The sequence below is a fragment of the Nelumbo lutea genome, chromosome 5 (genome assembly GCF_056320005.1).
Source record: "Nelumbo lutea isolate HS-2025 chromosome 5, American lotus-T2T, whole genome shotgun sequence".
NCBI classification, from domain to species: domain Eukaryota; kingdom Viridiplantae; phylum Streptophyta; class Magnoliopsida; order Proteales; family Nelumbonaceae; genus Nelumbo; species Nelumbo lutea.
The window spans coordinates 10259891-10331979 of NC_142688.1; the positions used below are offsets into that span (position 1 = coordinate 10259891).

The following is a 72089-nucleotide window of genomic DNA, read 5'->3' on the forward strand; positions in this document are numbered from 1 at the left end:
TGATATTTGATAGATGTAAGAGTGTAGTGGGCAGTGTTTGGAAATTGGAATGGGAGAGTAGGAGAGAGACAGCTTGGGTACATTACATGGGATGATTGGAATAGGATGGATGGAGCATTAATTAACAGTGTGAATACTCAAAAACAGCATTTAACAAGTTTTAATTCAATTTATTGAATAAATAAAGGGTAACCAATTTAATCTTTGCTTTGTCGGGTGGGAGGGAGGACCATTTGATTGAAACTGAGCGACCTGATGTAACGTGATGTGATGCAACTTTTGACATTGGTGTACGTGCATAAATCTCATTAGCCATTCATTCTTGTTGTTGTTAAAGATGGGGGGTGGATTCGAGTCGAACCTAATAGTTTGAAGTTTGAAGTTTGAGTTTGAATCAAGTAAAAAATTTATAAATTTGAATTTGGTTTGGTTCGAGCTTGATTTTAAAAATATATATTTTATAAAAATAAAAAATTATATATAAAAATATTTTTTATTTGATGTTTAAAAAATTGAGAATTATAATATTTTATTATATATATTATTTTTTATAATTTTATTATTTATTAATATATATACATTTGTATGAAATCATCATCAAACGAAGCCTCTTCTTTTTTGTGTATTTATATGATGGGCGTATTCCTGGGCTGTAATGTAAAAAATGCAAGAGAAAAACGTCCATGATTAAGGTGTCACATTGTTATCTTTCATGCAAATAAGGTAAAATTGTAAAAAAAAAATCATGAACTCATAACTGCAATTTAGTAAGCAGCATAAAAAGGGAAAGTGGCCGAGCAATCAATGAATTGGCATGGATTTGGGTCAACGACTATCACCCCCTTTCTTTATCCCTCATCCATCATCAATCACGAATGGATCATTTGATTTGAGCTCTTATATGAGTCCACCGTCCATGGCAGGCGGTAATACCAAACCAATGGTCATGGTGCTGATTAGAACATCCATCTCATTCATATATATATATATATATATTGTGTTGTTATTTTCTTTTATGGAGGAGACAGACCCTACCAAGTGACTAGTCATGTAGTAATAGTATATTGGAGGTCAAAAAATACAACCAAGTCAAGCTAAGCCACCAACTTATGGGGGACCAGCAAGCTCAGCTGGGCCGGTGCCACTGCTGATTTTTACATGCCTATTTAATCGAGATTTTTAAAATCTTGTTGAGTTATTGGCAAATTTAAACTCTTCAGCCGCTTATTAGGATTTAGGAGTGTTTCTTTTTGTCAATATTCATGAGAGATGTTTTCAATACACCGGGTTTACCCATAATGTTCTTTAAATAAATCTTGGACCATGAATAACATTTCATATTTCAAATTTATATAACCATTCAGGCTGAGTTTGGAAGGAATAGTAATATGTAGAGTGCAAAATCTTGTATTATGTATTATTTTATATATATTTGTATTTATACTTTTTCAAATTGAGCACCAATTTCAATCTCAAAGAAAATGAAACACAATCCATAAGTAAATAACTTAAATAATATTGCATAAATATTACCAATTAACGTTCCAACTTTAGATGCAATCTCAATGTAACTAGAATACAATCTACATTTAACCCAAACAATACAACATAAGTAATGCATAACCCATCATTCAAAACCTTTACGCTAAGGCTGTGTTTGGTTTGAAGGAAAAGATAGGGAATTAAAAAAAAAAAAAAATCTTTACAAACCTTATATATGTTTCTCTACCTTTTCCTTCAAATCAAACATAGCCTAAGTTCAAACTCAGGCTGGTTCCACATAAGGTTCCAAGTATTAATACACTTTATATGCATGAACATGATACATACTAGGTGTTTCGAGTGAAACAAAACCTATTTTTTATTTTTTTCTACTTTCACATTTTCATAGGGTGAAAAATAGTGTCAACATTTAAAATTGAGGCTTTATGAAAAAGCCTTAAAAATTAGGGACTTGCCAATACAATATGTTATGCCTGATACGGGATTTATTGAATCTACATTTTGAACCTTGGTGGTCCAAGACTAATCAATGGTAGCTCATCAAATCAATTTAGGTAGGGTAAATCCCGAACCTTGGAACTGGCCTTGACGAGTATTGGTTCTAAAAATTTGGAATCAGATCATATCCCAAATGGCTGGTTCCAATCAGTTCTGGGTAGAACTGATTGATTTGCTCACCTCTAATATAACTAGTTCGAGTTTCATGGCTATATATGCCGTTAATGTAAGAGGAATTTACATCTTATTTTTATCAATATATAAAAATAATTTGAATCCTAACTAGGCATCAAAAAATATATATAAATGGTGGTGATTCAACCACATCCACCGTTTCTGGCAAATGTATGTAGATAGGGCATACATATCCTTAATGATCAATCAACAAGTGCTTCAAAAAACAAGTCTTTTGAGAGAGAAGAGAGAGAGAGAGAGATGTGGGGATTGGCGACTCTAATTTGCTGTTTGGTTGAGAATAGATGAATAATAGAGGGTGTTAAACAAGAGCAAGATGGTCTCACAAATTAAGGTGTGTTTCGAAACGGTGCAAATAAGTGTGAATGGAAATATGCATAGTATAAAACGGTTTATATAAATTGCAAAATTGGGTTAGTTTTACACAATAAATTTACTTTCTTATCAAATAGACTTTTAGTTGTAATGGATGCAAATACGAATTCCAATAAAGCATATGCTTTTTTTTTATCAAAAATTGAACTTGAATGCAAATTTACTTCTTTTTTATTGATGTACTTTTGCATCTCATTAATGATGTAAATATGCATTGAAAAATATGTTTTATGTCATTTATTAATATGTAAATACAATGTTGCCAAACATAAACAAAAGTGAACCAGAGTACAAATTTACCCTGAATAGGGATTTACACTCTATTTGCATCGTTTCCAAACACAACCTAAGGAAAAGGGTATTCCTAATGTATAGTTGTAATCCTAATGTATACTGCAAATTGAGAACATCCTTAGTGTTTATATGATACCATTCATAGGGAGATATTCCTAATGTATAGTTGTAATGTCCCGATTTTCACATATCAATCACAACAGAATCTTTTTTTAGAAGTTAATTGACAAATCCCTAACAGTGGGGGCAAAGTTTTGGAATCTTAGAATCCGTTTGGTTCATGATCAGAATCGGAATCAGAATCCCTTGGAACTGGAACCAGAATGGTCTATTGCCCTTGTCTCTTTGCTTCGTCAAGAGGCTGGAATTGGTATCAGTCATGATTTTCAATTTTGTCCCTAATAAAAATAAAAAATAGAAAATACATGAAAATACCCAAAAATATAGAAATTGCAGAGATGTTTGCAGGAAATGCAGAATTACAATAATTTTGTAGCAAATTCAAAAAAATGCATGAAAATTTTGTTGCAAATTCAGAAATTTTGCTTATAGCTATCCACCGCTTCTTCAAATGTCTCCGTCTCATTGTTAATCCACCCACATACTCGCTCCATGCTTCCAACTAAACCCACGGAGTTCCCTCCCTTGAGGGAGAGCCGCAATGTCAGCCGACGCCGAGATGACGGCGACGAGAGTTGCAACAGTGGGCCTCAAACTGGCAAAAGCTATCTCACGGCACAGACAAAGGGCCTCATCTGGGTGCCCATTCTGGGAGTAGGCAGCGAGCATGGAATTCTAGAAGACCACATCTCTTATCAGAATGTTGTCAGAGACTCAGCGCGTAGTCACTACACATCCACACTTGGCATACATGTCAATAAGCGCAGCCCCTACAAAGACATCCGATTCCCATCCCGCCCGTATGACGTGACAATGGATCTCTCTCCCTTGTAGCGCAGGGAGGGCGGAGTATGCCTTGAGGAAAAAGGGGAAAGTGAAGTTGTCTGGGTGGAGACATAATCAAACATTTGGTGGTAAAGGGAGAGGGTGGCTTGATGGGGTCCATTCCAAGCATAGCCCTGAATGAGAACATTCCAAAGGAAGACGTCTATAGGAATTCTGTCGAACAAACAGTGGGCATGGGGTAAATGGTTGCAAACCGAGTAGAGATTAACAAGTTTGGTGGCTACAATGGTGCTCAAACCAATGTCCGTAACGAGGAGGTGCACGTGAATTTGCTTCCCGGGCTCGATTGTTTTTCCCTCAATTAGAGACCGGAGGAGTGATGCGCAGTGGTGGGTAGCAGAAGACGATGATGGTGAAGTTGGGCCACGGTGGTGGTGGAGATCATAGAGAGGGTGTATGATTCTCGATGAAGGCACGTGTGGCAGATTTGGGGAAGTTCTTTGCCAAGGTGAAACCCTAGTATACCCGTAGCATCTTCCTTCTGAATTGTACATCCATAAAGAAAAAAAAAAAAAGAGAAACTAATAGTGAAATGGGAATCACATTTCGGGAGAGGGGTCGGGAATGGCTATTCCCCCACCTATTTATTAATCAGACATCTGGAAACGAAATGACTCATTCCAATTCCGATTCCAGAGTCCTATTCCCTGTAACCAAAAAAACCCTTAAAGTTTGAGGGTCTTTCTTGCAATTGAAATAAGTCACTACTCCCAAAGTAGAGGGTAGTCATTGAGCTCGTTGTCTCAAAGAGAATGACTGACATTAGACAATAAAGCTACATTGTCACATATCCATTAGTGAACGCATGCATCTATCTAGGTATTAGGGAGAGAATAAAAGATTATTAAGTCGAAATTTTTACGCACAAGTATTTACTTGAGTTAGCGTCCATGTCCATGTAAGTCCATGTAATGCATTCACCTTTGGTCTTGTGGGGTCCGTATTGGTAGTTACGCGGAGATGAGTAGATCACATGGGTTATGGAGGTGGAGATGAAGTCTTTTAAGTTATAATAATTCAAAAGTCTATTTAAGTTATAATAATTCTTTTCTTAATTAAATTATTGGAGGTTTTAGTTAAGGGCAACCTGACGTTGGCATCCACACCGTCTAAACAAGGATTCCCTCTTAAAAAGAGGGCAAAGGAGTGGTAGCCCAATTGTTAATCCTAAGGCTATGTTTGGTTTGAAGGAAAATATAAAAAATGGTAAAAAAACCTTTACAAACCTGTCTTTCCCTTCCTTTCCCTGTCTTATTCTTCAAATCAAACATAGCTAAAGGAAGGTAGTAATAGTATTTCAAATTCCAAGAAAGTATACGAATGGGGCACAAGGAATGGTTTTCTTAGTTGTAGCTTTCACACACATAGAATCGTACAGCCACTCTTGTTATTCTATCATTATCATCGGTTAATTATAGTAATGGTGATTAAAATGCTACCGGTATTTTTGTTGAAACCGGATTCAGTCAAGTGCCAATCCCATTGAACAGTTTTTATAGCCTTGCATTGGGAATATCTCCCCCATAGAAGTAGGGAGATATTTCCAGTGCAAAGCTGTAAAAACTGTTCGACTGAAAGCGATCTCATTTTATGTGATGTTAGGTCATAGGTGAGATAGGTGGGCCTCCTATAGTCCTATTATTGAGCATTGACGCCATACATTCCATGTGCAAATTCCTGGGCTCTGGCTACAAGCTTCATTCTGAGTTTTATCCATAATGAGCTTGTGCGATTATTCACTTTGTTTCATGGGCTTTCTTTCTTTGTTGTCTGGTTGTCCCAACATAACTTGGGCCAAACAATGGTTCATCAAAGAACTCTTTTTGCATGTGCTTCAGGTAAGTCTAAACCGTGAAATTGCGACACTGATGATCTGCTTAGGCCCAGGGGCGCGTAAACGGTAAACATGCATTAAGCCCATTTGTTTGAGTCCAGTAAGAACTAAGGACTGAATGTAAGATATGCTACTTTGAGGCTCTATTTTTGTAACTTCATATGTGTTAAGCAATGTGTGTCGTGAATCGTGAATGTTTATTTTACACTTTTTAGTTGTGTAGGAAAATTTATTTATTGCTTTACATGATTCAAGAAAAAGGCAGAAGTCATTTTGACAAATCTTTTAAAAATATCTTTTGACCTGCAAATCTTTTTTGATAACTAAAAGACTTCACCAAGAGAAGGCCAGCTCTGCTTCTGTAAACAAGAAAGATCACTTGCGTGTTTACTTCTGATTGGATTTCATATCCAACAGATCCATAGTAGATAGAGCCAATTTGACACGGCTTTTCATTAAATATCCTTTTAAAATACGGGAAAGTTTTAACTAAGTTGTCGGAAGGGTTAAAGTATCAGAAACACAATGTGTATCGGAAAGATAATTTTAAGAGACGTATCGGGATACATATTGGATATGCATGCATATCGGAGAAAAATTAAGATACACATACATATGCTTGAAAACACTATAAATGCTTTAATAAATCATAAAAATACATCAATAATACTAAACATAAGACCTCAATGAGGTGTATATACATTAAATTAATATATTTTAATGGTTTTATGAATAGATATATTATAGGTATTTATAATTTCATTAAAAATTCCCAATTAATACCCTTTACTTTGTGCCTAATGCCACTTTCGTCCCCAAACTTTAAAATGCAACAATTTAGTATCCAAACTTTTGAAACGTGGCAATCCAGTGGCAACCTGTTAACTAACTATTAACCAACCATTAAGTGGTATTTGAAAAAGACACAGATGCCCTTCAAGTGTCATTAATTTTTGTTTATCAACCATCTAAACGTTGACAAAAAAATTAATAGTCCCAAATCCTTGCCTCTTCCATTCAAGAAAATTGGGGTCACATTTGAGTGATCATTCTAATGACCCCAACTTTCTTGAATAGAAGAGGCAAGGATTTGGGACTGTTAATTTTTTGTCAATGTTTGGATGGTTAATGAAGAAAATTAGATGACATCGAAGGGCATTTGTGTCTTTTTCAAATGCTACTTAATGACTGGTTAACAGTAAGTTAACGGTAGGTACTGAATTGTCACGCTCTGAAAGTACAAGTACTGAATTGTCGCATTTTAAAGTTTGGCGACCAAAGTGGCACTAGGCCCAAAGTACATGGTACTAATCGGGGATTTTCCCATTTATAAATTATAATTCTTAAGTTTTAATGTTTTATGGAATGAGAAAAATCCAACTCTCATATCCAACCATAAAATATGCATTGGTACAACTTCAATGTGAAAATATAATTAATAATTATTTATTGTTTAAATAATAATTATTTATTGTTTAAATAATAATTATTTATTAATTTCTAAAAATTATAAAAATTATTAAAGAAGAAATTTCAATTGCTTTGTGGATATGATAGATCATCCATAGATCTATAATATATTCAATCATTATGATCAAATGATAAAATATAATTAATTATTTATTTATTTATTTTTTAATTCTAAAAAATATATAATTATTAAAGAATAATTTTCAATTGGTCTGTGGATAAGATAGATCATCCATAGAATTACAATGTATTCAATTGTTGTGATCACATGATAAAATATAAATAAATATTATTTATTTTTTAATTCTAAAAATATAAAAAATAAAAAAAATAATAAAGAAGAAATATCAATTGCTCTATGGATATGATAGATAAATCCATAGATATAAAACATATTTAGTCTTTATAGGTAGAGAAAAAACATACATTTTCAAAATTTTGATTAATTTATATTTCCCCAAATATCTTCATGAAATTTTCATAAATCTACTGATAGCACAAAAAATATTTGTTATTTTGAATGTAAGAAATGTAGTCCAACATAAATTTAAACATTCAAGAAAAAAAAAAGAAATCACAAGATATTATAAAAGATTGAAAAAATAAAACCTATTTTTGCCATATTTTTTCAAAATTTGATCCACACTTGTTTCTTGGAGACTTTTACAAATTTAGCACTCTAGGAATGAAGTTTGGTGTTTTAGAGTCATTTGGGGGGGGGGGGGGGGGGTTGAAGAAGGCTTATTTTGGGAAAAAAAGAAGTTTGCTTTTCCCCTTTATTTTTTTTTCAAGTTTTTTGCCGTATCTTTTTCGTCGATATGCTACCAATACGCCTTGATACACCCTCAATACATCCCGATACACCTCCGATACGGGTCTGATAAGCATGAAAAAAGATGAAATGTTCGATTTCCATGCATATACTGTATTGGTTTTTCAAAGATACAATACGATACGCCCCACATGGTATCGAAATTTTAAACCTTGTTAATGCCAATATTTTGGACTGAGTCAAGATATTGTTTTAATACATGATACAATTTCTATTTTAACTAGTGTGAGGGCGTGTATTATGCATACGTGCACTTAAAATCTAAAGATATAAATTAATATTATATGATTAAATTTAAATTTTATGACCTACACATAAATTAACATGAATTTATATAATATATAATATAGATATTAGATGCAAGCAAACACATAATTGTTTTAGATCCCAAATGAACTATAAAATGCCCTAAGAAAGTTATTGGATTAATTTTCATTTTTAAAGTTCAAATGTCGATATATTAACATACATGATAGTCATTCATCACCATTTCAACCCCCAGGGGCAAGGCTGAGGCAAGTAAAGCATAAGAAAGAAAGCAATTTAAAGTGCTGGAACGCGACAGCATAGCTGAATTTGGTCTCCAATCAAAAAATGGTTCCAATGTGGTAGATTGAACTATTAATTAATAAAAAAGAAAAAAAATACATAGACATCTCTAAAGTTATACGTTTTCATTAAAACCTACCGTATAGTTTGTATTACTAAAATACTCCTTATAATTTTCAAACGCTTTAATCAACCTTTCATCAACAACTGTTTAAATTTCCATCTGCAATTGACCTTATGATCTTTTAAACGAGTGGAAAATGTGAAATAGCACGGGTCCAATGTTTTTTATTCCAAAAATATGCATAGTGGTTCTCTTATCAACCTTTTAGAAAACACCTTCTTAAAAGGAAATCAGATTTGTTCCTCACACAATGCACCTCAAATCAGCCTCAGTCCATCATAACTATGCATTTGGAACATCTTCCCATGTATGATAACATCAAGTACTTGTTGATGTGGCCATTCTCAAACTCTAGACCTATGTTCTTTTAGGGGTATTTTTGGAATAGAAACCCTAGACCTATGTTCTTTCACATTTTCTACTTGTTTTAAGAGGTCATGTGGCCATTCCCAAACCAAAATACTAAAGCATCCTGATAAAGGTCAATTAAGTAAAATGATTGTTAAAATATAGAAGTTGTTTTAGTAATATGCAAACTATATGGTATATATAAATACATGAAATTATAGGGTTGTCTAAGAAAATGACACAAAGAAGGAAAAAAAACAAAAATAAAATGAATGATCCATATGGCTCTATTTGTTTGAAATGCAAATATTAGATACAAAATTTGCATCTTGTTCAATTTTACATTTGCTTGTTTGTAAATTATAACTTGCATTTCTATTCGATACGAAATTTGCAATTTTTGTCTCATTTGCATTCACAGGCAGATTAAATTTTACATTACAAAAACTAATGCAAAATTTAATTGCATTTCAAATTTAATTTGAACTCACAGGTGCATGAGGGTTTACCCCAAGGTCAGAATTTTTAGGCGCAAGTACAGTTGGATAGGTGTCAGCTTGAAATTGATGTCAATTCGCGGCATTAATGTACAGAATGAGGGTATTTGACATTTTAAATATTTATAAGTCTGCAGTGGGATTCATAAATCTGCAGAGCCTGTCCGTACTTTCCGTTTTATTATATGAAGTGAGGACTACTTCATTTTACTCACAAAATCAATTGTAATAAAAGGAAAGTAAACTAGAATTTACAATTTGTATATTTGCACTGTTTACTTTCCTTAAGATTTGACTTTTTTGCAAGAAGCAAAATGATGTATTCCCACTTTTTTTTCTATTTTTTATTTGCAAACAGCAAGGAGGTTATTTGTTTGGGAGTGAGGTAGTTCTATGCTCTAAGTCTGACATTCGCATCCCCCAAATAAACAACCGAACAAAAACACACATACACACCATAAAATTCATTTTCAATATAAATTAACATGATAATTAAGCAACTGTCTTTTATTGAACAAGCTAGACACGGCTAAGTATTTGATCAAATACTTGGAATCCATATCTTCATAAATTAATGTTATTGTGGAAAATTCTGTGTAATTAAAATCAATACAAAACTACAAAAGGGATTGACACAAACCCATTCAAACAATCCATATCAAAGCTTCATTTCATCTGGCTGACCCAAATCCTCTAGTAAAAAATTAAATATATGGAAAACAAACCGTGTATGAGAAACATATTCTGTAAAACTTTTAGTGTGAGATTGTGTGTGTGTGTGTGGGGGGGGGGGGGGGGGGGGGGAGGAGGCGGGTAAATTGACAATGGGGTCTTACTGATTTCAGGATGGCTTGTAATAAGCGTATATTCCATAAAAGGTCTGTGCACTAGTGAGAAACAACAAGACCACTGCAGCAATGAAGGAGATGATGGCCCAGGGATTGTTGAAGTAGTTGTGCTTCAGGCTGGCGCGCCAAGCATTCCACCTGTGGTCATAGTAGCGGTTAACCTGCTCTGATAATCGCGACAGGTAACTGTCATTTATGTCGAACACCACCTCTTGACAGAGGCGATTGAAGAGATCGGCGACCTCGGCATCACTGCCCAGCCAATGCTCGATGATCCCGTAGTAATGGAGGTAGCCCACATCCTGTGGAGAGTTTATAAGGTTGTCCAAGAAGATCACATACGAGGTAATGTAATTGCTGCAGTCAAGGTGGCATTGCTCGAATGCGATGAGGTTCAGAAATAACGATTTGGTCCCGTCATGGATCAAGAGCCTGGGGATCGAAAGCACACCATTCTTGAATTTTATGTCCCAGAAGCGATCCGTCTTCCGCTTCTTGAACTTGACTCCTGCCTCCTTCAGCTCGGTGACACAGTGGATCAGCTGCTGTCGCCGCTTATCCGCCACCCGCACAGCATGTGATGACCAACGCCTGATCCACATCCGGGGCGAAGGTTGGGGTCCAGTACGCAAGAGACTCCGCCTGAAAATGTCCAGGCAATGAAGTCCCCCTTGGTCGGTCAAGGGATCGAAGGTGGTTGCATGTCCCAGTTCCAGAGATGACTCCAACTTGGTCCTATCGCTCTTCTGTAGAGGCTCGTCGGTGGGCGTAAGTGGGTCAAAGAATCGGAGTGCGAGCTTGGCTACAAGGTCTTTCTGATCAGGCACACCAATCTGGAGGCCTAGGAGGCGATGCAATATGAATAGCGGTATCTGATTCTCAAGCATTATCATGTCACGCTGTATGGAATGCATAATACCGCGCATGGCAAAGACAGGATCATTCCGGGAGTAGCCAAGTTCCTTGAACCCCTCGGCGGCGCCTCGGAAGATCTCAAGCATGAAACACCCATCCAACACCATCATCTCAACGAATTCATTGCTGCTGAGAGGGATCACCCCATCATAACAGGCACGGGCCTTCTCCTCAAGCTCCTCAATGGATTCCAGGTAAAGCTTCACATCTTGATTGGTACGCTTGAGGATATGGTGGAGAGATCGCCACTTGTGAGGTTCCATCTCCCTGAAGCGTCTCCGGCCATGGTGATAAGGCCCCAGTGAGACTATCTGGGGAAAATAGGCTTTATCGTCTCCTTCCCGGAGAGACTTGGGGACTCGATAGATGCACAGCTTGGCCCATGATCCAGCAGCATCGTCTTGACGGGCCTGTTCCAGCTTCTCCCTGATCGAAATGACCCACTCGGACTCCGGTGGGATGGAATATTCTTCCTCAACATTATTGGCGTTGCAACCCCTGATCGATAGCTGCCGCAAATCGGATGACTGCCGTTGTATTTCTAGAGGTTGCTGGTGGTGCTCTAATGGGAGATGGAGCGAGCGGGTGGTGGTGGTGGTGGGGTTATTGTCTGTATTTTGGTCTTGGATGCCAGCATCTACAGTTTCTTTGAGTTTGAGGGTGATGAGGTACCAACTCAATAGATCTTTGTTAAACACGGCAACCATTTCTGGTGGAGATAGAAATCTATGGTGGTTGCTGTTTTGAGATTGAGAAACAGAAATTCTCAACCGATAAAGAGACAATACATTCCATGGTAAACATTGACTGTTTTTGAAGTTTAGTTAATTAACCAGAATAAGGCTGGGAACTGGGAAGGGTCCTCCTTGTTGTGCCTAGTTAAGTAGATGATTATGATTATGGTGTGCTTATCCCATTCCTGTCTAAAGAAAGTATGTACGTCACTCTAGATTATAGTATACTCTACAGTCTAAACAACCATTTCCGATTAACCAAGCAACCTACGGCAATTCAGTAAATGGGGGGGGGGCTTATTTCTAGTTAGTCAAATTTGTTTCATTCTCAAATCTCAACTTTGTTGGGTAACCAGATAAAAATAAAATAAAATAAAACTAGAAAGAGGAATATTTATTATACTAATATATCTGTTCATGGGTCGGGTTAAAGGCCCAGTTTATTATTATTTTTGGTTTGGATAAAACTTCAGGCTTGCGGACTTGGGTTTAGGCTTTTTAAATAAGCCTGGCCCAGGCCCAAGCCTGAACCGATACTATTACATATAATAAAAAGGCATTTATATTATATATAATAAAACTTTGTTTTTTAAATTATTAATAAATATTAATTCACTATTAAGAAATATAAATTAATTTATTAAATTATTACTAAATTAATATAATATTAATTTATAAAAATACATTAAAAATAAGACGTTTTATGTACAAGTTGAATTTCAAGTTCAGGCTCAAGCTTCAGACATTATATAAAAGCCGAGCTTGGACTCAAAATTTAAACCCGATGGTCAAGCTGGGCTCAAGCTTGAACCTGCACATTTTATATTGATAAAGAGGCAAAACCGCCCGACCTGCCCCATAAACAGGTCTATATACGATTGCCAGAGAATATTAGAACTTAGAATAAGAAAATCATGTGCCAAACTAACTCGGTAACAGTTTGTTTTTATTTGATTAAACTATTAATCCGTAATTTTCAATAATCTGGTCATTCTTCGTAGTCTCTTTCATACCTAATGCCATCAGCAATTCAGTACATAATTTCCCTTTCCGGAGTAAGACTATTGGCAGCTGACTCGCTCCAATTTTCGTATATTAGTTTTAATGCTTCTTTATAAATCTTTATGACTTTGTACAGCTGGAAACAGTGAGAGAATCCATCATAATTCAAGGGGTGGTGCAGCAGGTGAGGAATTGAGACCATACATTTAGAAAATTAATCAAATTTTCTTATGAATAGATCATAAATTTTCCTTTTATTGGTAAAATTTGTAACTTTATATCCCTATCATAGACTTGAGAGAGAGAGAGAAAGATGAATTTAGATTTATTTCTCACCAAAGCATATTTCATACCAACCTCACAACATGTTTCAGCTGCCCATTGGAAATATCTCCCCATGAAAGATAGCTAACAAGTAGAAACAATTTACGGCTCAAGTATAATTTGGATTATCTGAACGTAATGACTGTTGAACAGGCTGTGAAACTAATTATAATATTCGTTGATGGGCCTCATTGTGAAAGGTGCAGGTCGCATATATTTTGTTACTGGTATGAAAATTAATCATTGATTACACAGCCCCTTGAACAGCCATCTCATTCAGCTAATCCTTTCTCGGATCAAGTGCTGTGAGGAGCAAATCGAAAGAGACCAACTGGCCCAGTGCTTGATTAATGGAGCACATGCCTGGGACAAGTACAGCTGTAACTTTATAACTGTAGTGCTTCAAACTTGAGCATGCCTTCTTTCTTTCCTCTGCCATGGTAGGAAGACAATGACAACAATAAGGGTACATAATACAACACAGATTCACTTTTATAACGAAATTTCCTTAGTCCAAGCATGGGTTAATTCATCCCCAACTCCGGTGCAACCATGCAAGTAGTAGGGTGTCAATTGGACCAGATTTTGTCCAATCCAATCCGGTCTAAAATGAGTTCAATTCAATCTATTTAAATTGGTTCCAACCTAAACTTAGTCCATTGACATTTGCTTTCTTACTTTTTATCAATAGATTGGATATAGATTCAATCTGATCCAATCCATTACAGATAAATCAGGTCTAATCCAATCCAATAAATACTTTGGACCAATAAGTCTAGACTGATTTAATTTAATGTCTTATTAATCCATCTAATTTATCCAAATTGATTTTAATTTAGATGGGATACAACCCAAAACTGGTTCATTGACACCCTACATGTAGGATAGGTTCACTTTGACCCCTACCCAACACTGGGCCAATCCACTGAACTCCACAAAAAACTCCAAAGAAATTTAGGGCCCATGAAGTCTCTCCGTGATAACACAGGATTTTCAAGTAATTAGCTTCTTATCACAGTGGATAAATATCACCATTATGCAAAATGGCATCATAAAAAATATAAAAAAAAAAAAAAAATGAAGAAGGCAAAGGTTCCTTGACTTTTAAATCGATCTGCTGTACTTGGTGTTGCGTCTTGCAAAGCACAAAGGGGCCACTGGGTCCTCCTCTCTCCACCCCATCCCCCAAATTAGAGTGAGTTTTTCTGACAATACCTTATTTATCTTCTTTCTTTTGTCCAAAACAAAAAGCACGACCCTCTGATTCAAAGCAAAAGGATCAAAGACCAAAATATAAAAATATTATTTAGCCTGCCATCAGCTCTGGGTTTCCTTCCTTATCATTAGAAGTTGAAAAAATAAAGAAAATTTTCTGATCAGTACTCTTTAATTTGGCTCGAGTGACAATTTGGGTCTCTAACTTTAAAATGTGACAATCTCAAAATGAGACAATCTAATACATGTTATTAATCAGCCGTTAAATGGCATATAAAAAGAAATAAATACTCTTCAAGTGTTATCTAATTTTCTTTATCAATCATTCACTAAAATTAGAACCAACACTCAAATTTTTCATTCCTGCACTGCAACAACACTTTTGTCTTTGTTATCCTCTGAATATTCAATTATCTTTGGACCAAAACCAAAGCAATTTTTGAAAGAAAAGTTTTCCTTTAACTACTGTTATGGCAAATCAATTTGGGTAGCCATATCATTGCTGCACCAAAGTACTGCCATGCCAACTTCACCAATTACTTCACCAAGAAGTTCTGGTCCGACCCATTTTCTTTCAAACGTTTCAAGGCTGGGATCCCTGTTATTTCAATACTGGCATGATTGTTATCGATGTATGAAAATTGAATGAAGAAAAATATACAAAGAAACTAGAGTCGTAGATAAGAATACAGAAGCGACACTGTATATACGAATTGGGCTCACTGCCTCCATTTTTGTTGGTTTTTGGCACGGGCTTGATGGGAATAATCTGAAGGCTTCTGCAGGAATCTACATCTTAGACCAGTGAATCTACTGCATTGGAGTGGAAAGGGGAAGCCATGGCTGCGATTGGACTCGAAGTGGCTTTGTCCATTGGATAGCTTGTGGGCACCCTATGATTTGTTTCGGCACGAGCCACTATTTTCAAACAACTAATCAATCACTATAAAGAGTGAGCATTATTGTCAACATTCGTTATTCATGATTATTCATGAACTAGTTCAGGAGTAGCCCACTATGTTGCAATCCCATCATCCTGGATCAAAATAGGAAAAAAAGAAAAAAAGGAACAGCCTTACCTTGCAAAGAATTGTAACTTCTATGAATAAGAATCAACAGTGCTTTGTTAGAGAGAAAACACAACAATAACAGAAAAGGGTTTTGGTGATTGTGACAAAGCGTTTGGGTTCTGTTTCATTTTCTTCCAACAGTGTGTTTTATTTTCAAATATAATTTTGACATTTTTAAAAGTCTTAAATGGCATATGAGGTCATATGGTATACATAACTGATTGTCATGCTTCAAAAGTTTGGATGCTAGATTGTTGCATTTTAAAGTTCAGGAACCAAATTGTCAGTCAAGCTAAAGTACATGGTCCTGATTGGAAATTTCCCCAAAAAAACAAATAAATAAATCTAAGACACCAACTATTTGGTTTAATGATGTGAGGTCTGGCGTGCACAACACATTGGATTAAGGGGTCATTGCAAATTTGCCAGATAGATCCTACGCCAGAGAGACATCGGAGAAAAGTGTTGTGCTGCCGGAGAGTTGGAGCTTTTGAACAAGGGTTTCAAACTCTGAACCTAAAGTGTTTTACATTTTGGACTTCCAGACTCGAGGTTTTGATTCATTAGTTAAACAAGGGTTTCGGGTTTCTTATGTATCGAATTAAAGGATATTTTAACTAGAGCTGCGTTTAAATGCAGTGTAAATGTAAAAGTACAACGATGGAGTTGTACATCAATAGGTTTAAAGTTATGGATGGTTGTAAACTTAAAAGTGTGATTATGGATGTAAATATTTATATCGTTTTTATTAAAGTTGTATTTACATTGATTATCGGTGTAAATATTTACCTCATTTTTATCAAAGTTGTATTTACATTGATTATCGATGTAAATATTTACATTGTTTTTATCAAAGTTGTATTTACATGATATTTTACATCGATTTTCTATATTTAACTACACTCCATCCAAACGCCGACAAATATGAACCAAAGTGTTTAAATACATCATTTTGTATTTACACTGAAAAATATGTAGACTTAGGTTCAAATCAAACCCATAAGGAAATGGATAAATTTATTATGGACTACTCCAACTCAATATATTATACTGAACCATTCAAACCAATTTGATTAGTTTCGATTCGGATTGTATCCAATCCAAAATCAGTTCATTGACAACCCTACCATCTAGCATTGTAACTCTAGAAATTAGGGCTGCAAGTCGGGCCGGGTTAGATCGGGCTGAGGCCAATCCTAGTCCAATCCTAAGTTCTAAACCTTAACCCTAATCCTAACCCAACCCGACCTACCCAACCATAACCCTAACCCAAACCAAATTCCTTTAACCTCAACCCAACCCAACCCATCCCAAAGTCAACTTCGGATTGGTCTGGGTTCAAGTTGGGCCCAGCCCAACCTTCTTCCCATCCCTTAAAATTTGTAGAATTTCTTAATCTTAGATCTTAACTCAACTTTCATTACATATTTTAATCATATGTTTTATTAGTAATTGTTTGTTGATGTTTTTATTGGTTCTTTAAGTACAAAATTTAGAAAAAAAAAAAAGTGTTTGAAATGACTATAATTTATTATCGTGACTTAAAATAGATCTTTTATGGGTAACAAGCTATGTGTGGCAAACAACAGAGAGTAGATAAAGAACAAAATGTTCAAAAAACATAAAACGTGTTATCAAGGTTTTAGTATTTTTAAATAGAATTAAGTGAAGTGATTATCTTAAATGAAAAAAAAACGATAGTATGTGGTAGTGGCTATACAACTATCATGCATCTAAACAAATCAATGTGTATGATCATATATATAACATATATTTATATATGATATGTACTATAGAGTCAGGTTTGGGTTGGGTTGCCCAAGGGATCAACCCTAACCCTAACTCGAGCATCAACCCGACCCAACCCAACTCGACTTTTTTGAGTTGGATTCGAATTGGGTTTGGGCTAACCCGGCCCAAGTTGCAGCCTTACTAGAAATTATCAATATACAACTACCTAAAAATTTTTTGGGTCATTTAATTTTAGTCCCTCTCAGATTTCTTAATGGGATCGTACAGTTCTAATCAATGTCAAGGGAGAATAGATTTCCAATATACGGGGGAATGGTATTTATAGGAAGAGGGATGGGCATAAATGCATTTGGGAAACCAATAAAGCAATTTTGAGAGGAATTACACTCTAAAAAGACTGTTTTTCTTTTTAATTCAAACTCATGATGACACGATACTGTAAAATCTCATATCTAGGGTTGACCATGGGCCAAGTCCGACCGGGCTTTGCCTTCATAACAATGGGCTTAGGCTAGGCCCAGGTCCGGCTTGGCCCATATTATGGACCTAAAAATAGAGCCCAAACCTGGCCCTAAATAGTCTCAGGCCGGTCCAGGCTAAGATTCCAGGCCTAATTATTGTAGTTCAGTTATAAAATTAAACAATTGTACTTTTTCACTTATTGTCGTGGAGACTATAGTAACCTATAAGAAACTTTAAACTTAATATCAAGATGAAAGTTTCTAAAATAAAAGAAATTAAATAATTATACCTTGTAATTTATAAGTTTCAATTGGTCATTAGTATGCTAAAATTGATAATTTTAAAAAATCAATTCTTCTATCTACAAAAAATCAACTTAAAACCTACAATATCTATAAAAAAATAACCATCCATTATCATATAATATCCACAAAACATCAATTATCAAACCTACAATTAATCTCTATTTAATATATAAAATATCAATTATCAAATATTTTAAATAATATATACATGCATATATATATTATTTATAATATCTAAGCTGGGCCTAAACCTGACCCTAAATTTTATGGGCCTGATGTGGGCCTGGGCCTTAACAAAAAAAACTGTTTCGAACCGGGCTTGCCAAGGCCGATTTGAAATAATCACCCCTACTCATATATTTTTGTAAAGGTGAGGTCCGTATCCAATCCATTCCACCAAAAGACCCCACATACCTTTAACCAGCATTGGCTAATTGAGTAATGACCGTTAATGATATTTATTCCACTATGATACCGGATGAACTTATAATCAATCACCGAGTATGATGAAAGTGATAATCAATAACGTGGTATTTATTGATTAAAGCTCTTGTGGTATCATTACTTTTTCAGCGTCTTTATCTTTGTACAAATCCTCGTAAATGTTTCATATGAATTTTATCTAGTATAATTTATTTAGACACCCTTTATAATTTCATGTGTTAACCAAAATTCATTCAAAGCTTTGATAGTTAGCTGGAATGCATTTTGTTGGCAGGTGCAGGTGATCCGAATTCAAATTCAGCTAATTGTCTTTTCCAGGCCAGCACCTTGATTGGGGGAATCAAACAGCTAGCCATGAATTGGTTTCTTCATTAGACGATCTTTCTTGTGTGCATGTGAATTGTATGGTCAAACTGAGCGATGACAATTTGGGACAAGTAATAATTAACACAAGCAACTGGAAATCAAAAGACCACACGCAACAGGAAATTTAACTTGTTCAAAAAACGCTACAGGAAAATAAAATAAGAAACTTCTTATAGGCCATGAAATAGGACCACCCAATGTGGGATATAATATGGATGATTAAGAACTAATTCATCCAAGTGACTAAAGCAACTGGTAATAATGAAGACTGTATTTACAGAGGAAATCCTAAGCAGATTGGCAATAATTCTTTCGCATGCAATAAAGAAATATAACTTTATGTACAATGTCATCATCCAAATACCCATCAATTTAATTAATTGATCATCCATCCGCTTGCAATACAAGACTAAGACGGAAGGAGGATTTGTAATATAAATCATCTAGGATTGATTCTAGGGGGAGGGGGTCAATAATAAATACAGCCATGCTTCATCAAGGCATATTCTTCATTGCACCTTTCTTGCTCTCCTTGCTGCATGGCACAAAAGAACCCAGGATTCTCAAGCATTGTTGCTCTTTCTGCGGCCAGCACCTCCATAAGCCCAGAAGGGTTTGGCAGCACTACGTTTCAATGCCTTAACTCCCAATGGGTTGTCCTTGCTCTGTTGTAATGGAAAAATAGAAAAGAAAATTGCCATTAGGTACAAAGATGAAAAAGAAAAAAAATTAAGAAACTTTGGTATGTTGCTATACAATCAAAAGAGAACACAATGGTGAAAAGTGAAAACAAGTTTATGTGATTAATACCATGAGGCAGGTCCCTCCATCGACGTTGCAGACAGGATAGTCCTGGGGGCAGCAGCTGTAGTGGTCTTCGCAGCAAGTAGCAGACTCAAGTGGGCAGCATCCCCATTCAAAGCAGTACTTGCCAAATTCGAAGAGACAGCAGCAGGTGTTACTCTCGGGACACGAATAGTAACCATCACAGACTGTGGGGGGCTTCACTGGAGACGGGGGAGAAGGCCCAGGGTTTGGAGGGTTCTGCCCCTGCTTGATGGGGTAAGAGGCCTGCATTGCAATTCCGCACTTGCCAGTTGCACCGCTGGCCAAATTACGCTCCATCCTGATGTACCCTTCCTCACCCCAGCTGCTACCCCACGAGTTCTTCACAATCCAGTAGTCTACACCATTTTCCGAGCCATATCCAACAGCAGTCACACCGTGGTCCAATGCTGTCCCACACCGTCCTGTAAATATACCCTGAAGAAATGGATGAAACCACAGTGTCACACTCGGTTCTTACCATGGAGCCATGGACTTACAGGCATTCAGATTTTCTGCATAACTCTAAAATAGAACCTATATATACATAAAAAAGGCTGAAGACCTCCATAATCGAAGTCATCCATTCTATAAAAATTAAAACTACAAGGAAATGACCAAAAGGATGATATTGTCTTGGGGAAAAAAAACGCTTTTTTCCTACACTTGTCTGAACCCAATTAACAACTAAAATTGAAACCAAAGAACAGTTGGAATGTTCAAAACCATCAAGTAGATCAACCAATTACACAGTGCCAAGTCAACTAATATGCATACATTTTTATTTTAAATACCAACTAAATTAACTCTGGGTTATCGTTAAATAATTCTAAGATAGAAGGAAAGAAGAGAGAGAAAGGGTAAATAACTTACGGATTGGTAGAGCTGGAAGGCCCTGCCACCGGCTTCAATGGCAACGCTGACGGGTTGATTTACCACCGCCTTTTTCAAGGCATTCTCGTCGTTCTCCGGAACATCTTCGTATGAATCAATTGTAACGACATGAGCATTTTTCTGCAAATAATTAATTAATTGGTTAATTAGAATACCGAACTAACCAATTTGAGACAAAAGGAAAAGAGAACGAGACAGACAGACTAACCCGATAGGTGTCGCATCGGCCGTCGCGAGCTTTATATGGATAATCGTCTTCTGTGTCGATGCCGCCGTTGCTGATGATGAACTCAAAGGCGTAATCCATGAGACCCCCGTTACATCCCTGGTTATATGATGTGTCACAGTCTACCAATTCCTGCTCCGACAGCGAGATCAGATCACCCGCAACAATCTTGTTTATCCCCTCCACCGCAGCAATCGTCGAGAAAGCCCAGCAGCTCCCTTCATTATTTTCATTAAATCTTAATTAATTAGCTAATTACAAAGTAACAATACATCTGCAATCCCTGACTCAGTGACTTATGAGCAAAAAGAAGACATAATTCAAGATGGATGCATAGTCGGCCGGTCTGCCGGCCGTCCGGCCAACGAGGCTGACCAATAGTTGCCAGGTCCGATCAAAGGGCAGACCTGGAATGACATAGAACATGGCCCACCACCCGTTGGCCACTCTTAACCTCTACCATTGAAGAAGATACAGTGAACTCATTCCCAATCCCTACCAAAGAGGAATGGAACGAAGAATCCGTTATCTGTCAACAAGATTCCATCATCCAAAGGCCGAATCCGACTTTACCGGTTTAGTCCCCACGGATCCGCAATTATCCCACCCCACTAAACCAATTAATCAATCAAAACCAGATAACGATTCTTCACGGTGGTATTACCGTAACTTAAGATCAGCCATTAATCTTTACTTTCTGACCAAGGAAACAGATGAGATACCACTATACACGACTCTTGATAAAGTGATCGAATAAAAATGAAACGGATAAATTAATTAATTAAAAAAAAAACAAAGACTTACCGCAACTGCCTTGGTCTTTGACGGCAACGACAGCCCCCTTATCTCTCCAATCGACGGAGTCCGGCAAAGCGTCACCGGCCTGGAAAGCGTATCGGTTACTCTTTGGTCTCGAAGCCCTCCTGTTGGGGTTGAGCTTCGTACCCAAATACATAGCCCGGTATTCATCGTTGGTAAGATCGGCAAATCGGTTCAAACCCACCTTGTAGGTGCGGTTCCGGGAGTTGTGCTCGTCGATAAATCTCAGATTGTCCTTAAAAATCTCGAATCTCCTCTCCTTCTCCCCCAAAGCGTTGTACGCTTTACCGTGCGTCACGAGCCAGGACTCGTAAAGACCCCTCACCTCCTGATCACTCCTCCAACCCGTTTTCATTCCGTGCTCCTCGTCGTACTTTATGATCGACATGTCCGTCGCCAAAGAAACGGCGAAGAAAAGATACAAGAGGGCAGCCACGGCCACCATCATCGAAGAAAAGGAAAACTTAGTGAAATCCATCATCCCAGTAAACAAGGAAGAGATCAGAAACCGATGCTCGATGAGTCCCTCCGGAGGAGAGAACGGGGGGTTTATATAAGGAGATGGGAAGGACAGGGGATTTAAGTTTAATTGAAAAAAAAAAAATAGAGGAGATATTATTATCTGTCCTAGACTAAAATTAAACTTTCAGGAAAAAAAAAAGGGAAATTACAGTTCATACAGATAGTAGTAGTCGTAGAAGTAGAAGAATGTGGACCAGATTCGATGGACTGGGAAAAGGAAAAGAAGAGGGCAGACGGCAGACGTAACCCTAAGAAATCAGAACGGTGAAAAATAAAAATAAAAAAATCGTTTCCTTCTTCGTTTCTGTAACCATGGTTAATTTTTGCCAAACCACAAGGGTTACTGCGAGTGTCTACTCTAGTCTACTCTCCCTATTCCCTAATCCAATGGCATACGAAGGAGGTTTTGCCACGTTAAACTAGGTTTGGCAAATCACCTCTTGACGCGTTGCACGTCTTTATTGGACAGTGGGACTTCTCTTTTGATCTTTCCATGTGCACCAATTTTGAATTCCTCCCCCCTCTTCCCTTTCAGCTATCAATGACTTTTCTAGTTTTCTTCTCCCCGTCAATAATAAAGTTTCTTTTTCTTTTTTCCATTTCGATATAGCCTCCGTACAGGGATTCCAATTGTATACATTTTTTAACACGCCAAATTATATGCACTACCCTGCTCCCAGAAGAGAGATTTTGTTTGCTACTAGGTGATGAATGGTGATTAAATTACAGTTCACATCGGCACGCCGCACGGTACATCCCAACCATGATGTTCCCAATTCATGCTAAGATGTATATGTGTGGCGATTCATAAAATTCTAATGTCATCTCCATTCAATTAAGGGTGAAGAAGAGGAGTTTAGATCTGCTACCAATCGGGTGCTCCTAACCAGCCACTGTAGCGGCACATTGAAAACATCTTCCCATGAGCTATGAATGGGAGATTGTTGGGACAGTTTTCATCACATTTTGTTGATAGCATATTCCTTCCAAAACCATAATTTTTTAAAATTGGATTCGACTATTATATGGAAAAACATTATGTCTGAAATTTTTTTGACCAATTAACTAGTATCATAAGTGTGGCAGCCAACTATGTATTATTTATCAAAATTCATTGGTGGGTTTTGATTGGTCAAAATTCTTTCAATACTATGTCTTTCCCGCATCATAGATTTTCCCTTTAAAATTGGACTAAGCCCTCTTAAACAAAAAACCTAATAAAGATAGAAGGCATCGTACCAAAGAAACTTTTAACCAATCAACCCATATTATAAAAGTGGCAACTTTTTCTTCTCCATCCCGGGGGTACACAACGGGGGATCCCCCAACCGTGGTGTAGGGATATCATCTCAACAACCACAAAAGAAAGAGAAGCTTTCACCACTTGGGCGATTAGATGCACTGGCAAAGTTTGATCCCTAGGTCTAAATTGAAAATATACATAACCAAAATAATTAAGCAGATTTGAGATTTTATAAGATAATGCTTCAGTTTCCAGTCAAAAAATTCCAAAAATCTTGTAATTGCATCCACAAGCGCTTTTGCATCCGAGTAAATGGTGAGATTGGTCCACCCATGTTGCTTGGCAAAAAGAAGGCTTTGAAGAACCGCTATATGTTCAGCTAGGGGTGGATTCGAGCCGAGCCGAGCCGAATATTTGAGTATTTGAGCTCGGTTCGATAGAAAAATGCAAGGCTCGAGCTCGGGCTCAAGCTCGATTCTAATAAGAAAAGGAAGCTCAAGTTTGGTTCGATCATCGGATTTATGTGTTCAATCTCGACTCGCCTCGAGCTCAATAATGAACTAAGCTTATTCGAGCTTGAACTCAAGCTTTCTGGTGACTAGTGAACCTATTTGGACACAACTTCCTCGGACGTCGGTAGTTGGGCGTCAATAATGAACCAAGCTTCATAGGACGTCGATAGTCATGCATCAACTTTGCATGTGAGAGAGCTTGAGAGTTGAGATGGACTGAATTTCTGAGAGAGTTGAACGAAGAAGTGAAGAACGAAGAGGAAGATGAAGGGTTTGATCCTCGTTGGGCGTCGACTGTGAATGTGAGAGCTTGGGACCGAATCTCTAAGAGTTGAGACTAGGAGAGTTGATCGAAGAAGTGAAGGATGAAGAGGAAGAAAAAGGGTTTGATCATGTCAGACGTCGATTGTGAATGTGAGAGAGCTTGAGAGTTGAGATGGACCAAATCTTTGAGATTGAGACTGGAAGAGTTGATCAAAGAAGTGAAGAACGAAGAGGAAGACGAAGGGTTTAATCCTCATCGGATATCGATAGTCGGGCGTCGAGTCATCAACTATGAATGTGAGAGAGCTTGAGAGTTGAGGCAGACCAAATCTCTGAGAGACTGAGACCGGGAGTGGAGAGTTGATCGAAGAAGTGAAGAATGAAGGTCAAAGAGGAAGATGAAGAGTTTGATACTTTAAGATTTTCCCTCTTTACTTTCTTTAGTCTTCAGAGTAAAGATAGAATGTGAGGGGACCAACATTAAACTGTGTCTCCTCCAATAACATTTATTCAAAAGGCATAATATATAAACATTATATATAGAGGCTCGGTCAGGCTCACAAGCCTAACGAGCCAAACTATAGAGTATTCGAGTTTGGCTTGATTAACAAGTTAGCTATACATGGAGCTTGAATTCAGCTCAAAGCTTGAATTTGGTCGAGCCAAGCTGAGCCAAGCTCGAATAGCTCGTAAAAAGCTTAGTTTATGTCCACCCCTATGTTCAGCTTCCATGGGAATCAAAACATTAGAAACTTTATCAACCATAACACAAAAAAAAATTTAAGTCATTATCCAAAATAACTAGACCAAAAGAACCTTGTTTATTCATGAGGGCTTCCCCGTCCCATATAATATTAGGGAGCATGGGTCCTTACAACATTGTTGTGATTTTGGAAAATTACCAGAGTGGAATGCAAGTTAGGAGATAAGGCATTTTCAAGGTCTTTGATGCCCTGGTGGATCTCAAGATTTAACAGGATTTGCAGAAGGACCCAAGTGATGTTTTTTCTAGTCATTCTTGAAAACTAAGCTATTCCTAGCTATCCAAATGAAATACTAGGCCATAGCTAACCAATTGATAACTTGCTCCCTTGTTAATTTATCACTAAAAATATTAGCCAAGATGTTAAGGACATTAGAGAAAGAGAGAAGGCTCGAGGGAAGAAAGATAGACTATGGACTAGCAAAGAGAATAGCTCTAGCAAACATGCAGTGAAGGAAGATATGAGGAGCATTTTCCTCTTGAATGAGACACACGGGGCATTCTGTTTGGACCAAAATCCCCCTTGTTACTAGGTCAGCTTTGTAGGGAATTGAGTTCCTTAGGAGCCTCTAGAGGAAGATCTTGAATTTCAAGGGAATCTTAAGTTTCCAATCACATTTAAGCCACTTTGAGATTAATTTAGGGGTGGGAGTGCTGACATTTTCCTAGAGAAACTTCATAGCACTTCTTGGTTGTTGATGAGGGGTGATTTGGCCCTCCGCTGACCTGGCGACATGTGGCATCTGTCTTTGTCGCTTAACAACTCAACGCCACGCAGATAGACACGTATCTTGCTGAGTCAAGGAGGCGCACCCCAGAATCAATCTAGGACACCCCATACACAGCTCGGGCACCTCAGTAGGGCGGCTAGCAACACCTCGTCTAGGGCCGACCTATGATACCTCGTCGTTACTGGTCCAAGGGACCTCGGTGTGAGGAGTGACCTCCATGAGGACTTGCTAACCTATGGTACCTCGTCAGTACTAGTCAAAGTGACCTCGACATGGAGAGCAACCTCCCTCAAGAACTTGCCAACCTGGCTGAGGTCCAGGTGGCGACCTATGAGATGTGTTCGCTGACCTCCTCTGCAGGCGTCCCATCATTCATGGGTCCTTCAGAAGTTAGCTCCCATATTGAATGTCTCGGAGGAAGGCACAAAAGTCTAGTATGCATGTGAAACTACCTTCGAGGACTTCAGACCAGTTAGCCACGTCTTCCCAGATATCTCGGATGCAGTGCATGGAGTTCACACCAAACAATACAAAGGTCTCGTTTCCAACTTTAGAAGGTATACACAATTTAGCTCTCTAACTCTTTCGCTTTTTAACTCTCTCCAAAATCTCTAGTTCGCTGACTTAAGCATCGGAGTGCCCACCCTGAGTAAAGCATCCCATGCACTCTGATATTGTCTTTTTTGCAAATCGATATGGCAAACTTGCCAGTTAGACATCCAAGTTGCCCTCCAGTAGGGAGCTACTAGATTGCACATCATCAATTGGTGCAGTCTATGGGAATTGCTACGTGAAATCTAGGTCCTCAACTCTCATTTTAAAATTCGCACTCAACGGTAATCAACCTGGATGAGCTTCTTCAGCTCTATTCGTAAGGTCACCTCTACAGGTAGAGCCCACCCAAGTACCCTTCGTAGCTCTCGCGGGAGTCGGGGACTAATAGACTATGAGGGTGACCTTGCGGGTCAAGCCTTTTAAGGCTCCCATGCGAGTTGGCGATCTACAGATAGTAGCGCCACCCACGTAAGTTGAGCTCTCTATGGCTATCGTAGGAGTAGACGGCCAACGCCTCCGAGAGCTAATGTAATGTAGCCGTGGCATTGACTTGTCGTCCAATGCCAACAACAACACATGTATTTACGATGCTATCACAAGGGGGCAGAATCTAAAAGACCAGCCCATGCAAGTTTCAGAGAAATGGTGCTTACAATGGTCCTAATTGAGTTTGGGTGCAGTTGATCCAATGGTAAACCATAGTGTTGAAGGATTTCATGGGTAAATAGATGAAGAGGAAAGCGGAGCCCAGCAATGAGGGCTTCCTTGAAGACATTGACCTTGTTTTATATGTGGCTCCATGGATATTGCCCATCCTCGGGCCGGAAATAGTTAAAGTTACTAGGGATCGGATCCATTATTTCCTCATCGGACAGCTCAGAGGGCTCAAAACCTATTTAGATTGGTCTTGTTGAGAGGTCGAGGCCCCTCCATGGAAGCCTCTTCATCTCTTGAACTGAGGTCCCCCCCCCCCCTAGCTCGAGTGTTTGGGTAGCACTCCCTCTCCGACCTGCTAGACATAACTAGGAAGAAATGGAGACTTATCGATGAGAAGAAGAAAAAGATGAGTACTGGAAACCGCCACAATTGAGTTGGAGGTCGACAAAATCGTCACCAATCTTTTCTTTAGCGCAAGTCCAAAATTAGAAAGTGACTTGGGGCCCTTGAGGGGTCCCCCTAATTTATAGACAGAAACATGGACTACCGATGATCCAGATTTGCCTAATCCAACGGTCCAAGAAGAAGCTCGCGTTTGAAATTTTGAAGTGCACGCATGCCATAATTTAAAGGGAGAGTGATGGTTCAGCCCAGGGTCAGAATTTGTAGGCCCAAATTATTGTTGGGGTAGGTGCCAGCTCAGAATTGATGCCAATTCACATGTGGGCATTAGTCAATGTTTATAGCTCTGCAGTGGAAATCAGAAATCTACGTTGGGCATGTCCATACTTTTCCGTAATTTAAATTTTGAAACCATGCCCATTTTCGAATTTCAAATTTTGAAAGGTTGTACCTGCTCGAAATTTTGAAGGACGCGTACGCCATTTTGAAAGCGCACCCTATTTCGAATTTTGAAGAGCGACGCAAAATTTCAAGTGCACGCCTTCGTGCCAACAAATATCTTGGTAGGTCAGCCAACTAGAGGGATTGACTCAACCGACGTCCAGACCAAGTTACCTCGGGCCTCATCTTCAAACAAGCTACACTCTTCACCGAATTGGCCTCGACTTGGGTGTGGGGGCAATTGATGTGGGGTGATTTGGCCCTCCACTGACCTGGTGACACATGGCATCAATCTTCACCTTTTGACACCTTAGCACCATGTGGATAGACATGTATCTTGCCAAGTCAAGGAGATGCACCCTGGAATCAGTCCAGGACACCTAATACACAGCTCGGGCACCTCGGCAAGGCGGCTAGCAGCACCTTGTCCAGGGCTGACATGTGGTACCATGTCGTTACCGGTCCAAGGGACCTTGGCATGAGGAGCGACCTCCACAAGGGCTTGCTGACCTGTGGTACCTTGTTAGTACCAGTTGAAGTGACCTCGACATGGGGAGCGACCTCCTTCAAGAACTTGCCGACCTGACTGAGGTTCAGGTGGTGACCTACGAGATGTGCTTTTCACATCTTCTACGGGCGTCCCATCATTCTTGGGTCCTCTAGAATTCAACTCCCATACCGAATATTCCAAAGGAAGGCACAAAAGCCTATTTTGCATGTGAAACTACCTTCGAGGACTTCAGACCGATTAGCCACATCTTCCCGGAGATCTCAGACGCGGTACGTGAAGCTCACGCCAAACAATACTTATAAAAAGTTCTCATTTCCAACTTTATAAGGTATGAACAATTTAACTCTCATAGATTTCTAGTTCTTTCACTTTTTAACTCTCTCCAAAATCTCCAGTTTACTGACTTAAGAGTCAGAGTGCCCACCTTGGGTAGAGCAGCCCGGGCACTCTGATACTGTCATTTTTACAAATTGACTAGGCGAACTCGCTAGCTCAACATCTAGGTTGCCCTCCAGCAGGGAGCTATCTGATTGTGCATCATCAATTGAAAAGTGTCCATTCAATCCAAGTCTCCACTACAACCAATCAAAACCTTACCAACCAACTATTTGGTACCTTGCTATCACATAAGTGGTAATTAATCAAGATTTCAAGCTTTGTATTTTTTATTCCCAATGGGAGATATTTCCAATGTGCAATTGCAAGGGGATGTGAGGACAGTGTGAATATGATTTTGTGAGAATGAAATCCAATTTCATTAATCAAGTGGTATTTATCAAGTAGGTTTTTGGCTTTGGTGTTGGGAACATTGCACCTTTTTCTGAGAAAAAAGGTGCTTGGCATGTGGAGTTGTAATCACCGTTTTCTTAAAAACTGTTTTATCAGAAAATTGTGTTTATTTTTTGTTTGGAATTAGTGTTGCCACACAGGCGTTTTTTGATAAAACAACACTGGTTTTGTTTGGTAACAGTGTTGGTAGCAACATTTTCAACATTGATCTTATTATCCAACGTCCAAAATGATGCCATGTCATTGCATCGTTGGCAACAATACATCATTTCCCCAAAAAACATCAAATTTGGCATTGCTCAAGACCACACTTTCTCGATTTCCAAGATGTGATTTAGAGCAACATTTTTTATGAGAAAACAGTACCAAACAAGAGGGTGTTTCTTCCAACACCATTTTCTCTAATATAGCACCTATATGGGACAGTTTTCTCATAAAAATGACACCGATGCCAAGCACTGACAAAATTAATTGATGGGGGCGGGGGAGTGATTGGTCAAATCCCTGTACACATCATACTTATGATTACATAATATTGTACACATTTTGTATGGTAACTTGGTAAATGTTCTAATTTATGTATACAATTGTATTTATACAAGAGTATAAGGAAAGATAGGATGATAATAAGGTATAAAATATCGCTATAATATGATATTAATGTCCATATAAGCATATAGTACGTATAATTGCATGGATAAAGCAATATGTATTTATGCATAAATTTGATTATTAGGTTTACGATCAAATTAAATACGGTTTCAGTTGAAAGCCTTGTTGGGGGAGGGAGTAGGGTTATGGTCAGGTTCTTAACTAGTATATTCGACCGGCCAGTCAAACTAGTGTCATGGTCACAAAAAAGTTGATCCAGTCAACAACCTATTGGTAAAGATGCTTGATATCTAAAGTGAAAATGATTCAACGGTTCAACCTTCAAGTTAGGTTTTAAAACACTAGGGGTCTGTTTGGTTCATTTGAATAAAGGTTTTAATTGAAATTGGAATGGCTCATGCCATTTGGTCCGGTTGGAATCAGAATCAAATTCTCATTCCTGGTGAAAATGACACTCTTCCATCTGAGTTGAGGGAATAGCCATTCTAGTCCTCTTAGGAGTGAGAACTCCATTCCAATTAACCAGAAGAAAAGAATAAGGAATAAAAAAAGAAAAAACAAAAATAAGTGACTCCCTAAAAACTTTCTCTTTTATTCAGCGCCAAATAGCGGCATTAATGGACCAGTTTTGGATTGGACCCTATCCAAACCAAAGTCAATTTGAATGGATTGGTCCATCCGCAATGAATTTTTATTGGATTGGGTTGGATTGAAACAATATCTGGGCCACTGATAGAATATAAGAATATAGGTGTCATGGGCCAGGTTTGGATTAAAACTACTCTAAATTAAATCAAATTTGAATTATTGGAAGGTCCAGACTTTAAATTGGACTGTTACAAAATGATCCAAAATATTCATTGGATTGGAGTGGACTGGTCCATTCGTAATGAAATCACATTGGACTGGAACAGATTTGGACTAATTCCAGTCCAATTGACACCCCTAGTGCCAACCTCTCTCCCTCCATCTCTACTGGCACCCCTACCTCCACCAACGGCTGAAACCCTGCAAACTTCGACCAGGTAAGTTACTACAAGTCATTGCCCGAAATGTGTTTTCTTTTCTCATTTTTAGTTGTCTCTGTTCATCTCTTTCTGTTGTCCCCCAATGGCTGAACCCTGCAACTACTCTGGTGAAGAATGAACCAGGCGAAGAAAACTAATAGTTTCTACTCGTCAATTTTCTTTTGTTTTTCATTTTTTTTGGTCGAAGCAAATTACCCTCAACTTTGCACTTTTGCAACAACCAAACAACATCAATTGAAATCTAATTCCCATTCTTGTGTAAAGCAAACAAAGAAAAAATTAGGCCCAATTCCAAGGGATTTCGACACCACTTCCATACACTTAATAGTTTTGATTTGATGGGACAAGATAGCACCATGGTTCAAAATATCAATACGCCCGATACGCCAATAGGGGCATATCGGGTGAATCGATATATATTTTGGAGTCTTTTTTTTTTTCATAACCGGTTTAGGGGTGTCAACAGTATTCGAAAATCCGATTTTAAATTCAGCATTCGAAATAATCGAATCGAATTCGGATAATTTGAATATCTAATAAGTCGAATTCGGATATCCTATTCTTACCGAATAGTTAATCGGATTCGAATTCAGATATGACCTGATTCAATTCGATAAATATCCGAATTCGACTGATTATTTAATTCTTATATATAATATATAAAATATTTTATATAATGTATATACTTTATATCAATAAAATTTTTATTTATATATTTATTAATATCTAAAATAAGTAATTAATCGAATTCAAATCGAATATTCAAATATTTAATTGCGAATTCAGATAGTAATTTTCAATATCCATCGGATATCGGATTTTCTAGTTGGATTCAAATTCGGATATTGCCCGGTCCGATTCGAATTCGATCCGTTTGCACCCCTAGTTTAGGTCTCCTCTACCCCCTGAACCGGTCAGACATCCGATACACCCACTGTAGGGGCATACCGGAGGGGTCTCAGAACGATACGTATCGGCCGATACGTGTTGATACTTTGAACCTTGGATAGCATTACTGAAACACGGGATTCTTTTTTGGGATAACTAAACTGTACTCCACCTCAGAAATCTGAAATTATAGTTCCCTCCTCCTAATCTATTAGTAGCCCCCCTATAAACTGCATCCTGTCCGTGAATTTGGTATCGATAATCGGTGGAACTAAGATTTTTAAGGGTGGACTGATTAGTAAAAACTCCTTTTTAAAAAAAAAAAAAAAAAGATATTTTATAAGAGGTAAGCCAAAAAAATGGAATAGGTCATAGGTGACAAGTTATGGCTAAACCCCTTTATGCATGGTCCTGTATGCCATACCCAATATGCATCATCTACTAAATACTCGTATTCCATTCCCATTTATGAATCATTCATAATGTGCTCTATAAAACCGGTATGCCATCCCCAATTGGCCTCTTGGCAAGGTATCATTTTTCTGTGGTTAAATCTAACGTGGATGCCTGATAATAAATCTTATTTGTATCAGTTTGATGCACATTTTTCTTTTTTGTTGATGGATAGCCTAATTTATAATTTGAGGTTTATGTTTCCCTTGATGTAAAAACATTGAATTTCCAGTCCACGGGATTCATAACCAAGGTCATTGACAAATTGTTGTTGAGTGGGTCCAATTATGGTTTGATGGTTGCAATTCATCCTCCACAAAACAAGCTGCAGAGGCAAATTATGGAAAATTCTGTTTTTTTTACTCACAAGAATCTTATCCACGTGACACTACAGTGGTACATTACACTGTGGAACATTTCATAATGAATGATAACATGCAAATTAATGTGGGGAGATGTTGTGTGATGATGGAGGCATGAATAGGTGTGGGTAGTAAATCTGAATTGAACTGAACTGATGAACTGATGACTGAAGGCCTTATACAAATAATAGACCAGTCTCCTATCCTATAGGATTCTATTGAGATTATTACATCAATATCCCACATACACATCTGAGCATACATCAGAAATATCTCCCATGCTTATCATTGGAAAATATTCCAAATACATGGTTGGAATGTATTATAGAGCTCTGATGTGACCTCGGTTCAGTCTACTACTAATGTAACATTATTGGAAAACCCCTCTTTTGGGTGGGTACGGTAGTTATGGAGATTTTTTGGACGCCTGCTTCCCGCTTTGTTGGGCTGAATTGGCCATGGTTAGTATCAACAACCCTTTAAAGTTTAATGTAAATAAAGCTTTTGAGCAAGTACAGGTTACCACGTCTTGTTCTCATACTCGATCCGGTGAAAAACTGTTTCTTCATTGGGCCATGGCCCATGGATCGAACATTGAAACTTTCTAGTTTGGTCATTAGACTTTATTCAAATAAAAAGATGTAAGCAACTTTACCCTTTCTGAATTATACAACACACCCCTTACCCTTTGCAATTATTATAACTTATTATCCTGCACCAAAACAATTACTCTTAAAATTAATTAGAGTATTTTTTGTATTTTATTTCATAATAATTTTATAGACAATTGTAGCTTAAATAGAAAAAGGTTGATTGGAAATACGAGGGGCCACTTGGTTACATTACAGTGTTGGAAAGGTCAAGGGATTGGTAGTTGGAAAGCGGCGACAGCAACGGCTTATCCACAAGCCAAATGGAAAGCTAGCACCTTAGCAAGTGGCAGCTAATGTGGGTCCTACACATTAGAATAGAATCTTTATGAATCATTGATTGCTACACAAACAAAATGTCGGAATCAACCATAATACTCCACTTATATTTCCATTTCGGAATAAAAAAAAAAAAGACGCGTAGGGACTTGGGAGAAATGAGAAAATATTATTTGATATTTATATAAGCAGAGTTGAGCACAGACCAGACTCGTTGCTTGCAGCTGTAGGAGATATGCCGATATAGGACCACACAATATTAAGATTAGGAGCCGGTCCCAGTCACATCATCAATTATCAAAGTTTAAATCTATCTATCAAAAAATAATATCGAAGGAAAAAAAATAAATATCAAAAGGTTAAATCCGGCAAATTCAGGCGTCAATATTATTGCATCATTCGTGACATGAAAAGTTGATACGGTCACGGAACCTGACGGATACAATTCACAATACATGCACTCGACGTCACCGTGTGAAGATGCCAATTTGCGCTGGCTGGGTGGCTGGGTCGCTGCACTGGAGTAAAAGTTTAGCTGAACGTGATAGGTGTATGATGGGTTGTGGAATCAATGATAAGGTTTTATATTATTTAAATATATAAAACCTGCATTTTTTATAATGGAACTCATCAATTTATTATTGACATACAAGCTTATTATTGGCTCTACAACATACTGAACAGCCAACGCCTTTATGCTCACGAGCCTAGATTTCAAGCAGTTTTAAACTGGCCTGGTGCTTGGTGGTAGGGGCGGATTGATGTCGGGACGGCCTCTTGGCCTTTGAGAGTTGGGAACTTTGAAGTTTCGATCTACGACGCATGAACCAACAGAACAGACTAACAGGAGAAACTGAAAATAAAAGGCTCTGTTCGGGTTATGAGGATGGTTGATAGGATTGTATAATTTCAACCAAGACCGTTGGATTAGGATGCTATTTTTACTTGTTTATAAACCTGCTTTTTTTGCTTAAAACTGGTTCACTAGCTTTGAGCCTTTAATATACTATGTTCCCCATCCAACGGCTTTAATAATTACATCGTCATCGGGTATTTGGGTAAAAAAGGGACTTTGTGCGAAATAATTTTGGGAGGTCAGGATTCATAGCATTAGGGTAATTACTAACTCGAAATTGATACTAATTTACGGGCGAAATAGGATGGGGGTAATTGACCTTTTAAAAAAATCAAATTTCTGCGATAAACCTGTCCGTATTTCTCCGTTGGTTTTCGTATTTGGCTACTGAATCGAGTTTTATCGATTGATTGAAAGTTGAAACGGACGTCAGAGCGGAATCTCCTACTCCATTGGTTCGTTCATTTTCAGATTCCCAGTGATTGCAAACGGTAAAAGTGTCGGTGGGCCCAGGGTCCAGGGAGACCCCACCTATCGTCTGCCGACGTCGGGATCTCTCTCTTCTTAGCCACCATTATCCACTTGAGTCGGTGTGTCCTTAGTCAGGCCACACAAAACAAGTTCCAAGATATTGGGTCATGGGCCGAACTCCGGAGCCACTGGCCCAACCAAAACAAAATTCAACCCTCCCTCCTGGCCCCTGGCCCAACTCTTTTATTTATCTGTTAATATTCCGATCCCACAGAACACATGGAGTCGTCCGTGTAGGTGAAATCATCGGCTGGGGCTAGGAGTTGGACTCCCAGTCCCTCCACTCCATAATCCAAATCCCCCACATGAGTGGGGGACCTACTTTAATGCGCTTTTGGGTGAGAGGTGGGTTGTCGTAGTATGATGACATGCATCCACGTGAGGTCCGTGAAGGATGAGGGTGAGGATGACGTTCCAACACCCTACCAATACGATCCTACTGCACACATATGATACATGGCAGGTCCCAGTCTCATAGTGAAATGTGTGGGATATGATTTTATTGATAGGGTGTTAGAATGCGTTTTGTTGGCAGCCGATTCTAACTCATTGCACAAGTTCCAATTTTGTAGCGTAACTAAAAGAAATAACGAGTTCACATCTCCGTCTTACAAGAGGCCACCCCACAATGCTCCACAGCACATTCCCGCCGTGCTGTCAGTTCCCTGGTAAATTTATCAGAATGATGTTTCCCGGATTTGGGGTTGTAAATCGATTGGGCCTTCCCACTTGGGTTGGGTTCCATTTGGATCACAGATTACACCACTAGGCAGTAGGCAGTCTATGGCTTAGTGTAGGGGTAGGACTAACTTTGAGTTTGAGGCCTGATTCGTAGATGAGCTAGCTGTTCCTGGGCCAAAAGTGGCAGGCTTTCCCAGTGGGCCCTTCACATGTGATTTACAACGAACCTGGTAAGGCTTCATCACAGGCCCACAATACATTCGACAAATAAAAAGAATTCTTCATTTAATATTGCAACTCATATAAGTATAACACATATGGATTAAATTGCCTAAACTCACATTACATATGATGTTGATTATTGACCAGGTGCTTATCGTGGGAACACCCCATTTTTTTTTATTATACTTTCTTTTTTTAATATTAATCCACTTAGAAACAATAAGAAATAATAGAATATAAACAGTAATAATTTGTCGTCTTCTCTTACTCTCATATATATATATATATATATATTTAAGGGTATCTCGTGTTGCCAAAAAAACTAGTCAATTGAGAGTTTAATTTAAGAAATAGACGTATAGAGACGAGAGGAGTGTTTGAATGTGTTTATTCGGAGGCAAATGAACTCCAAAAAGTAACCCGACCCAAACCTAGATATCATAATTCATAAACAAACGCGCAATATAAAAAAACAAGTTCAATACTCAATTGTTTTTACGTTTTAACCCCATCTTCTCTGCAAATAATTCATAAACAAAGAGAATCCACTTGAAAAAGAAAAGTAATTCATGAAAAGGAGGGGTGTTATGATACCAACCAGCTAAGAAGGTTTTCATACTCTTTGTGCTCGGTCCAATATCATCGTCGTCCCATTCTCATAATTTTAAATGTCAACGTATTCTTGCTTCACAGACAAGCATCGTCACTTTTGAGTTTTGACAATAGTGCAAAACCTAGCGTCACAATTACAAAACAGTAGGCATGACCCCCGTACCTACTACGCGGCCATTAATATGAACTATTTTAAATTTTAAATTATTTATATTAAAATTTTAGGTTAGGTTTTTCATTTGATTTGAGTTACACTGTTTTTTTAATAATCGTCATTTTGGTTTTTACTTTTTTTTTTTGTTTATTACATTAATATTATTTTATTTGAGTTACACTGTTTTTTTAATAATTATATTTATATTTGAATTAAGAAATTTAATTACAAATATTTAGCTAGTGAATGGCCCCATACTAAGTATGGGAAAATCCACTCAAGTTTGATTTCCAACATTTGTATTATTCTTTAGTCATTTTTATTAATTTTTTGTTGTTTTCATTCATAATTCATTTATTAGTTTTTAATCATTTTAAGCTAATTCATTATTTAATAAACTTTTAATAGCTTAAGCACATTTACAAATTTTTAATCTATTTTAGTAATTAATTAATCTTTTTTGTTATTTAATAATATTATTAACTATTTTAGTAATCAATGAAATATTTATTTAAGATTATTCCTTTTAAAATATTGACTTAATTAATAATTGAAAGAATACTATTACTTTTAATTAGTGATTTTATTATTGTTCTTATTAATAGTGATTACTATTATAAAGCAAATTGATTTCCAATCGAGTATAATTATTATTTCTTCTATTTGTTAATTATTGTTTTTTATTTATGAATAATCATTAATGATTATTATTAATATTATTAATTACTATTTATAAATAGTGATTATTAATTAATGTGTACGAAAGAAGTAGTGGGACCCAATATTCTCAGTCGAAATGTTGTCTTCTCAGGCAATGTGATTCGTGCAAAACTCGACCACCGAGGGCCTCATCAACAGCGATGGCATGACCTTCCTAGCCACCAAAGGCCACCCATAAATGATCGCCGGTGGTCGGCGATCTCACCTAACCTTAAAGAAGAGACAGTGGTCGCCTCTATTTAAAAAAAAAAAAATACCCCGTATCTGGCTTCCTATACACTGGTCGTATGAACTTCTCGGCCACCGGCGACCACCCATAAGTGATTGGTCGTGGTCGACGATCCCATCTAACATTAAAGAACAACCAGTATTCGTCTGTATTAAAAAAAGGCTCGAATTCTACCTTCTTCTCGGGCATGGATTTGCAATAACAGTAAACAGGGCCGTTGTATTCTACCTTCATATGACACTCCCGGCCACCGGCGACAACCCATAACTGATCACTGATGGTCAGCAATCTGATATACATTATAATAGTAGTCGTTGGTCGCCGATAGTAAAAACAAAAAAGTATGGTTTTCTTCTTAGAGAACCCTGCCTTCTCTGGTAATGGTTTGGGCTAAATTTTAACAGAGTCGACTATTGCTACTTGCTATGCCCCTCTTGGCCACCAGAGGTCACACAAAAGTTTCTCGGTTGCAGTTTTGATAATTCATATAAATGTTTTGACATATGTTTTTTCATGGGATAGGGTTCATGAGACAAAGATTGAGAAAACAGATTTCAATGTGATAAAATAAATGAAACATAAAATTGAAACATGTTTGCCAAAATTGAAACTCAAAACTCTATACATATAATATAAAGTGAGATGAAATGTAAAACTAACCAAAGTGGTTGAAATTGAAAAATTACAATGGAGTGAACTTCTTGTAAGCTCTGAGAAATTACATAAAGTGAGATGAAACGTAAAAGTTTCAATGAAGTGAACTTCTTGTAAGCTCTGAGAAATTACAGATTTGGAGAAGATCGTATGCAAAGACTGTGGAGACGAGAGTAAAATTTAGAGTTTGAAACAGATGGATTGTAATAGATTATACGAGAATGTAGATTTCTAGATGTGACTTAGAGTCTGACATGAACGTGGGGATGGGTTGGTTGGTTGCAACAGAATTTTTGAATTTGTCTTCTAAATTTAAATTATATTATATCTGAATAGTGGTAATGGACCGTGGGTTTTAATAATAATTTCTAAGAAAATGCAACATGTTTAACTTTTCAGAAAAATGAGAAGGCCAAGTGTTTGAATGGTGGTTGGTTGTAGCCTAATAGTGGGTTGTGGGATTTATTAAGAATTTATTAGAAATTGTAACGTATTTAATTTTCTAAAAAATGAACAAACCATTTATCTTAATGGTAGTAATGGATTGTGGGTTTTAACACTTCTTAGAAAATATCATGTGTCTAAATTTTAAAAAGCCACATATTTAAATGGGGGAGGTATAGCCTAAAAGCTTTTCTCCCATATATATATTACATATGGGATAGGGGTGCACACTATAATGGGATGGATGTGGGTACCGGACATGTGGGCATATGGGACGTAGGATGGCGTATAATGCTAATAGCTAATTCACATCAATACCACCATACCAAAAATCTAATCCATCTCTCTATCGTGTGGAAAAAAGTGCTACAAATTAAATCAAAATCAACATTTATGTATAAGTACGTAACTGGCTTTTGTGCTTCTTGTCACCCAATTATGCCAAATAGTGCATAATTTGTTTGGGGCCGAATTTTCTTCAAAGTAAAACGAGCATAGACTTGGGGCTATGACTATGAATTGAGTTTGATCTCTCTCCCATATTTGCATGTTATCATGTATGGGGACGTTCCTGATGTACAGCTATAGTGTCTTGTAGGTAGGTATGCATAAGATTCTTGTGGTCAAGAGATCTAAATTATTAGGAGACCTGTGGTCTATGGCTATTAATTTATTGCATGTCTCACATTGAAAGGATTCAGACTCTTTGTAAAGAACTGAAATTAATTTAACCATGCCTGTGTTTCACTTGAAACATATTGCAATTGAAATTGTAAGTTATTTATCCCATGTTCTTTTATTTCCCAGGTAAATAATACAATAACCATTTTAGTTATAAAAATCCATTATTAAAAGGGTCATTTTTGTTCCATCCAAGTGTTAGTCAATTTTTCCTTAGGTGGAAAAGTTATTTATCCATTTCTCTAATCCCCACACAAATCTAAAGAAAAGAACATGGGAGATGGAATCGACAATCTCATTAACCAACTTTCCCCCCTCTCAAAATCCAAAAAAAAACAAACGCTTCCCTACTAATTGCAAATATATGTGAAAGATTTGAGAAATGCCCTAACAAAATATGATGTTGGGGAGGGCGTCAACCTTGATTGAGCTGCGTTGAAAGAACCATGCACTTCCAAGGAAATTACCAAAATTAGCTTCATTAAAAGTGGATTTCTCATCTCAATATAAGCTAGATAGTTTTTTCATTAAAATTAACTACATGACTTTCCATTAGGGGTGCTCACAGTTCAGTTAACTGAATCGTGGGCCTTTTTTTTTGTAACCGAACTAGTACTACCAATTTTTGGAAAACTGGTAACCAAAACTGAACAGAAGCCAATTGGTTAACCAGTTGACCAGTTCGGTTAATCGTAGGTTTATTTTTGTCGATTTTTTAATTTTTACAATATATATTATAAAAATATATATAATATAATAAAAATTATAAAATATATATATATATATAAGGCATATTTATTAATTTATAATATATATAAAATAAAATATATATAATATATGATATACATAAATATATAGAAAATATCAATCAATTCGATTAACCGCTGATTTTTTATATTGATTAACCGAAACTGAACCAACCAGTTAAGTTAACCAATTTTTCGGTTCGATTTCAAGTTTTTTTTTATTAGTTCGATTTTGTAATTTTTTTACAGAGAAGTACAAATCAATCCAACTCAGAATTTACTAGACCCAAAGTACAAGGGAATGCATTCTGATCATGAATTGATGCCAAATTCATGGGCAGGATGTGATTTATAGGGGGGACAGAGCTAATTGTAGAAGGGGCTGGAATTCAGATCTATCTTATAACCCCAGAAGCCACTGCGTAACAGACACTTTGGCATAAAGCTAGAACTAGAAGACACCACGTAGAATATTAATAGTTTTCTGACCACGCAGCTCTATTGGAAACGTCTACATGAGTAAATTGATAACTTACAGGAAGCCCCATTTAATATATCAATTGCCGGACTCTAATATTCACATGGTTTTGTTGGGTTTTGATCCAAATATGTATTTAGATGTGGCTCCAAACCTAGATCTGCTAACCTAAATGGTTGGAACTTCTTGCAAATAAAACTAGAAAAATTCTATTTCAAATATCATATTAACATTCAATTTATATGGAAATATGCATACAATCATTATAAATTTAATTATTATTTTTATTTGTTTTATGTAAATAACAAGTGATTGTGCATGATCTAAATGCTCCTAACTGAAAGGCAGTTCGGATGTCGGTACTTAGTTGGCCAGTCGAATTGCAAGAGAAATGATCAAAGAATCTAAAGTGGTTAACCCGACGAGGTCACTCCGATACTTAAGTTAATACTCTTGTGATAATTGCAAGCTAGAAATCAGGAAGTATGAGAGATAGAATGCACTTAATCGTGCGTACCTTGTGTCACTAATGTAGATGCCCTTATATAGGCATTGTTTGGCATGGGCTTCACGCATTGTGTCCAAGGTCTTCGGGAAGACGTGCCTAACTGGCCCGATGTCCTCGGAGGTAGTCATGCACGTAGACCAGTTTTCATGCCTTATTCGGTTTCCTCTGAAACATTCGGTATGGGAGCCAACTTTCGAGAAACCTAGGAGTGTTGAGATATGCATGCCGAACTGTTCGGTGAGCACATCTCACATGTCGCTACCTGAACCTCAATCAGGTCGGCAAGCCCTCAAGGGAGATTGCTCCTCATTGAGGTCACTTTGATTGTACTAACGAGGTGCCACAGGTCGGCCTCTAGATGAGGTGCTATAAGCCGTTCAGAGTTGTGGACAAGGTCGTCAACTAGGTTTTCGCTAGGTCGGACTCCATCTCTTTGGCTAAGGCAAGTCATTGCCTAGGTGGTGCTGAGATGTCATCCAACTGTTCTGAGATGCCATGTGTCATGATGTCATTGGAGGGTCAAATCCGCCCTCATCAACAGGGAAAATAAAACTATAGGAAATTATAGATCAAATACATTTGCCTAATAGCAAGAAAAAATGGGTTGGCAGTGAATAGACAACATGTCCAAAAAATGAATGTAAAAAAATGTATATATTAAGATTGATGAGTAGGAAAACTAGAAAGTATGAGCTCAGAAATGTAGTTATTTGAATACACTTAGGAGCAACTCTAATAGATAATAAAATGAGAAATAGTAGATTAAGATGGTTTGCTCACATTCATAGAAGATGTTTGACATAGTTATGTATGAATAAATGATTTATTACAACTTGAAGAGACTAAATGGAGTAGGGGTAGATTAAAAAGAATATGGATTGAAATAATAAGAAATGGTTTAAGGGGATGTTCTTTTTTTGGATTTTGAGAGGGGGAAATTTGATCGATGGGAAAGTTGCCAACACTTGAATAGGATAAAAATGCATCTTTTAATACTGAATTTTTATGGCTAAAATGGCCATTACCTTATTTACAAAGGAAATAAAAGAACATGAATAAATAACTTATCCAAATAAGTGCATTTACCCGGATGAATAACTTACTAAAAAACAAACCGAGCCTAAATATTGATAATTTCACAATGAATATAACATTAAAAAAATAGAATAACAAATAGGACACATATAAGGCTTGGGTGATGATGATACTAAGCGGGGGGTATCATGAAACCAGATCCCGTTAATGTGGGCCAGGTATTCGTGGCCTAAACCATGCCATGTTTCAGAAAATTGGTATTCATCCAAATTTATGTGGGTTTCTAATCCATATCTTTCCGGGACAAGAAATTGTATTTAATCAAAGGGTCATTTAGTACAACACCCCCAATAATTTTATAGATTTATTTAAACCTATTTTATAGTTTTTATTATACTAAAACACCTTCAGTTTATTTGGTTAATGACCTTTTACTAAGAATTGTTTGTTTTACGTTTTTAAAAATGGTAATATTATCACCTAAAACAACTGGGAAATGTTCAAGGGTATGTGGCCCACGATTCTTTATTTCATAGGTACTTCTAACACTTCTTACTACAGAAAACAAAATTTATCCAATAGAGCCAAATAGAGTGAATGCTAATGTCTTATAAGGGAAATTAATAATTTTTATTTTTATTTTTTTGATTAAATTTATTTAAAAGGACATTAAAATTAAAACTGTTATTTTCTACTATCATCTAATGAAAAGTTGATTAAATAAATCAATTATAAGAATGTTTTAGTAAAACACAAACTATAAGATAAGTTTTAATAAATTTATCAAACTAATAGGGGTTTTTTACTAAATTACCCTTAATCAAATTGATATGGAAACTTAGAAATGTATTGTCTCTCTGTATCACTTGAAGCTAAAATTACCAGGAAAAGATCTACTGTTCAGAAGAAAGTCAGAAAACAGTTTGGGTTGTTTTGAAGCATCATAAACATCACATGTTACTATGGGTGTAGTATGTTAAAAGAGTAATTTCAATTAATATTTTTCCAAATAAAAAAGGCATAAAAATTAAGTGGGATAGCATGTCATGTGCACGGGAAGCTTCCAAGTTGTTTTCCCCAAATAGCCAAACTTGTCTCAATACCTCAATTATGGGAGGTTAAGCCAGTTTTCAATATTCTACACAATGTTTTAAAAACCAACAACCTAGAGGCCAAGCCATTTTTGCCTCTCGATCACGGGTCACCACTTCGACTGGTTGGGTTGAACAGTTCAGACCATGCCACGTCAGTGTATATGTGTAAGTATATATTTTAAAATAAATAATGTATAAATATGTTTTAGATATGTATTATTTTTATTTTTAATATATGTTTTTTTAATTCAGTTTTAATTTTTTTTATTTGTAAAAATATTAAAAATTGTAATTTGAGATCAAAAAAGGTTTTTTTTTTTTTTTGCAAAAATAGCTGGGTATGGCGCCTTGGGACACATAGATCTTAAAAAGTTATCCAAAATTAAAGAAAACAAATCACCCCAATCGGACATCGAAATATAAAGTTATGGTCTCCAAAAGTTTGCATGTATTTAATCTACAACCCGCAACTCAATCACAAGGTCAAATAAGTCAACGGTTGAACCGTTCTTGACTAAGCTAACGGATTTTTACCATATAACAGGTCTTGATTGAACCAGACCTGAATTTCTAGCTAGGTGACAACTCGAACGATTCAACCGACCAAGTCAATTGTGGGTTGAAAACATTAATCATACCGCTCCCAAGATCCTAGATGGTCGTGACCAACATCAGTCATTAGGCAATGGCCTTCGGCCTTGCATGATTTCACATTTTATTTAATCCATCGGTTTGGGATTTCAGGGCATTATCTCATATACTTTCTAACTATAGTTTGTAGGAAAGTAGGTCTAGGTCTAAATCGGGTTTCATTTATTGTAGATCACAAAACAGATGTTAATGGTAAAATCTCAGACTGTCAAACTGATGGAGCGCAATCCGACTGGTCTTATCTGTCAATGATTTCGCCTGTGACTGGAGCGACGGGGAGCCTGAAAACGGAGAAGATGAGAGAACTCCGGAGGAACCCGGTGAGATAGCTCCGAAGCTCAAGTTAGTATTCTTTCAAAGGCAAAGTAAAGACCAGATGGCGCAAAGTTCACATATATTGTTGCTGGGGGTAGGGGGACTTTTATAACCACTTCGCGCACTCACTCCGAAGCCCCTATCAGATCGGGTATTGTCCTTTCTGCTGGGATAGAACTGCCACTACTCTGTCGGAGCCGTCTCTGTAACCGGAGATGGCGGTGGCAGGTGACCGTTTGGAGTGCGGCCGTCAAGCATCAAATCCCAAGTCAGTCAGGTGCGCCGCCCTCGGGTACGGACTTCCTCGGTGTCAGGCACGGTACGATTTGTTTGGTTTTGGCGTCTTGGGGGGCGATGTGGTGGAGTGGTGCGCGAGGCGAAGTCTTGAGTTCGGAGGTATGTCCTGTATTGCTACAAGGCAGGCCAGTTCGGCGAGGTGTGTCCCGAACTGCTATAAGACAGGCCAGTTCGTGTTACTGTCTGGCTTGGGACCAAAGGGAGAGTTCGAGCTCCTAGTAGGGAGTTCGGACCGCTGGTAGGGGAGTTCGATTTGTTGGTTTCTCCCCTTGGTTCTCACGCCATAGGTGTGCTTTTGTGCCGAGCTGTTGCCTTTGCCACGTGTTGCGTAACTGTAAGGTCGGACCAAATCTTCCTTCATCAATTAACCAAGTATAAGAGCAACCAAATTGTAAAAAAAAATGTCAAAGGTTAAAAGAGTATACAATTCACCCCTCCAAGATTTCAAATAAATAGTTGGGACAAAGGTTTAAAATATCAACACGTCCCTATGTATCAGTAATTAAAATGATACGTTTTATGATTTTATTTAATTTTTTTTAATTTAGATTTTAGGCCTATTTTTAACTATATTTTTTATTAAATAGAGGAAATTCCTGAAATACTTATAAATAGGTGTATCTTGAAGTCATTGTAATGGATGTTAATGGCCTTTATGCTAGTTGGGGCCAACGTTCAAAAAATGCCAAAGGTTAAAATTGTATACAATCTACTACTCTAAAATTTCAAATAAATAGTTGGGAGAAAAGTTTAAAATATCAACACGTCCCTATGTATCAGTAATTAAAATGATACGTTTTTATGATTTTATTTATTTATTTTTTAATTTGGATTTTAAGCCTATTTTTAACTATATTTTTCATTAAACATAAGAGATTCCTGAAACACATGTAAATAGGTGTATCATAAAATCATCTTATCAAAATTCTGAACACATCGGCTAATGGCCTTTATGCTAGATGTTAATGGATGTGGTTTGATCATCACCCCCCTTCATCATACTTAGGATCCATTTGGGAAAAGTGCAAAAGGAGACCCTATCAAATCATATGCAAATTCTGTAAATTAGGGATATCAACAGGTCGGGTTCAGATGGGTTTGCCTCGACCGTAACCCAACCATCCAATGCCCCAAGCCGAATCCGACTCAACCCAGTCCGACCTTAAAATGCATGATTCTCAAATCCGATCAGACTCATAACATTTTAATTACATGTTTTAAATACGTTTTGAAGACAAAATCCACTAATTGAAATTAGGAAATTGTTTTATAGATTTTAGTATGTCATTTTTCCCATTTAATAAAAGAAGAAAACCAAAATTAATATGTAAATCAATCTTAAACTTTAAGGCTATAGAATTAGAAGTCAAAAAATTATAAGAATACTTTGTAAGGTATCATGAACCATCAGGACGGGTCAGTTAAAACCCAAACCCAAACCAAACCTAACTCAGATTGAAGAATCAAACCCCTAAACCAAATATAATTGACCATAACTCGATCCTAAACTGAATATACTTGACGCTAACCCAACCCTATAGCATCATGTCAATCCGGGTTTATCTTTTAATCCGATCCCTTAACATCCATCCTGTAAACTGTCATAGTACAAAAGCGATTCGGTTTTGACCGCAAATTTTTGCAAATGTGTTTGATTGTCAACCAAGCAAACGTGAATATATTTTTGCTCAACTAACTTTTAATTTCTTTTTCCTTTGCACTTTGCAGCTCTGCCTTTCATGTACCCAGCTGCACAATTTTCGTTTCAATCAGTGAATAATTAGATGACATTTTATGAGGATGGAACAGTTGAAATGATTTGATGAGGATTTGAACTGCGACATGACAAGAGAATAACCGGTCTGAGGACATCCTTCTCAACATTTAGCAGGTTTTTAGGTAAAAAAAAAAAACAAAGAAAAGAAACAGATGCCAAAATCTAACAATCAATTTGAGAACAGGTTTAGATCTGCTCTGCCGTATTTGTATATTATTCATTGGGAGATGTTACTAATACACACAGTAGAATATGACTGTGAGGTTGGTCTGAAGAGTGCTATGTTAGAAACATATCCCAATTCTTTGAAAAAAATCAATATTACAACCATTAGATAACATCATAGAACAAAATTGTACAAAGGAAATGAGATATCTGAGCAGAAAATGAGTGAACAAAATATTAATATGAAATAAAGAAGAGCAACTCTAATCCCATTAAATCGAACAAAAAAATGAGCAAAATTTAAACATACAAAATAGATCTACAAGACAAAGCTTCAAATACCTCTTTATAGATATTTTGAACCAGATCTATTGATTTGCCTAGAGTGCTTTTCTCAGTTTTTTCTACCTGCAAGAACACATCAATTCAACGATGAGGGCTGGAAATGCAGGTACTGATGAAGGTCTTGAAGGTGAACTACTGATCTTCCATCGCCATTGTGTTCTTCGAAAGATTGGGAGCAACCATTGAGGAACTCTAGGGTTTTACGTACCTCTTCCAATGGCTATAACTTTTTCTTGAAAACGAAACAAAACCCTCTGCAGTTTACATTGAAGAAATGAGAAAATAGATTATGTATCAAATAAATGGAAGCAAACTTTACCCCCATTCTCGATGCACTCTTTACTACTCATTGAGCCTTAATTCCCAGGTAAACGAATGCGTGCAAAACCAAACTGAAAGCGGTTTTTAGCCCAAGCTGCTGCCATTTTGTACAAGGAGCTTAAAAGAAAAATGAAAAAGTACGCACGGTGCTTCCACAGCAGATCTATAAACATTCGAAATGTCAAAAAACCCCATTCTTTACATCAATGTCCACAGTGAATGGCAACAATTTCGAACTAAGTAACTACCCCAATTGTACTTTGGATTTAAAATTTCTGACCATGATTTCTTATTCTCCCAAAATAGAAAAGCATACCACCATATTAATGCCCCATCCACTTTTCGATAAGTCATTATTGGGCAAATGATTACCATAAAAGACTGCATTTTCCCATTTCTTTTATTTCCCTGTAAAGAAGGCAATGACAATCTTATCCATAAAAATCTCATTTATGTCCAATCCAAGTACGGGCAACTTTCCCCTAAATGGATGGGTACCACTATCTGGGTAAATAACACCTAGGTATATAAATTTTCATTGATTACCACATAAATCTGAAAAATGAACATGGGTTTCTTGGTCAATGAGAATCAAAATCCCATTGACCAATTTGCCCCCTCTAAAGCCAAAAAAGAACACCCCTAAGAGATATATTGGTATTAGTAAATTTTCCTTTCTTTTGAACTCTAAATGCAGATAATGGTGTTCTAAATTCTGAATTTTGGAAATTATCAAATGCCCATTTTAACCCCATATATGAAAACTTTTGTTTATCTTTTTGGGGTATTAAAAAACAAAAAATTATAAAATTCCACTGAATAGAAGAGTTAAGAGGAAAGGAATGGGCCCTAAAGCACAACAGAATTTTTTTTGTTAAATCAATCACCAGGTATTTGCATAACCTACGCATGTATGAGCTGTTTACAGATCATATCAACAGAACATTTTTTTATTACTATGGTGCCGGTGTCCAGTTTATCTGAGCAAGGAACAGAAACAACAATTCCTATGGTCTCAAGTTCTTGTATAAAGATTCAAAACACATTCATTACAAGCTTTGCTTAGGCAGTGGATGCAACCGATGTGAAACGGAGACACCTCTTTCACAAGACAAGTCACCAAAATAAAACTAAATTTCAAAAATAGAGGGAAAGCCCATAATGCATGTCCACGCCCAACTGTATTAAGCGCCTTTCTTTCGGTGTACTCTGGAAGACCGCAGTATACCACCATATTAAGCACTTTCTTAGATTTCGATATTATGTTCAAACAGATGATGACCTCGGATCTCAACTTCCGACGGAAGTAAAAACACTTGGGATGTTCTGGCTATCAGTTTCCTTCCGCATTCCTCCCAGAAACTTGTACATCTGCTATCCTTGATTCATGCTTCCTCTTGCTACGGGAATGTCTTGTTCGGGAAACCCGACTTGTCTTGGAGGGATGTTTTACTGTGTATTCTTGGACGCCATTCATCTTTTCACTAGACGGGAGCTCTGGTGGCGCATCTGGCCAGGGCGTGCGTTTTGCAGGAACAGTGATCTCCAATGGAGGGTCAATTATCCATCTGCATACATTAGTAACTCGTCATATCAGAGAAACACAACCATGATGCATGTAATACTTCTTCATAGACTTCAACCAAAAGATAGGAACCTCTTAGGGTAAAGTGGTGTATTATCTATCTCATACAAAGCGGATACTTGTTTTGATTTCTGTGCACATTATAAAAGTTAGATCAAAGTATTGGAATTGATATAAGGTGAGTTTTTTACCTTTTATCTTACACACATGCATAACTCATAACTCGTGCACTCATTGTACTGCTACCCAAGAGCACATTCTTCCCCCAAAACCATTCATTACTCTATCTTCAGTATTATATTTATTTTCAAAAAAAAAAATCCCCTCTCTCTCTCTTTCTCTCCGTCTAAATTGACCACATTACTACTGCTTCCTTTTCTAGACAACCCATGCCAGCTCCATAGCCAAGGCTGGAGACATGATTTGTTTATTTATTTACTTATTTATTATTTTTTGGGGGAAGGGGGCAAAAACAAATAAACATGGATAGGGGGGGGGCAGCCATAAAGAATATTAATCTTAATTTAACAATATAAGTGGGGATTGTAGGAAAGTTTGAGGCATTGGGGCGACCAAGGGCCATAGCAAAGCCTTGATATCTTTTGGAAAGCACAACTGCACTCCAAACAGCCTCAAAGATTTCAACCACAGCTCCCTTGCAAACATGCAGTGAATAATAAGATGGTCCACCCCCTCAGAGTCTTCACTACACATTACACATCTACTAGGTCCCACTATCATCCCTCTGTTACCAGATTTTCAGCTGGTAAACACTTCCCCAGCATTGCTACAAAAAAAAAGAGGCTATTTTGAGAGTGGGACACCAATCTCCCCCACCCACTGGTAAACACTTCCTCAGTTCACAACACACTCTGTCATAGAATGACTATTGTGAAAGAACCTGATTTCTCCCCCACCCAAACTCTTTTGTCACTTCTTGTTCTGTTCAGCTTCTGTGATTAAATTTTGCATTAATTCCACCAATTGCTCTAATTCCCATTCATTCAGATACCTTCTAAGAGTGGGACACCGATCTCCTGACCCTTTCTTGTGAGAACACCTCCGACACCAAGCACTCCTTATTATGCACAATTTCAAACAGAGTTTGAAATCTCTCTTTGTGAGGGTGACTTCTACATAACACATCCTGCCATAACTTAATCCTCGATCAACCTCCTACTTCAAGCTTAATTCCCTTCTTAAACAGAATCTTCATTAGGTCAAAGACATTGCAGTCAACTTGATATCAGCTTTAGGATATTAGAAAATGACATCAACGCTTGAATCCAAGGGCTGAAATCATGGTCTTATCATGCTAAGTTAGCAACAACATTATGTTATCAATTGCCATCAAATGAAGAAATGAACTTTAACATTCGCATCTGAAAAACGCATTTTAGAAATATGTTCTTACAAAAGGATGTAGGTTATCTTATCTTCATATTGGGCACCCCCTAACCAAATCAAGGATCATACCTGAGTGGTAAAGGAGTAAAAGCTTCAAATAACACTGCAACTTTTATCTATCCCTTTAAAATTAAAGTCACCCTCTTGTGAGTTCTAGAATGAAAACTTGAACAATACCAAAAAGGAATCTTCATGGTTAGATCCCACTTTGACTTTTTATTGCTTCTCTTTCCATCCCTTTCCCATCCCCTGAACTGGTGCTTTACAAATTCATCCAACCAATTTTCTCTCTGGAATGCCATTTAGAACTTTATCCCTACAAAAGATCATATCACCATATTGGGTAATTCCCTTCTGTTTGCTTGCTCTGTATGTGAAGGGGTTTCTATAGACCACCTACTTCTTCCATTACCTCTAAGGAATAGAGGTATAGCCAGTTTGTCTCTGGCTCTTGGAGTTAAATATAATGATGCCTTCAGTCTTATAGGCCTAGCTTAATTTTGGAGATTTATGGCTATGGGTTTATGGAAGAACCTTTTGGATACTTTTAGCTGTGATAGTTTATGGTGCGAATGGAGATTTAACATCTGAAGATTGCTAAGAATTATCATGGAGTCTCTGAAGGTGCGAGATCTTTTACTTTTATGACCACAATGAATATAATAAGTTGCGGACTGCTTTTTATTGGTTTCTTTTGATAGATTTTATTTATTTTTTTATAGATTTTTTTCTTGGTTTTATTATAGGAGATAATTGGTTTTTTATATATTTTGTAAAGTCTTGCAACTCTGGGGCTCTAATGTTTTTTTTTTTTGTCTAAAACAATTAAAAAACAAAAAAAAAGGTGGATGCAATTCAGAAAATTGTTCTTAGCTTCCTGGCTCTTTTGGAGTTTTCAACTTGCACTAGATCGTTCTCTACCAGAGGAGCAATTGTTTATCTGCTACCTATATGACCAACCCATTTTAGCCAATTCACTGATCCTCTCACCTCTAGCGTCTGTCCTAGGTTCCTGGAAATTTCAAATATTTCCAATTCCATCCACCCTAGTGTTGCTATTCATCCATCTCAAACATCCTCATCTCGGCTACCACACTATTTTACGAACATGCTTTCAATGGCCTAGCATTAGGTTCCATGTCATATAAATGTTATTACAAGTTTGATTTGCATGTGTTTTCTGATACTCCAGTAGCACAATACTTCATTTACAGTGCTCTAATTCCAAGGACAAACATTTATTTCAACAAATGACACAAAAAGAAAAGGAAGAACAAATGACTTTTGAGTTGTAAGGGACAATTTTTATGGAATTATTGATTGTTTTTGCTTCATTTAGAAAACCTGAAGCTGATAAAATTGGTTTGATAAAGAGCACAGTTAAATCTCTAGAAAAATTTATCCTTTTCTAGTCTATCTTCATGTTCTTTTTGTCTTTGACTCACAAATCAACACCTTTTTCAGAGTTGCCTCAGAAATGAACTCAACAAATTCTACATTTGACTTGTGTTCTGAACAGATCAGTTGAATTTAGCAATTATCTATGGAGTCAACTTATTAAAGCAACAAATCCTGCCCTATTTGATATACTTGAACACAAATGTACAAGAGAGATCTGCCTAAGTACCTATTATTTGATATACTTGAACACAAATGTACAACAAATCCTAGGAGCAAAAACAGGAGACGGAATCAGCTGCCCACAGAGTGCACCCCGGGTGTCCCACAGCCCATCCCCTTCCATGCATTGGGAATATCTCCCCATGACAAGCACGGAAGATGTTCCCAGTGCACGGAGGGGATGGACTGTGGGCTGCCCCTGGGGCCCGCTCTGTGGGCAGCCAATCTGATCACCAAAACAAAAGTAGACATCAGTTGCAACCACCAGAATCTACAACCTTTTTTTTTTTTGATCAATAACACTTTCATTAATTCATCAACAGAAGATTTACAAAAGGAAGACAAAAAGAATATCACATTATCACTATCCCTGGTACGAAAAAAGAGATTAAAAAAGCACAGTTTGGCTTTCTTTATGCCAGACAAGGTTCTGAATCTTGTCTAAGTTGTTGAAATTTTGACATTTCATTCTGGCTTTGACTGCAACTAAAATGAAAGGCACAAAGAATTCAGTATGTTTAGAGTTGTAAGGAAGATTGCATGATTAAAGGTTTAGATAAGGAAAAGATAGGAATTTAACCCCCTTCTACATTGGTTTTTTTTTAAGAAAATAGTAACTGATTACGTTTATAGAATAATAGGTACATGGGATGACGTACAGAAAGAAGCATAATAAAGCAAAGCTCAGGGGTTACATAGGCAGAATCCCATTACTATACAAAGCTTCCCTGTGGACACCAGATTTAGCCAAACTATAAGCTATATAGTTTAACTCCCTAGCAATACAAATAAGATTTACAAACAAGGAGCCCAATATTTCTCTAGGCTCTAGCCTCTGTCAGGTAGTGCGCCAGCCTCCAAGGGCTGCCTTCCTTCGGCCCTAACCATTTAATAGTATTTGCAGAGCAGAATCACCCTTCTACTTTGATTTCAGTTACGTTTAGAGGGGGATTACTGTCTGAGTAACTACTGACAAGTATGAGAATGTGGGTTTAAGTCTGAGACTAGGTTCATATTCAATCTACCCTTCCTAAGACCCCAGATAGCCAAGACCACCATTGGGAAATGGCCCTCAATGGATGAACTAAAGAGGTTATTTTTGGACCTTGGTTTCTTCAGCACTTTCCCATTCATATTCAGAAAGCATTAATACATTCAACACTTGCATAAAATGGACCTCCCCCCCCCCCCCTCCTCTAAATGCTACAATCTTAAAAGAATGTGATTTGGTCTACGACTACTTCATTTTACAAAAGGGCAAGTCATCAGATCCAATGGAAAAGGCTATCAGCACCAAAAAGGCTAGTCAAACAGTCCATATAATCAATTACTAGCAGAATCAGATCGGAGGAATTTAAGTAATTAAATACAGGATCATGGAGAACAAGTAAAATTTAAAGAACAACATCAGTGGGAAGAAAACTAACCCAGGAGGAAACTTGCTGTCGGAACGAGCTTCAACTCGGAGCCACCACAGCAGAACCTTGCGCCCACAATTACCCAGAGGCTCAACAACAGAAGTGTCCTTCAAAAGAGACAGAGGACTCTCAAGGTCCTCTCCATCTGCAGCCAACGTATCTACATCCCGAACCCACTCTGGCTTATCCTCAACGTCCTTCCAAACCAACTTGGAGTTGAAAACAAACCCAGCCCACTCCAACTTCCTAGGAAGCACCGTTGCCCTATCATCAAAGTAAGTGGCACTCTTGCCGACATACGGTAGGGAATTGAAGGTATGCCAGCCAGTCAATCGGCCAGACGAATTACAAGCCGGGCCTTGAATAGGCAATGGCAAATTCTCTTCATCCTCCTGCTTCTGAGGCAAAGAGGATGAATCATCCGAATTCCCAGAATGAGCAAGAATTCCAACAGAAACAGCACCGATCCATTTAACTGATTGGATCTCATCAAATAACTCCATGCTATGCACATTACTATCATCGGCAAACATCACGATTCCATCTAATCTCTGCTCTCTCACGACCCTGTAATAACAGCAAGCCTAATAATCAAAGTGGCTTCCCAAGAGAAGAAAAAATAAATCTCAAACAAGAGAGAACAACTGAAACAAGTAAAGAACCGATGAATTTACCTCAAGGCACGAAGCCGCATCCGAGCTTCCATCTGGTGTCGAGCCTCCCAAGTAATTGGCATTCTTTCGTCGAAGCCAATGTGGATTGTACGAAGTCCTGATTTCTCAAGAAGAGAAGCGGTCTCATTAGAAGTCCCTCCGGCTTCGACAACGATCCAAGTTAGATCGCAGGGAACGAGCATCAGTGAATGCATGAGACCGGTCAAGTGAAGGGTTTGGAAGGTTCGGACAAAGGTGGGGGTAACAACAATCAGAGGTCTTGGGTTCTTAATTCCATACTGAAGCCGTTGTTCTCTCTGAACTCTTTCAATTATATGGTGCGCCTTCATAACCTCGACGGGATTAGGATGAGGCCATGGACGGATCAGGATCCCATGACGGCCGACGACGACGTGGCTGCTGGTAGTGGTAGTACTTGTTCGGTTCGACGGCGTGTCGGTAATCGAGATCGGAGGGGAGAGAGGAGGGGTCTGGAGCGTTAGGGTTTGCGCAGTATCGCTGGTGGTTCGGAGGAGCGCCGGTACAGTGTAGTGATTAGTAGTGGTGGTGGTGGTAGTGTTTGTGGAAAAGAGGAGAAAGAAGATAAGACGAGAGAACCTGAAGCCCAAAACGAGGCTGATGAGGCAGCAGAGACCATGGAGGACTAACCAGAAGGGTGCCGCCGGAGATTTAAAGGTACCGTCAACAGAGGAGTCAAGCGAACCAGAAGTTCTGAAGCTGTTGCTCCGGCGGGTGTTGCAGTTCTGCTGCTGCAACACCAGGTGCTTCATTTGGGTGGTATCTGTGTTGCAACTCAGAAAGACAGGATAGGGGCCGGGGAGGAATGGACGGAAATGGAAAGGAAATCGGTGGGTTCTAGCGGGTTAAGTTGGGGGCAGAGGGTATTTCTTTTGCTGTTGTATTTGTTTCTGTTACGGCGTTCCTTTCGGTTGTTTTGAATTTTAGAAGATAGACGAAGAAGGCATCACTAGGAATGAGTAAGATTAGCAGAAACACAGATCAACCCTCCTCTTTTTATTACTTATGGGTTGTTAATGTTGTTTAGTCACACAGATTTCTTAGGTTTTACGAATGATGAATTTGCTTGATTGTCTGGTTTCTTCTTTCATTCACAAAGAATTTTAGTTTAGGGAGAGAGAAAGAGGGAGGTGAGAGGAACATCGGACCTCCGGTCGGTATTTTCGGGGCCCAGCGGCTTGGTGCTTTGATTTCGGACAGGAGCTTGGTTTCGAAGAATCCCCCGTTTTTTCATAATAAAAATAGTTGGACCAATGGTGGCCTGGTGGGTGGTGTGCCCTTTATTTAAGAAAATGTCGTTTGTAAGCAATCTCAGACGAATCATATCATAGTAAAAAACATTGGACCATCGCCGGAATCCAATAGTTTGAAATTTGTAGTCGAGGAAAACGTCATCTCATGTCCTCTTTCCGGACTCTCTAGCCACGTGGAAGAGGGTTACTGGCCTACAAACTGTCAAGTAAAGGGTGATTTGGCGACCTTGGGTCAATTGGAACAATCTCGCTGTTGACACATGGGCGTAGAGAGAGAGAGAGAGGGAGAGAGAGGTATCAGGTAGGTGTTATTTCAACGTTTTGCTTCTTTTCATTTGGCGTTCCGAACACTCCCCACCAAGTGCGATGTTGGGACTAGGGTTGGTCAAATAGGTGTTCTGTCACGTTCTATAGCTTTTAGAGTAAAAGCGACGAAATCAAACTTCAAACACCTACCGGTAGCAAAATAACAGATATAACACCTCTCGGCTCTGGTTAGGGGATGTTTGGAACAGTGGCCGTTTTTAAAAAAATGGTATCATATTGGATTCTCGTGTATATTTTATAGTTTGGTTCAGGTGTTTATTGAAAAATCGATGTAATTTGACATTTCATGCATCAATGAATCATTTACTCAACAATTGACTGATTGGCGCTTATCTATGGGTATATACATGAAAAACAGTGATGAAAATCACTTTAACTGCATACAGACAGAAACACTCTCAAATAAAATTAAAATAATATTTTTTTTTTTGTATAAACAGATATCCGAAGTATGAACATTTTTTCTTGAAAATCGGACCCAATACACGCCTAGATTATTCTGATTTCTAAAGTTGAGTTGTGCTATTTATTTTGATTTATTCTCGCGGTGCTTCATAATCATAAGATGGGCTTTAGCAATTTCACGGAGGATTTCTCCTTCCTTATTAATGGATTGTGCGATATTAAAGCGTTCGGGACTCCCTGTTCCCATACTTATTTTATGTGCCCAAGCTCTGTCATACAAATTTTACATGCCATTAATAGTGGTAGTATTAAAGACATGCAATTAAACAGAAGCGGGCCGTGCCTTTCACCCCTCTTATTCACTAATGACAGTCTGTTATTTCTGAAAGCTGATGTCTCCAACTGTGTACACATATTAAGGAAATTCTGTTAAATTACAACAATGAATCTAGCCAGAAAACTAACCTAAGGAAATCAAGAATTTTTTTCAGTGGCAATACTCCCCATGCATAGAAACTCATCAGAAGAAGAACCATGGCTCGCATTCTAGGGATTATTACTGAGTCCATTAATGGTGCTTCAAAGTATTTGGGCTTACCAAATATGATTGATCGAAACAAGGATGGAGAAGAAAGTGATCAGTAACTGGAATAGATATATCTCTCCTCAATCAAGCAGGTCGTGATACTCTGTTTAAAGCCATGCATATAGTTGCTTCTATCCCCACGTACTCAATGATTCATCTAAAACTCCCAACATCACTGTGTTCAAAAATGGATATGGGGTGCTTTCGTGGTTCAAAACTCGGTTTGATCGATGATCCTTCTCAAAGGGAAGTCTTCCTTGCAAAGCCTGGTTCAATTCATCCAGAAAGAGCGCAATTTATAACAACCAAATCCACTTGGTGTTAATGCCAAGTGCATCAATCAAGCTTGTTCTTCTAACAGAGTTATTCCCGGGTGAGTTAATTGGAGTTGAATTCTACTACCACAATCTCGCGGAGGGAAACATCAAGACATGCCCCTGCCCAGGTGCATGGCTTTGAGAAAACAGGACGACTTTCGGAATTAAGCAGCTAGTAGACAAGAACTTTGTGGTTCAGCCAGGGAGGCTAAGAGATGCGGGCGGGCTAGCTTTAAGATTTGCTTTGGAGAGACTAGCCTCGTTGAACTTAACTAATCAAGGGGTGACGATTTTATCAAATGCTAAATCAGATGCTGAATACAGAAACATCTAGCTTTGAACCTCTACATCCCATTATTCAAGACATCAGATCCTTGGCTATTAAGGTTTCAAAATTTCTGCTTCTAGAGTAGTAGGAACCTTACGCCAATAGATCAGGTGTTAATTTCACTTCATCATATTCAAACCACTCCTGAATTAGGCCGTTTCTACGAGTTCCTATCAATCTCTATTCCCCCCTTTTACCAACAAAAAAAAAAACTTTGGATTAATTTTGTATAAAGATCTATGGATTAATTTTGTCGAAGAAAGCAAGCTCAGAGATAAGAGATGATATTTTAAGAAAGGGGCCTTGGAACGTCAACGAAACAGAAAAAAGTACAAAATCAATAAAGCCCCACACCGTTATATGCTGAACAGAATAGATCTATGGATCCATATTCTTGGTTTGCCGGTGGGTTATCTACCCAAGATAATAGTGGGTCCATCACAGGGGAGTAGAAAGGGAGGCAACTAATCAGGCCAGAGAGCGAGCAGATTATTGAAGGAGCGTCCTGCAATTGGTGATAATGGATCTTATTCACCAGTTGAGAGGAGAGTTCTCTACCAACAGTTGTTGGGTAATAACTAAACAATCTGCTTCGATAGGGCCATAGGGGCTGGGCTGTCTCGCACCTTATTTTTTTCCTTTACCCCATCCAAGCCAAAATAGTACGTATACATTGTGGTGTTGATTGGGCCGGATTTGGTTCAATTTGCCTGGTCCAATAGGAGTCCAATTACAGATGGACCAGGCCCATTCCAATCCCATGAATATCTTTGACCATTTTGGATCAGTCCAATTCAATGCCTGGATCATCCAATCTGTTCAAATTCATTTTAATTTATATTGGTTCCAATCCAAACTTATTGGTCCATTGACATCTGCACCTGTATTCTTTTTTTCTTTTGGATCAGATAGGTGGTGATCTAAATCTGATCCGATTTTAAATCTGGTCCTATCATCTAATCTGGTTCTAAACTCCAACAAAGGGATAACCAAATATAACAAAATAGGATTGAATTTCAGATCAGATTGGATCATTGATCTGATCCATTTGCACCCCTAATTTTAGGAAAATTCAAAAACTAGAAACATAGTTTATTTTATATATTCTAAATTGTTTTCATGGTAAGCAGGCAATATAAGATAGATATGTCAATCATCTATCAAACTAACTAGGGAGATATAACAACAATTTGATGTATTTTGTAATGAATTTTTAGTATATTGGAAGCTCAAACATTTTTTTGTTGTATAATTAATAAGGTTATTGTATGATAATACATGTTCTACACTCACAATTGTTTTGAAAACCGGACCATTTGACCTGGAAACCAGTCATATCTCTGGGTCTGGTTTTAGTCTGAACTGATTTTTTTGTTAAAAAAAATTACATTGATTTGGTCAGAGAACTGCTGAACTGTTCAACTTGAACAGCGGTTCATGGTTTAATGAAAATTTATTTATTTTTTTGCTGGGAGGATTAAAGAGAAAAGGGATGAGAATGAGATTGAGAGATGGGGGAGGGACTGAGATTGTTAAGAGAGAGAGAGAGATCAAATCTGCTGCCGCCGTCATCACTAATGGGCATTACCTCTTCTTTTTCTCTCCTTCCTTCCTTTCTTCCTTCATTTCCTTTCTCAGCCCACAGCCAACTCTCTCTCTTTTCTCACAGAAGATATCAAACCACCTGAACCGTTCAATCCAGATGGTCAAACCGTTGACCCAAAAACCAGTGGACAAAACATTTTCGTCTCCAAGTTGGTTTTTAAAACCTTAATTACAAAAGACTCTTTTTGAAGAAAAAAATAAGCAATTTTTTTTTTTTTTGTTAATTTTGGGATGTGAAGTGGAAGGATGTTACAAAGAGGGATGTTAAATGGCTGGGACCTTAACATTTTAACGGGGAGGACATATGTCATATGAAGTTAACAAGTGATTGAACATCCAACGTTTTCCTGCCCAAATGCCCATTTGGGAGGACTTTCACGTAGTGGATTTTGGCATTGCAATTTTTGGTAGCTTATATGATCTCAATGGTCCAACTATCCCGGTCGAACGGTTTTTGACTATTCTTTGGGTTTTACTAAAACCAGATATAAAATCTTGTTTAGTTGATGGTTCAAACGATTTAATCATCCAAATCAACAGTAGATTGAGAACACTGCTCCAAAGTGGTTTAGCCAATGCAACTCAATCAACATTGAAGGCTTGAAGCCCTCCCAAATGAGTTCTAAGTCCAACAAGAGTACAAAACTACTAAAGTATGCGGAGTACAACTTTTGCAAAAATCTAACTTGGTTCTGTCCTTACTTGGGATTAGGGTGGCAATTGGGCAGGTTGGGTTGGGTTTGGTTTGGGTTAAGCTTCAACCCAACCCATCTGACCCACTAACCCATAAATGACCCAGTTAGGAAAATTTAAATGGGTTGGGCTCAACCCAAAACCGCCTTAATTAACCCAACCCATTAATCCAACATACATAAATTACAGAAAAATATAACAAAAATTACAAGAAAATATAACAAAAGATTTAAATACATAGAAAATAAAAAATAGCAAAAATTATTGGAAAATATAACAAAGATTCTAAACAAGCATAGAAAATAAAAATAACAAGTTATAAGAAAATATTACAAAAGTTACACTATAGGTAAGAGTGTTTATGTTCAAATTGGGCTTTATATAAGGGTTGGACTCAAACTCAGGTATGGACAATTTCTATTAATAAAGAGGCAAAGCTCGACCCCAACCTGATGAATGCAAGCCATGAACATGTCTATTTGACATCAATTGATGAAGACTCTTGCATAGAGGTGTAAATCGGGTTGTGTCGGGCCCGACCTGTTATGCTATGGCCCAACCCATACCTCCAGGTCGTGCGCAGCTTGGATTTTCAAGTCTGCAGGCTAGCATGGCACGACACGACAAATTTGGTCATGCTAATTATATAAAAATATATAATATATAATGTATTAATATATAAATATTTTTTTCAATTGTATTGTAACTTTTTTAATTTCATATATAAACAATTGTACACATGAAAATTCATATAAAATAAAATTTTAAAATTTTGTGTCTATTTTGTTAATTTATTTAAAATTTTTCATTATCTTTTTTCAATGTTTTTAAAAAAGATATGTCTTTTATGGCCTCGCCTTGGGCCTGGCCTGACATATTAAGGATCCCAGAGGAGGTAGGCACGACAGGCATAGACCCACAGACCGGCATGGCATGACCCGCTTAACATGGGCAGCTTGCAAAGCCATGCCGTGTCAAGCCAACACAACCCAATTTATACCTCTCCTCTTGCATAAGCCAAGTAAAAAATAATAGAAATATAAGAAGAGGAAGAGTAAAAATTTGTCAATCTTCACATACTCCAATTGTTGTTTTCAATTCTTTTTTAATCTCCAAATAATATTGATTAGTAAGAAAGGAGCTAGTGTTGAAATAAAAAAAAAAAGAAAAAGAAAAGACTTTTGATTATAAGTTAGAAAAAGAGAGTAGTGTAGCAAAATTAAAATGAACAAAGAGAGAAATGACATTTTTGACATTTTGGTGTCTTTGAAGAGAGAAAGAGAGAGCAGATATTCCTAATGTGTACCAACCACGTTCCAACAACATGAAAGAAAAAAAAAACGTACCAACAACTTTTCCTTGACCAATTGTTGTTGTTGTTTTTTTTTTTTTAACCTTCGCTAATACTGTGGCATGGTCTCAAGTCCTGTCAATTGATCATATTTGATTGATTAATCCAATCCGAGTGTAAATGCATTTCTAAGGCTGCTTTCTCCCAAAATTTTCCTGATTCTCTCTCTCTCTTTTTCTACCGAACACTTTCTCTCTCTTCCTTCCTGCTGCCTGTTCTCTTTGCCTTGTTTTTTTATCTAAACTTTATCTTTTAACAGCATTCAATCCATTGACAGCCCTAGTATGAGAGTTTCAATTTAAATGCCTATTTCAATCGAAGTGCCGAATGATCAGTTCAGTCGAGTGCCCTGGCGGGAACTACGACAAAACTGTGCCATATGAGGTGGGTTTTCGAAGAAACAGATCCAAATTGGCCCTGCTGGATCCTACGAAATCTGGTCCGCCCATAAATGCAGCTAGGCAAAAATTGGCCCAAAATTGTCTTGGCTCATGATAAGCTGGGCTCAGCTGAATTGGAGGGTTGCCTCTTTAACCCATGGGCTTGAACTTGGAGAATAATTTAGTGGAGCCCAAATGTAGATAATTCGTAGACAAAGACAAATGTGCGACTTCAACTCATTGGCATTTAAAATCCGATGGACAATAGTGAAATGATCACTACACCTGTGATCTGTCATTTACTCCATCTCCTCGTGAGCATATGAATATGTCAAAAGGCAGTTATCCATAGAAAGGAACCTGTTTCAAGTTTTTAATGTGGAAATGGCCGACCAAAGGCAATAGGTTATGAATATAATGGATTCTGAAGTAAGAAAAACGCATTCCTCCAGGTTCCAGGGTTCCAAATAAGTTTCAAACATTCGCACCATTCAATGAATGAATGAAGTAACAGGATATTGTCGGGTTTTCTGCAGTCCACATCCGGGATGGGGGTTATGAATATAGAATAAATTAAAATAACCCGATAATTGGGTCCGGGTCCAAGAGGTTGGGTTTGATATCTTTATCTTCTCATTTTGGATTTTGGATGAATAATTAAGGGGGTATTTTGTAACGTGAATTGTGTTTTTTGTTGTCGGTTTCAAAAATAAACCAAAACCATTTGGTTGGAAAATAGATTATTTCTTAAAACAAAAATACAAAAAGCAAAAAAAAAACATGATCTCAATTGCATGTATTTTTTTCTTTTCAAAACAGAAACAAAAAATGTTCTTGAATTCGGTTTTAAAAACCTGTTTTCATCTGATTAATAAGCATCATATTCCATAAACGATATCATTGGTAACGGTTCCAAAAACAAATGAAAACAAAAGCATTCATGTTTTAGAGTGCCACTAAGTTGGAGGGGCAATTGGTGTAGCTTGGGGCACAAAACTACCTAGACCAGCTCATGGGCCAGGTAGCCCGATGGGCCAGCCCGGCCTGAGATTTTTCGGGCTTAGACAAAATTTCAGATCCGCGGGCTTGGGCTCAGGCTTTAAATATTGGGCCCAATTATTTTTCTGGTCAGGCTCAGGCTTTCTAAAATAAGTCCGACCTGAGCGCAAGCTTGGTCCGATACTAATACATATAATAGAAATATACATTATTTATATATAATAAATGTATATAATATGTATTTATTTATAAAGTTATTATCAAATATTAATTTAATATTCAGAAAATATGAATTATTTTATTAAATTATTACCAAATTAATATAATATCTATCTATCTATCTATCTATCTATCTATCAATATATATATATATATATATATTAAAACAAAGCGGTCAATAAATTTTCTCCTTTTATTGAATTTTTTATTTTTTTTATTCCATGTCATTTTTGAAACAACCAATGAGATGTAATTCCTATTTATCCTCTCCCCTACTTTTTATCTATATCTATCTAAAGAAAGTTTATATTTAAAAATTTAAGAATTATTTAATTATTCTAACAAAATTATGTAATAACTTTAAAATATTTATTAAAAACACAAAAAAATTATATTTTTACAAAATATATCACGAAATTATGTACTGACAATTTAAATTATGTTTTCTGGATTATCAATTTAAATATTTTTCAAATATTTAATAATATGTAATAGATTTAAATAAATAAAATTCAAATAACAAAAATAATTTAAATGTTTTATATATTATGTAAATATCTAAATAACTAAATATTTATCATAACTAAATTTTAAATAGTTAAAATAAAGAAATTATGTAATAAATTTAAAAAAAAACTTCAAAGTAGAAAAATAATTATAACATAATATTGAAATTAATAATAACTTAATATATTACAAAATTATGCAATAATAGTATAACTTATGATTTTATGGATAATTAAATTAAATAATTAATTAATTTTTTAAAATTTAAATATTTAACATGTTATTTAAGTATTTAAATAACTAAATATTTTAAAAAACAAAATATTTAACATAACTAGATTTTAAATAGTTAAAATAAAGAAATTGTGTAATAAATTTAAAAAAATCTAAAAGTAGAAAAATAATTATAACATAACTTTGAAATTAATAATAATTTAATATTTTTACATAATATTGTAAATAATTAGCTTCACTTATATAAAGTAATAATTTGAGAAAATAACTTTCAAAAAATTAATATTTATTAATAATAATTTTAAACTCTTAATCTATATTTATTATATAATTATATATACTAAAATTAATATTTATTATTTTTTGTATTAAATGTATTTTCAATGATTATGCATAATTTTTTTTGTTTTGTTATTTAACAGAAAACTTTAATAATTATTGGAGATTAAATTACTATTATTGAAATTTTTAAATTTAATTTATTATATTTTTATTATAAGTTATTGATTCATATTTATTAGAGATTATATTATTTATTGACTAAGTTAATATATTTTTAGTAGTTATTGTATTTTTGTAATTATTTTATTTTTCATTACCAATATATTTTCAATAATTATGTATTTTGGCTATAAATTTTCAATAATTATTGAAGATTAAATTATTGTTATTTATCAGAGACGGGACTATTAATTTAGCTGAAATTATGAGGGTTCATGAGTTGGTTTGGTTCGATTCTAGGCTATTTAGCCAACCAAATTGACTTGGTCATGTTAGGGAGTTGGTCAGCTGAAGCCGACTAACCTTTTGTGAAAATTGACCCACTCAAGTTGTAACGATTTGGGTCGATTTTTTGGTTTGGTCAGTCGATTCAAAAGATTTAAACTTAAAAATTAAATTAAATTTTAAAAATTATAGTGCAGTTATTAAAAAATAAATTTAAAATTTAGATTTATTAAAAAATATATTTAAAATATAAATATTAATATATATATATATATATATATATATATATATCCATGGTTAGGTCATTCAATTTTGGTCAATTTACAAATGGCCAAAGTGAAATTGATCCAACTTGGTCGAATTGGGTGAACCAAAGCCAACGTAAAATACTAGAAAATCGAGCAGTAGGGGCAGGGATTAATAGGAATCCCCGATCGGGGTTGGGGGTGGGGATTGAGGTTTCCACCCTGCCCCGACCCTAATTATATCTATCTATCTATCTATATTAAATGTTATTTATATTAAATATACTATTATATTTTTTATATTATTTATATATCAAAACATATTTAAAACATTATTTATAATTTAAAATTTTTATTTATTTTAAATAAATTTATTAAAAAAATGTTATTATCTGAAAACATTTTGGGGATTTGGGTCCCCACGGGGAACCCATCCCCATCGGGGATCAGGGGTGGGGGTTAATTTCATATCAGAGTCGGGGATGGGGAATATGATCCATGCTATGTTGCCATTCCTACACACCTTATCGCTTTACGTATTTACTTAAACCTACCTTATAGTTTTCATTTTACTAAAACATCCAATATATTTTACAACTTATTTACTTAATCAACATTTCAATAAGGAGTGTTTGTTTTGCCATTAGACCTATTATTTTTTTATTCCACAAATACCCTTAACACTTTTTTTGTGTAAAAAATAAAATTGACCAAATATAACCAACAAAGTGGTTGGCCATGTCTTATTAAGGGCAAAATGGTATTTTTTTTTTCTTTTGATTAAATTCATTTAGGGTCAACACTATCATTTTCCACTACCATATAATGGAAGATTGATAAAAATCGTTGCAAATTATAAGTGGTGTTTTAGTAATATGCTAACTATAGGGCAGATTTTAGTAAATCCATGAAACTATAAGAGATATTTTAGTAAATGACCATTTCTATTATTAAGCAAAAGCTTATTGAATCCTGTGCATCGCACGGTCCCCGCTAGTTAGTTTATTAAAATTACACAAAAATAGGACATTTTATGTGCAGGTTGGGCTTTGGGCTCAGACTTCAAGCCTTTTATAAGGGTTGGGCTCAAGCTCGACCCTGGACATTTTCTATTGATAAAGAGGCAAAGTCTGGCCCAGCCCATGAACAGATCTAAAACTACCAATTACCCATAAATCCATAATGGATCACTTTGCAAATCATCTAGCTTCCCTTAACTTTGGTGCATGAAGATTTAAGCATGAATCTTAAAACATAAGGTCTTTGGTGCGTTTTTTATGCATGTCTTTTTGATTTGCAAAAAGCGTAATAGACTAAAAAATGGTCTTTCCCGTTTGATATCAGCTAGCTCAAAAGACTTGAAGACAAGTGCATGGGAAAACCAAAAAAGTTCAAAATCAGGAAGTTTCAAATGAAACTTTTGGTCTTTCCACATTGAAAATAGCCTTCTTAATTGTTTCAATAACCTAGTAACTATGGCGCAAACCAAACAGTTCGGTGTTTAAAGACAAGACCCAAAAGCCCAATAAATCCTCTTATCTATTGAGCTATTGAAAGATCCACATGCCTAGAAAGACTTGCCAAAAAATCGCCTAAAACGTGCCATTTGGCAAGTCCTTTTAGAAAGATTTTCCGGCAGTCCAAATGAGCGAAAGGCATATTGAGTTTTTGGGGTCTTCTCTGTAAAGACAAAGATCGTTTGATAAACGGCTAAGTCTACAGGTTATATATCACATAGAAAGACCAAGAAGCTTGATTTGAAACTTCCTGAAATTCTGTGTTTTGGTCTTTCTTCACATGCATCTTCTCATCTTTCCAGCTTTGGTTATCAAAGGGGGAAAAAAAAAGACTGATTTTCAGTCTTTCAAGTTTGTTGAACCCCAAAAGACCGTATGAAAAGGCTTATCAAACGCTGCCATGTAAGGGATCGACCTGAGTAGCAATGTGGAACTGCGGTTACGACTAGACTAACCAAGACTTGGTCAATTCAGTTCATTAAGTGTAAGTGCTAAATATTTCAACACAATTAATGAATATTATATAAACTAGAAGAGTATTCTTGGATAAGAAATAAACAGTAAACATTCTAGAAAATAATTTAAGAAAATAAACATATACTTTAAATGCCAAAAGGGCAAAAATATTAATATCAAGATAATTCTAGAATGACAAATTAATCACATGTTTTAAATGTGATAAAAAAAATATTATAAAATACGAGGGTAAAATGGGAAAACACAAGCTTAAGAACTTTCTAGAATGTGCAGCCAGGAACTATAAATAAGAGTCTTGGGGCCATTCTTGATCATCAATGGGAAATCAGTCCACCCTCTCTCTTTCTCTCATTCATCCTTTCCTCCCCTTTCTATCTTTCTGTTGTCAGAATTTTAGCACTGGCGAACTATAACGGGCTGATCCTTGACCTAGTCTCTTTGAAGGTCTGACCACTTATTTCCCACTTCTTCCCATTCCCAATTCAATCAATTTCTAAGACCTCAAAATATTAACGAATTTACATCCTCGTTCGACCTTAGAAATAGTTAAGACAAATTGATTTTATTATGGTATGAACGGTAGAGTAAGGTATTCTCCTACTTTGATTTAAGTTGTGAATAGTGAATACGACTTTTTCTCTCTCTCTCTCCAAATCTCTTTATGGTCAAAAAGCTTTTGAATTTGTGGCATTTATTTCGGTTTCGTTTGGTAATTGGTTGAATATTGAATGAATGATGTTGTACTGTCTCTAGATGCAGTGGAGACATCGCGACCTATATCCATGCGGGAATCCATACATTTAAGTATTTCTGTTCTGACTGTCTGACTTTTAATCTGTTGGAGAAGAGAATATTTTATTATTATTTTTGGGGTAAAATCAATTATTTTATTCTGAAACTAAGCTGAAGAAAGAGTTGAAGATAATTTAATAGATTTTATTAAAGAGAGAAAAAAAAAAAAAGAATGACAGGTGTAGGGGGAGGGAGGGAGGGAGGGAGGGAGGGGCCGGGGACCGGGGGGAGGTCACGAGGTTTTTCATTTTTGTAGTTGAGCAATTTATGGCGGAGATCCAGAGGAGGGGGGATACAGGAATCTTACATGTGATAGCAAAGTATTAGGTTAGGTGGTCAACAGGGCCCACTTATTTCCGCCTCGACCTCATTATGTATTCGTTGAGTTGAGTACTCCAATAATACAGATTACAGATACATTACACCCATGCCCATGGGCCCATGGCATGCCATGTATGCAGCAGCTTTGGATTTTTACAGATATCCTCATCAACCTCGAGATCTAGTAGAGAGAGTTGAGACTTGAGACCAAGCATTGATGAGTCTAAATTTCACGTTAGCTGAGTCAACAAATAAATAGGCAACTTGAACACGTCTTGTGTCTGCATTTAAGTATTAATTTCCAATACTAAAAGTCTGAGAAAAAGAGTAAAGAAAACGGGGCAGCCCAATTTCCTTTGGGCCCTGGAAATCCAAATCCGTCTTTGACTTTTGTGCCTAGGCTATGTATTACCGTATTATTCCATTCGGTCTTGGGCTTTCAGTTCAGACCTCAGGGTCCCAGCTCGCCAGCCAGGCGATCTTGTCTGCATCCGCCTTTTCTTTATTTATAGCTTACACCCACAATTTTCTTATTGTAAATGTTTTGTCCCTACCGCTCTGGCCTCTACTCTCTTTTCTCTGCCTGACTACCTCTACCTCTACCTCTACCTACGTCTACGTAGACAACAAATTATGTCCTTGATAGGACATTGGAGGTTGAGCCGTCCAGGTCCCCTAACTAATTCAATTACTGATTTCCTGCTTGGCTACTTGACGTACTGTATTATTATCCTTCTCAGTTCCCAACAACTATACGTAGTATACGTGGTACATAGTAGTAAATAGTAATAGTAGTAGCACTCGGATCGGATGGAATTGTATTCTCTTACACTTCACATATTCTATTGGCCTGTTGGGGTGAATGAAATTACCACCCATCGACCCTCGTACTCACAAGGGTTTCGTCGGCAATACAAAACAAGACAAACAATTTGGTTGCTGTCGACCAGAGAACCCCATGACTTTCTTCTTTTTTTAATTTATTATTAAGTATTGGGTGGTTTACACTTTACACTTGATAGCTCTTCCGGTTCCGGGTTCCCACTCCCAGTGAAAATGCTTTGCTTGCGTGATGGTTTGATTTAATTTGGTCCTCTTGTCCGTCCATATATTTATTGATAGTGAAGAAGGTCAACTCTAATCTCACTGCTAACAACTAATATCCCGCTCCCAATGAATTCACACCATCGACGGGACGGGATGGATCATGGATGATCCCATCTCCATTCTCCCATGACCATGAGAATGAGAGACTGTTTGACCTGCTCCTCTCTTTCTTTAAATTCTTCTTTACCCACCCATGAGTCATGACCCATCCCGCTTTTTTATCTTGTGAAATTCTGAACCCTACTACTCCTCCTCGAGGCCGAGGAGAGGATAAAGATAAACAATGGGGTGGGGCATCATCATGTATAAAGTAGAATACGGACGGCCCCATCGCATAAAGAGGCGGTCAATGTCGTGACTCGTGACATTTTCTCCGTTGGACTAAAACTATTTTAAAGCCTTCTTCTTTTTCTTTTTCGACACTCCCACCAAGTTGCTCTGCACGTGGTACCATTTCATTGGTTACTCCCTTTGACGGCAGAGGCCTTGAAGCGACAGCTCAGTCACCCGATGCCTTGCATCTCGCTTGGCCCAGTTTGACTCGAATCCCCTTCCTGTTTCCCCCTCCCCCTTCTTTTTTATATGCTCTTTCGTTTTTCTCAATCTTCCTTTTACTTTTGCTTTCCCCTCTCTCCCTCTCTCTCTTCTTCTCCCTCCTAAGTCCTACCTCCTCTCTTCTCCTTCTTCTCTCCTCTACACAACTACTCTCTCTCTCTCTCTCTCTCTCTCTCTCTCTCTGTAAGCAGTTGTGTCCTTCTCCTTTTATGACTTTCAAGTCATGGCGGTGGAGCTTATGATGGGCTACAGGAATGATAACTTTGCAGCTAAAATGGAGGAGAATGCAGTCCAAGAAGCTGCTTCTGCAGGCCTTCAGAGTATTGAGAAACTCATCAGGTTGCTCTCCCAGAGACAACAACAACAGCATCCTAAAGCAGATATGGAGATTGATCTGGATTGCAAGGCTGTCGCTGATGTAGCTGTAACCAAGTTTAAGAAAGTCATCTCCCTCCTGGGTCGGACAAGAACCGGCCACGCTCGCTTCAGAAGGGGTCCTTTGTGTTCTCCTCAACAGAACCACGACAATGACCAACCCTTCTCTGCTGTGTCCCCTGCTCCCCACAAAGACGACGACAAACTGTCTTCTGGGTCTAGAGTTTACTGTCCTACGCACATCCAACGCCTCCCTCCTCTTCCTCATCATCATCAGCAGCACCAACACCACCATCCCAACAATACCCACCCTCCCCTTGCGGTGCCGAAGACCGTCAAGGAATTGACCACCACCATTAATTTCACGTCTTCTCCCCCTATTTCTGCTGCAAATTCATTCATGTCTTCTTTGACGGGTGATACTGATAGCAAGCAGCCGTCTTCATCATCGGCTTTTCAGATTTCCCATCTTTCTCAGGCTTCCTCCGCTGGACGTCCACCTTTGTCTTCGTCTTCCTTGAAAAGGAAATGTAGCTCGTCTGACGACGCGGCTGGCAAGTGCGGAGGTTCTGCTGGGAGGTGCCATTGTTCCAAGCGAAGGTGAGTCATCTTTCCCTCTTCATTCCTTCTTTTATTTTTGTTACTTGATTTCTTTTCATTCTCATGTGAGACGATGACAATCTGATTGAACAGGAAATCCAGAGTGAAGAGAGTAGTGAGAGTTCCCGCCATAAGCTTGAAGATGGCCGATATTCCTCCTGATGATTACTCATGGAGGAAGTACGGACAAAAACCCATCAAAGGATCCCCACATCCAAGGTGAGGACTGGTGCTATAGCTCTGGAATCGTGGTCCTTTGGTTTGCCTTTTTCCCCCTTGACAAGATCCGTAAGTTGACTCAATCGGCGACTCGGCATTTGAATCGTCAATTCAGTTTAATCTCTCATATAAACTCGGTCAGGGATATTAGTCATGATTCCTGAAACATGATCCCCCTTGGAAATGAAATTTGATAATTGACGGGTAGGTCCGGGTAGCCTTACTTTATGAGGTCTGAGTGGACGACGGTGGTTGGGGTCAGTTCACGATTGTTCTTAATGGGGATGGGGAAGTTCCCAATCCCTCCGATATATGTAATTAGTAGAATCCGCCCGAGTTGCGAGTTGCGAGTTTCTTCTTCTTCTTCTTCTTCTTCTTCTTCTAACTTTTGTTTTGGTTTGTATTGTTGGGTTGATGAACAGGGGGTACTACAAGTGCAGTAGTGTGAGGGGTTGTCCTGCACGGAAACACGTGGAGCGAGCCCTGGATGATCCAACCATGCTGATTGTTACCTACGAAGGCGAGCACAACCACTCTCGCTCTGTAGCAGAGCCGACTGGTCTAATCCTTGAATCTTCTTAAGCCACCATTGATATCAAAGCCAAAAGAAACAGAATATACAAACCAACTTGAAAAACCAAGGGAGGAGAAAGAGAAGATAATGAAGCGGCAGCTAGTAGCGGAGGCTCAAAGAAAACGCCTAGCTAATTCCGAGGAGATAGATTCTCAAATGAGACCGGGGTTTCTTCGTTCCCTGAACAACACGGGATTCCCTTGTTTATTTTATTTGATTTTTATTACAAAATCTTGGAATGTGAAAAAGAAGAAGCGAGAGGGAAGATTGTGGATGTAGTAAAAACTTGAAAGTGGGTTGGTATTGGTTCTTCTTTGCTTTTGCTTTTCTTTTTTAATTAAATTATGGGTTCTTGTGCAAAGGCCAAAGTTTGATCAGATCGGATCTGACGCAGCTCTCCCTCTTCACTTCTACTGAGTGTGCTTTTCAAATTTTAAATGGAAGATCTGGACATTGATTAAGGGGAAAGAACAGAATTTAAGGAAGTAGGTCAATGGAGAAGGAAGAAGTTGGGTAGGTGGTTGGTTTTATGAACGTGTCGTGGTTGAGACGGTTGACAATCCAACATAGTCATGAGTCATGATTGATGCTAATTTAGTAGAAGTGGGTGGCGGGTAGTGGGTGGGGACCCTTGTTATTTCAACACCATCCTCCACTCTGGACTTTTGTGGAAGGGAGAATAAAGAGAGATGTTGGACTTTTGGACTGAATGCGTTGGATTTGATTTGTTGGGGGCATATTCTATATTTCTACTATTCCTTTTTCTCCATTGCGTATTTCATGGTTGGATTTATAACCTTGGCCTTTGGGTGCAGAAAGAAAGAGAGACAGAGAGACAGAGAGACGACTTTGAAGATCAATTTGTTATGGTTGAAAGTTTGAAACTGATTAATAATTGTTGGCAGGTCAAAGTTTGGCGGTGGGGGGTGATTATGTCGTGTGGGACCCATTTTCACACCGTTTCCATTCCTTGGTTCTAGCGGTAATGGGTATGGGTTGATTAATTACTTCCATTCATCGTTCTGGACTTCTGGTGAAAAGTTCTAGAGCTTGCTTCACGTTTCCACCTTATATACTTTTAACCTTCAACAATTAAATAAATAAATTCCATTGAGTATAAATTCAGTTTGGAAAATTAACCAAGACTCATCATATAATATTTTGATTTGAGAAATTGTCTAAAACTCGCTATGATATTTATTAACACATTTTCAAAATGTTTAAAACTATCATGTTACTAATTTGTCCTTAAATAAATTAAGTTTAATTTTTATAGAAAAATGTAAAATATATATAAAATAAATTAACATGTATTAATATATTATCATTTTAATATTTAGATATGAAAAGAAAAGGTTCAAAAAAATATTTTCAAATATAAAATACATAAAAACATAGAAATTACAAAAATGTAAAAATTATAGAAATTGCAAACAAAATAAATAAAATATTTTCAAATTATAGAAACCAAAGAATTTGAAAAACAAAATCAGAAAATAAAAATTATAGAAAAAAACAGAAATTACAAATAAATAACAAAAACATAGGAAAATTTATAGATTGTAGAAAATAGAAAAATGAAAAAAAAAACAGATATTATAAAAAACATTGGAAATTATAACAATACACTAAAAGTACAAAAAAAACAAGAAAATTGAAAAATGAAAAAGACCATTTTTCCTCTAACTCGCCATTCAAGGGTAATTTGGTCATGAAATTTGTTATTTATGCTGACATGGACACTTCTGTTAAGAAGCAACGGTGTACTAATGCAATGTGAGTTTTGGAAAA

The 72089-nt window shown here is 37.2% G+C and overlaps 4 protein-coding genes and 1 pseudogene across 6 annotated transcripts; 2 read left to right on the forward strand and 3 right to left on the reverse strand.

The window, feature by feature from the left end:
* Positions 1–10021: 10021 nt before the first annotated feature.
* Positions 10022–12179, reverse strand: LOC148850269 (UPF0481 protein At3g47200-like). Its single transcript, XM_088943569.1, has one exon. It carries the CDS (start codon positions 11953–11955, stop codon positions 10327–10329), a length of 1629 nt encoding a protein of 542 aa, XP_088799695.1. The 5' UTR covers positions 11956–12179; the 3' UTR covers positions 10022–10326.
* Positions 12180–14997: 2818 nt separating this feature from the next.
* On the forward strand, positions 14998–15459 carry LOC148850270 (putative galacturonosyltransferase-like 3 pseudogene; annotated as a pseudogene).
* A 3760-nt stretch (positions 15460–19219) lies between these two features.
* Positions 19220–22728, reverse strand: LOC148850271 (cysteine proteinase mucunain-like). Its single transcript, XM_088943470.1, has 5 exons — positions 21672–22728; positions 20850–21085; positions 20621–20761; positions 19733–20185; positions 19220–19587 (listed from the first exon to the last, which is right to left on the reverse strand). Exons 1-5 carry the CDS (start codon positions 22165–22167, stop codon positions 19486–19488), a joined length of 1428 nt encoding a protein of 475 aa, XP_088799596.1. The 5' UTR covers positions 22168–22728; the 3' UTR covers positions 19220–19485.
* A 25070-nt stretch (positions 22729–47798) lies between these two features.
* LOC148850272 (putative beta-1,4-xylosyltransferase IRX14H) lies at positions 47799–55119 on the reverse strand. The gene is made up of 3 exons (XM_088943471.1): positions 53569–55119; positions 52904–53461; positions 47799–48432 (listed from the first exon to the last, which is right to left on the reverse strand). The coding sequence occupies exons 1-3, from the start codon at positions 54336–54338 to the stop codon at positions 48198–48200; spliced, it is 1563 nt and encodes a 520-aa protein (XP_088799597.1). The 5' UTR covers positions 54339–55119; the 3' UTR covers positions 47799–48197.
* A 13274-nt stretch (positions 55120–68393) lies between these two features.
* On the forward strand, positions 68394–70675 carry LOC148850273 (putative WRKY transcription factor 7). Of its 3 annotated transcripts, none has more exons than XM_088942450.1 (3): positions 68394–69505; positions 69599–69724; positions 70147–70675. In XM_088942450.1, the coding sequence occupies exons 1-3, from the start codon at positions 68754–68756 to the stop codon at positions 70304–70306; spliced, it is 1038 nt and encodes a 345-aa protein (XP_088798576.1). In that variant the 5' UTR covers positions 68394–68753; the 3' UTR covers positions 70307–70675. The 3 variants fall into 3 exon arrangements, 2 of the variants coding, with proteins under 2 accessions (XP_088798576.1, XP_088798577.1); XR_016098633.1 differs by having other exon boundaries at positions 68569–69505; positions 69599–69793; XM_088942451.1 differs by lacking the exon at positions 69599–69724 and having other exon boundaries at positions 68569–69505.
* The last annotated feature ends 1414 nt before the right edge of the window (positions 70676–72089 follow it).

Bases quoted from the DNA above. Each gene is read 5' to 3' on its own strand.
- LOC148850269 (XM_088943569.1), bottom strand. From the start codon at position 11,955: ATGGTTGCCGTGTTTAACAAAGATCTATTGAGTTGGTACCTCATCACC.
- LOC148850271 (XM_088943470.1), bottom strand. From the start codon at position 22,167: ATGATGGATTTCACTAAGTTTTCCTTTTCTTCGATGATGGTGGCCGTG. The intron at 20,186-20,620 runs GTAAGTTATTTA...CCATTTCTTCAG, and splicing joins CCTTCCAGCTCTACCAATCC to GGTATATTTACAGGACGGTG. The intron at 19,588-19,732 runs GTATTAATCACA...CCATTACAACAG, and splicing joins ATGGAGGGACCTGCCTCATG to AGCAAGGACAACCCATTGGG.
- LOC148850272 (XM_088943471.1), bottom strand. From the start codon at position 54,338: ATGAAGCACCTGGTGTTGCAGCAGCAGAACTGCAACACCCGCCGGAGC. The intron at 53,462-53,568 runs GTAAATTCATCG...CTGTTATTACAG, and splicing joins ATGCGGCTTCGTGCCTTGAG to GGTCGTGAGAGAGCAGAGAT. The intron at 48,433-52,903 runs GTTAGTTTTCTT...TAATGTATGCAG, and splicing joins GACAGCAAGTTTCCTCCTGG to ATGGATAATTGACCCTCCAT.
- LOC148850273 (XM_088942450.1), top strand. From the start codon at position 68,754: ATGGCGGTGGAGCTTATGATGGGCTACAGGAATGATAACTTTGCAGCT. The intron at 69,506-69,598 runs GTGAGTCATCTT...CTGATTGAACAG, and splicing joins TGCCATTGTTCCAAGCGAAG to GAAATCCAGAGTGAAGAGAG. The intron at 69,725-70,146 runs GTGAGGACTGGT...GTTGATGAACAG, and splicing joins AAAGGATCCCCACATCCAAG to GGGGTACTACAAGTGCAGTA.